This window comes from Saccopteryx leptura, chromosome 2, assembly GCF_036850995.1.
Source record: "Saccopteryx leptura isolate mSacLep1 chromosome 2, mSacLep1_pri_phased_curated, whole genome shotgun sequence".
Lineage (NCBI taxonomy): Eukaryota > Metazoa > Chordata > Mammalia > Chiroptera > Emballonuridae > Saccopteryx > Saccopteryx leptura.
The window spans coordinates 132,868,393-132,939,257 of record NC_089504.1 but is presented as its reverse complement, the minus strand read 5'-3'; the positions used below and the strand labels follow the sequence as shown (position 1 = coordinate 132,939,257).

At 46.6% G+C, this 70,865-nt stretch overlaps 3 protein-coding genes and 1 pseudogene across 3 annotated transcripts; 2 read left to right on the top strand and 2 right to left on the bottom strand.

Moving 5' to 3' along the window:
- Positions 1-19,585: 19,585 nt before the first annotated feature.
- On the bottom strand, positions 19,586-21,542 carry LOC136394936 (peroxisome biogenesis factor 2-like). Its single transcript, XM_066368819.1, is given in 2 exon segments — positions 19,586-21,260; positions 21,262-21,542. Coding segments are annotated over 2 exon segments (963 nt in total). The 5' UTR covers positions 21,412-21,542; the 3' UTR covers positions 19,586-20,447.
- Positions 21,543-40,049: 18,507 nt separating this feature from the next.
- On the top strand, positions 40,050-58,354 carry CCDC65 (coiled-coil domain containing 65). Its single transcript, XM_066368813.1, is given in 14 exon segments — positions 40,050-40,289; positions 40,841-41,002; positions 41,005-41,054; positions 52,402-52,571; positions 53,337-53,416; positions 53,419-53,471; positions 54,685-54,764; positions 55,357-55,431; positions 55,433-55,476; positions 55,674-55,903; positions 57,828-57,978; positions 58,083-58,142; positions 58,145-58,227; positions 58,229-58,354. Coding segments are annotated over 14 exon segments (1,446 nt in total). The 5' UTR covers positions 40,050-40,207.
- A 415-nt stretch (positions 58,355-58,769) lies between these two features.
- Positions 58,770-59,003, top strand: LOC136394934 (small ribosomal subunit protein uS14-like; annotated as a pseudogene).
- A 99-nt stretch (positions 59,004-59,102) lies between these two features.
- Positions 59,103-64,636, bottom strand: FKBP11 (FKBP prolyl isomerase 11). Its single transcript, XM_066368814.1, has 6 exons — positions 64,389-64,636; positions 64,158-64,223; positions 63,682-63,769; positions 63,352-63,385; positions 62,943-63,013; positions 59,103-59,358 (listed from the first exon to the last, which is right to left on the bottom strand). The coding sequence occupies exons 1-6, from the start codon at positions 64,515-64,517 to the stop codon at positions 59,141-59,143; spliced, it is 606 nt and encodes a 201-aa protein (XP_066224911.1). The 5' UTR covers positions 64,518-64,636; the 3' UTR covers positions 59,103-59,140.
- Between the last annotated feature and the right edge of the window lie 6,229 nt (positions 64,637-70,865).

Here is a 70,865-nt window from a genome sequence, read left to right as displayed (position 1 = left end):
CCTACATTCTTCTCCCTCTTCTCCCCAAAGGAGGGACAGGACAGAAAGCCTGATAGGAAAGCCTGACCTTTCCTCCCAGAATATCAATATCAATTTTCAACTTTTTTGGTACCTTACAAGAAACTAAAGTCTGCAACTACAAATTGATGCTTCTCATCTCCCTTCCTGCTGTCTCTTTCTCTCCCTCTTTCTGTCTCTCAAAAAAAAAAAAGATTACCTTCATTTACTAGAGTGAGGAATCTGAGGGGAAGCTAGGTGAAGCCAGCAGACCTCACAGCCAGTAGTGGTAGAACTGGGACTTGAATCCAGGTTTGTCTGACTCTAGTGCCTGGGTGCCCTACCACTTTCCCCATCTTTGCTGCAAAAACTTCTTGGAAACTTTTCTCAATAAGCCCACTCTGTTCTCAGCCCTTTACTCTCCCACTCAGTGTTACCTAAATACTTCTGTAGAAGCAGTTCCCACTTTGTAAGCTGGTTATCTAAAGGGTTTATATATAACTTGGTTTTTTGGAACCCAAACACATTTTTCCCAGAGTAAAGGTATTAAACGGGTCTAGAAAGGCCACTTGACCCAGAATGCAGCTGACAGTGGTACATCTGGTTCAGGACTAGCCGGGGGCCCCAACCATCTTTAATAATATTTCCTAGAGATATACAGTCCCCAGTTACATCGGTGAAAAGGGAACAGCTCTCTTTCCTTACCTCCTCTCTCTACTCCATCATCCTGCTGGACCTGTACTCTAGCTTCTGTAGTGGCTCAAGGGGATAATAACAATTCACAATTGTGGCTACATTCTGGGTGATGGCCAAAAAGACGATGAGGGTGGAGAAGAGTTGAAGAACCCAGCCTGCCAAAACTGAAAGAACAGTTTGGTGGCAGAGAAAAGGCTTGAGGTTGGAGGGGGCGGGCATGTGGCTGTATGCCACTGTGTAAGGACTGTCTTGATTGTATTTAGCTCCAGAGAGCCAACCTGGGACCAAGAAATAGCAGGTGTCAGAGTTTTCTTTGGTGAGAAAGAACTTTCTAATTATTAAATCTCTTTAAAAGTAGAATGTGCCTCTTAGTGAAGTAGTGAGGTCTTGGCCACTAGGAGTATTCAAGGAGAAGGTATATGACCTCCTATTGAGCAAATGGGAGAGGGAAAGAAGCATTGGACAAGTAGACCTCTGAGATCCCTCTAAATTCATATACTCACTTAGCAAAATGTTATAGAGTATCTATATATGCCCAGCACTAGTCCAGGAACAAGGTTTATGGTAGAGAATAAGACAAGGTCCTTGCCCTCAGGAGCAGACAGTTTAGTGGGAGAATCAAGCATTAAATAATAAACACAATTGAATATATCATTTCAAATAATGATATAGATTATAAAGGAAAAAAATAGGGTATACTGTTAGAATAACAGAGAGATCCTAATGGTAAGATTCAAGAGGACTTCTCAAAAACCCTCAGTGAGACTGCGATTTAAAAGATGAATGGGGGTCCGCTTGGGAAAAGCTAAGATGTGTATATACACGTGAGGGTGTTCATGACAGAGGCAACAGCAAGTAAGAAAACCCTGGGGGCTTGACCAGGATTTGGCACAGTAGATAGAGTATCAGACTGGGACGCAGAGGACCCAGGTTTGTAACCCTGAGGTTGCCGGCTTGAGCGCAGGCTCTTCTGCCTTGAGTGTGGGCTTAACAGCTTGAGCGCAGGGTCACTGGCTTGAGCGTGGGATAATAGTCATGACCCCATGGTTGCTAGCTTGAGCCCAAAGGTCACTGGCTTGAGCAAGGGGTGACTCACTCAGCTGTAGCCCCCCAGCCAAGGCACAAATGAGAAAGCAATCAATGAACGACTAAGGTGCTGCAACAAAGAATTGATGCTTCTCATCTCTCTCTTTCCTGTCTGTCTCTTGTCTGTCTCTGTCTCTCCCACTAAAAAAAAAAAAAAAAAGGGAAGACCCTGGGGGAAGAAAGAATAGCGTGACTGGAATATTGTGAGGGGAGAATAGCAAGAGATGACATTGACCAGAGAAGAAGGGGCTAGGTTTCAAAGGACTCTGACTTTATCTCTTAACTAGTTGCACCTCTCCATTCTGTATGCCTAGGCTTTGGTTTCTGGCAGCTCCCACAGGTGCAGGACCTCACCATTCCTTATGGCTCCTCCCACTGCCTTGGGACCTCCTACAGAGTGATGCTCCTTGTACTTTATCAGTGCTCCAGAAGATAGATAGTAGAATTTGGCATCTGTATTGTGTGGGAGGCCCAGGTTCAATTCTCAATCCTTGTCTTTGTTCTCAAGAGGTCATAGTTTAACCTGACCTGTGGTGGCGCAGTGGATAAAGAATTCAACCTGGAGCCTGACCTGTGGTGGCTCAGTGGATAAAAGTGTTGACCTGGAATGCTGAGGTCACAGGTTTGAAACCCCGGGCTTGCCTGGTCAAGGGACATACAGGAAGCAACTACTAGGAGTTGATGCTTCCTGCTTCTCCCTTGCTCTTTTTCTCTCTTCCTCTTTTTTCTTTCTACTCTCTAAAAATCAGTAAGTAAAATAAAAACAAGTAAGAATTCAACCTGGAATGCTAATGTCACTGGTTCAAAACCCTGGGTTTGCCCAGTCAAGGCACGTATGGGAGTTGATGCTTCCTGCTCCTCCCTTTCTCTCTTTCTCATCTCTAAAGTGAATAAAAAAATAAAATAAAAATGTTGCTTCACTGCTCTGTGCCACATTTCCCCACGTGTAATATAGGAGGTTGACAACACCTTGCTCCTAGAAGGTTTTTTTTAAAGATTTTATTTATTGGCTCTAGAGAGAGAAGAGAGGAGAGAGAGAGAAGTGGGTGGTTGGAGGAGTGGGAAGCATCAACTTATAGTAGTTGCTTCTCGTATGTACCTTGACCAGGCAAGCCCAGGGTTTTGAACCGGTGACCTCAGCATTCCAGGTTGACACTCTATTCACTGTGCCACCACAGGCCAGGTTGTTTTTGTTTTTTTTTTACAGAGACAGAGAGAGAGAGAGTCAGAGAGAGGGATAGACAGAGACAGACAGACAGACAGGAACGAAGAGATGAAAAGCATCAATCATTAGTTTTTCGTTGCGCATTGCAGCACCTTAGTTGTTCATTGATTGCTTCTCATATGTGCCTTGACCGCGGGCCTTCAGCAGACAGAATAACCCCTTGCTCAAGCCAGTGACCTTGGGCTCAAGCTGGTAAGCTTTTGCTCAAACCAGATGAGCCCACGCTCAAGCTGGCGACCAAGGGGTCTTGAACCTGGGTCCTCAGCATCCCAATCTGACGCTCTATCCACTGCGCCGCCACTGCCTGGTCAGGCGCTCCTAGAAGTTTATGGATTAGCATTTGTTAAGTGTATAGGACAGTGCCTGGCAGATAGTAAGTGCCACATGAGTGTGTCTGTTAAATAAAGTAAATCACTGGCAATGAATCATTGTAACATCTGCTTCTCTGTCTCATCCCATGCTTTCCTAGTTTCATCTCTAGGCCTTCAGCAGGGAGCCAGGGGCCAAGCTTACTGCTTTCTCTCCTCCCCCACTTTTCCAGCCAAGGCTGCCTCTGGCCACAACTCTTAAAATGTGGGCAGAACTGAGCTCACAGCAGTGCAGCCTTCCTCCCTTCTAGATGTTCCTAATGGGAGGTGGAGTCAAATCAAGGTGCACTGGTGGTTCCCCTCTCCCTTTCCAACTGTTTTCAGAGGCTCTGAATAAACTGAATGTATCAGTGCGTCTCATTTTCTGGGCCCTAGGCCTGATCCCCATGACCAAGCTTAAAGCTCCTCCCACATGCTCCCATTCCACCCCATACTCATTTTCTTTTTAAAAAAATTTTTAGCCTGACTTGTGGTGGCGCAGTGGATAAAGCGTCAACCTGGAATGCTGAGGTCGCCGGTTCAAAACCCTGGGCTTGCCTGGTCAAGGCACATATGGGAGTTGATGCTTCCTGCTCCTCCCTCCCCCTTCTCTCTCTCTCTCTCTCACTCACTCTCTCTCCTCTCTAAAAATTAATAAAAGAAAATTTTTTTTTATTTAAAAAAATTTTTAATTCTTATTTTTTTATTCATTTTAGAGAAGAGAGACAGAGAGAGAGAGAGAAAGATATATATATAGAGAGAGAGAGAGAAGAGGGGAGGAGCAGGAAGCATCAACCCCCATATGTGCCTTGACCAGGCAAACCCGGGGTTTTGAACCAGCGACCTCAGCATTCCAGGTTGACACTTGATCCACTGCGCCACCACAGGTCAGGCCATGCTCATTTTCAATATCTAAGTTACGCTTCTACAGCATAAGCACTGGCTTTCTTATCTGTGTTCTTGAGGGCAGCAGCTGCCTGCCTTTTCTCGTCACCTCCCTGGGCCTACATATGGCACTTAGCCCTCTCCTCTCATCTCTCACCAGTCCTCCTCCTCGTCTTTTTGAGCCAGTCACCCTGGCCTACTGTCAGCTTCTCAGGTTTGCTGTCCTCTCCCTTCAGAGCCTTTACTTGTGCTTTCTCACTGCTCAAAGTTTTCTTAGGTCTTTTGCCTGGCCAGCTCTGACTCCTTCTTCAGGTCTCAGCTTATTCATCACTTCCTCTAGGAAGCCTTCCATAAGGCCCCTGACCTAGGTAGGTGGGTCTCCCAGCACCTGGATTTCACCACTGGATGTTAAGCATCTCTTTATTTACCTGTGTCTCCCATTAGCCTGTCAAGCTCAGGCAGGGCAGAGGTCATGTTTATCTGACCATTGTATCTTTAGTGACCAGCACAGGGTCCATAATAGATCAGGAGCTTATGCCCTGCGGCTCATGGATGAGTTATGTCCAAAAGGCTCCCAAAATCATACAAAAATATTTGTAGATTTGTAGTGCATTCTTTTCGGGAGGAAGTATGTATTTCTTTTTTATCATAATCTCAAGAAATATGTAGCATCCATTCCCCCAAAAAGGGATCACTAAGGTTAAGAACCATTAAGAACACCTTGACCAGGCAGTGGTGCAGTGGATAGAGCGTTGGACTGGGATGCAGAGGACCCAGGTTCGAGACCCCGAGGTCACCAGCTTGAGTGCGGGCTCATCTGGTTTGAGCAAGGCTCACCAGCTTGAACCCAAGGTCATTGGGTCCAGCAAGGGGTTACTCGGTCTGCTGAAGGCCCGCGGTCAAGGCACATGTGAGAAAGCAATCAATGAACAACTAAGGCGTTGCAACGTGGAATGAAAAACTAATGATTGATGCTTCTCATCTCTCTTCGTACCTGTCTGTCTGTCCCTGTCTATCCCTCTCTCTGACTCACTCTCTGTCTCTGTAATAAAAAAAAAAAAATTTAAGAACTGTGTAGGCAGCCCTGGTGGGTGGTGAAATGGGTAGAGTATCAGCCTGGAGCACTGAGGTCGCTGGTTGGAGCCCTGGTCAGAACACATATGAGAAGCAATCAATGGCACAAGTAAATGGAATGAGTTGATGATTTTCTCTCTCTCCCTTCCTTTCTCTCTTAGAAAAATGTGAAGGCATTTTGTAAACTCTGGGTTTTTTTGTGGGTTTTTTTTGTATTTTTCTGAAGTTGGAAACGGGGAGGCAGTCAGACAGACTCCTGCATGCGCCCAACCGGGATCCACCCGGCATGCCCACCGGGGGGTGATGCTCTGCCCATCTGGGGCGCCGCTCTGCTGCAACCAGAGCCATTCTAGCGCCTAAGGCAGAGGCCATGCAGCCATCTTCAGTGCCCAGGCCAACTTTTTGCTCCGATGGAGCCTTGGCTGCAGGAGGGGAAGAGAGAGAGAGAGGAAGGAGAGGGGGAGGGGTGGAGAAGCAGATGTGAAGCAGATGGGCGCTTCTCCTGTGTGCCCTGGTCGGGAATCGAACCCAGGACTCCTGCATGCCAGGCCGACGCTCTACCACTGAGCCAAATGGCCAGGGCCAACACTGGTTTTTGATTGGATGCATTCACCTGTGAATATAATTATTGATATTCAATAAATATTTATTGAATGGATGACTAAGCCTCCTCCTTGGGGTTAGGGTGTTTTTGTTTTTTTTAAAAAAAATTTATTTATTCATTTTAGAGAGGAGAGAGAGAAAGAAAGGGGGAGGAGCAAGAAGCATCAACTCCCATATGTGCCTTGACCATAGGCCTTCAGCAGACCGAGTAACCCCTTGCTCGAACCAGCGACCTTGGGTCCAAGCTGGTGAGCTTTGCTCAAACCAGTTGAACCCACGCTCAGCTAGCGAGCTCGGGGTCTCGAACCTGGGTCCTCTGCATCCCAGTCCAACACTCTATCCACTGCGCCACCGCCTGGTCAGGCAGTTAGGGTGTTTTTAATGTTTTCAACGGATCAAGAAAAACCTCAGAAGAAATCTTTGCCAGTTAAAGTGCCCCTGGCTTCAACCCCTTACTCTGTGGCCCTAAATACCCCTCTACCCAGTGGGGCCCACGGCTTAAAATCAAAGCTTCAGAGACTCGTGGCCCTGGCAGAACCCAGCTCCTGTCCTGAAATCCACCTACTGCGCCTTTGCAGCCTGTCCGCTGAAAATAATCCTTGTGAGAGCAGGGGTGGCAGGAGCTTAAGAATCCTGCAGAAGCTTTAAATGAGGGAGACTCTGCCCCCTGCCGGCTTCCCTGCTCCCCTTCAGCGCCCCAGCGGAGAACCAGGTGGCCAAAGAATGAGGTCGGAGAAGGAGAGAGAGAGAACGGAGCGACGCAGGGGGGCTACGAAGGGGGCAGCCCCCCGCTGGGCAGTCTTTCCAACCAAGATTAGGCTTTGTCTTGAAACAAGTCAGGGCAGTAGCTTCTGCTTTGGAGCCCTTACCGTTTCCCTTCCCCGGCTCTTCACCTCTCAAATTAGGAGTTTGGGGAGAGCAGGGGGCGTGGTGGGGGTGGAAGTCTGGAGCTTGAGGGAGGTCCAGTCACACCAACTTAGCTTTCTCATCGATCTCTTTTCCAGGAGTCTGGCTACTGCCGACACCTTTGGATCTTGAGCAGATTCTTTGCCTCGCCTACACTTGGCGTGTGGTGTACCAGCCTCCCCACATCACCATGGAAACAGGAGCCTCTGCATCCATCCCAGAGCTGATTTGTGAAGCTATGAGAGTCGGGATTTCAGGGTGGGGTGCATAGAAAGGGCAAAGGAGAAAACCTTCACAGAAATTATGGGAAAAGAGGGGGGGGGGGAGAGGCACATCAGGGTGGGAGAAAGATAGCTTTATAAGCATCATTGGAATAATTAGTACCCTGCAAAGCCCGGCAGCTTCCTTGGCAAGCCAAAAATGCAGTCCTTTCTGTTGCTCTGCCTGTGGAGTAGCCACTCTGTGTCTCCCTGCTTCACTAATAAACTCTTTCATTTTAAACTAAAAAAAAAATGCGGTCTTCTCATGGGCCACTGGTCAATCCAAACTAACAACCTCTCCCTACTGGCTGTCCCTCAGTAGCTGCATAACCTTAAGTGAGTTACTTAACTCCTATAAGCATCACTTCCCATTAGTAAAATAAAAATAATAGCACTTACTTCACAGTATTATTACAAGAAAAATTCAATGAGGTAATGCATATATAGCACTTAGTATGGTGCTTAGCACATAGGGAGTGCTCAAAAATGTAGTTATTGTTTACATGCTTATGTATCTATATTTATTTTTTGTGTCTCCTTAAACTAAATTGCCAGCCCCTCAATAACAATACCTTAATACTTAACAATTTTCTTTTTTCTTTTCTTTTTTTTAAGTGAGAGGAGGGGAGATAGTGAGACAGACTCCCGCTTGTGTCCTGACTGGGATCCACTTGGCAATCCCTGTCTGCAGCCGATGCTGAATTTATCATGCTATTTTTAGTGCCTGCGGCTGATGAGCTCCAATCAACTGAGCTATCCTCAGTGCCTGAGGCTGACACATTCAGTCCAACGGAGCCACTGGCTGTGAGAAGGAAAGAGGGAGAGAAGAGAGAGAGGGAGGGGGAAAGGAACAGATGGTTGTTTCTCTTGCGTGCCTTGACCAGGAATGGAACCTGGGATGTCCATACACCAGGCCAATGCTCTATCCACTAAGCAAACTGGCCAGGGTCTACTCTATAATTTTCAAAGTTCTTTCACATACATTCTCTCATTTGTCCCACCCCAATCCTGGAAAATAGAGAAGAGATTATTCTCCACACTTGACAGGCATGCTGATTCAGGTTTAAGCTTATTCAAAGGCTCAGTTCTGACCTCGTATCACCAAAACTCGGGATTCTGTAGAGCCTGAGTTCATTGCTGGATTCACTCATCCCCTTTCTGCGTGCCCAGAATGGTACCATGTCAGGGCCTCATTGTTTGCTGACATTGATCTTGGAGCAGGAGTTTCAAGAAAGAACTAATCCTGAAGTGTGGGTTGTTGGATTTCACCATGAAGGAAGCAGAAAACTCTTAATTGACTCTATAATTGAAAAAGTCCTACAAAAAGGGCATGACTGCTTCTGGTTTGGGGTTCTTTTGAGGGTAGTGAATATGTTCCCAGATCAATTGTGGTTGGATAGTGTAGGGCCAGGAGCCGCCATTGTGGCCATTCACATGCAGGTTCCCATTGGATTCAGGCAGACGATAAAGAAATGGCGGAGTCAGAGGATGGGGGGCCATCCTATTTATAGGTGTCTCACCAAGACAGTCAAACCACAAAAGAAGACAAGGGAAAAGCAGAAAACCAGCTCTTCCCATGAAGGGCAAGGGATCAGGGAAGCCCCTGCAATTGTGATAGCAGGAACTGTGTGTCCAAGCTCCTGGTCTGTCCCACTTTATAGTGTAGAAAACCAAAATCCCTTAATCCAATATACAAACAAGGAAGTCTCCGATACAAAGTCACTTATCCAAGGCATAATTGGATTCCTCATGAGAGTGCACCACCCAGATCATACAATCAGTCAAGAGTGTGGGGAAAAGCTTAGTCCCAAAACCAAACCTTAGGCTACAATGACCTGGCCTTCTTATAGCCTGTCCCCCACACCCAATATAAGTCACAAGTGAGCAAACATATATATCATATTTACAAACTTATTTGACCAACAGATAGCTCAGTTGGTTAGTGTCATCCCTGTATGCCAATGTTGCAGGTTCAATCCCCAGTCAGGGCACATACAAAAACCAACCAATAAATGCATAAATAAGTAGAACAACAAATCGATGTTGTTCTCTCTCTCTCTCTCTCTAAAATCAATCAATCAATAAATTTTAAAAAATAATAAAATTGATTGTGGTAATGGTTGCACAGTTCACAATTAATTCTGCAAATGTGCTAAAAACTATTGAATCATGCATTTTTTTTTCTTTTTCCTTGCATTTTTCTGAAGCTGGAAACGGGGAGAGACAGTCAGACAGACTCCCGCATGCGCCCGACTGGGATCCACCCGGCAGGCCCACCAGGGGCGAGGCTCTGCCCCTCCGGGGCATCGCTGTGCCGATCAGAGCCACTCTAGCGCCTGGGGCAGAGGCCAACAAGCCATTCCCAGCGCCCAGGCCATCCTTGCTCCAATGGAGCCCTGGCTGCGGGAGGGGAAGAGAGAGACAGAGAGGAAGGGGGGGGGCTGGAGAAGCAAATGGGCGCCTCTCCTATGTGCCCTGGCCGGGAATCGAACCCGGGTCCCCCGCACGCCAGGCCGACGCTCTACCGCTGAGCCAACTGGCCAGGGCCGAATCATGCATTTTAAGTGAGTGAATTGTATGATATGGGAATAAAATCTCAAGAAACTTTTATTATTTTTAAAATTCCCATAAATCAAATACCAGGCTCAGGTGTGGCACCATTGAATTCTATCAAACATTTAAGGAGGAAATATTGCCAATTGGACATAAATTCTTCCAAATAATAGAAAGGCTATCTTCTCTTCAACTCATTTTTTTCATACAAAAAAAAATAGGCAAACATAATTTTTATACCAAACCTGATAAAATCATGATCACAGATGCAAAGTCCTATAAGCAAAGTGCTATATTTGTTTATGCTATAAGCAGTGTATAGCTGCCGTGGACCAGTGCGGCTCCTAATTCTGGGTTTTGAATGTGAACAGTGTGGAATTAAGAAAATAGACTTTGTCCTGGCCAGTTGGCTCAGTGGTAGAGCGTCGGCCTGGCGTGCAGAAGTCCCGGGTTCGATTCCCGGCCAGGGCACACAGGAGAGGCGCCCATCTGCTTCTCCACCCCTCCCCTTCTCCTTCCTCTCTGTCTCTCTCTTCCCCTCCCGCAGCCAAGGCTCCATTGGAGCAAAGATGGCCCAGGTGCTGGGGATGGCTCTGTGGCCTCTGCCTCAGGCGCTAGAGTGGCTCTGGTCGCAGCATAGCGACGCCCAGGATGGGCAGAGCATCGCCCCCTGGTGGGCAGAGTGTTGCCCCTGGTGGGCGTGCTGGGTGGATCCCCGTCGGGCGCATGCAGGAGTCTGTCTGACTGTCTCTCCTCGTTTCCAGTTTCAGAAAAATACCAAAAATAAATAAATAAATAAATAAATAAATAAATAAATAAAATAGACTTATTTGTCCTGGCTGGTTGGCTCAGTGGTAGAGTATTGGCCTGGCCTGCAGGAGTCCTGGATTCGATTCCCGGCCAGGGCACACAGGAGAAGCGCCCATCTGCTTCTCCACCCTTCCCCCTCTCCTTCCTCTCTGTCTCTCTCTTCCCCTCCCGCAGCCAAGGCTCCATTGGAGCAGGGTTGGCCCAGGCGCTGAGGATGGCTCTATGGCCTCTGCTTCAGGCACTAGAATGGCTCTGGATGCAACAGAGCAACGCCCAGGATGGGCAGAGCATCGCCCCCTGGTGGGCATGCTGGGTGGATCCTGATTGGGCACATGCGGGAGTCTGTCTGACTGCCTCCCATTTCCAACTTCAGAAAAATACAAAAAAAAAAAGAAAGAAAGAAAACAGACTTATTAAGAAAAAAGGATGGGCCTGACCAGGCAGTGGCGCAGTGGATAAAGCATCGGACTGGGATTCCGAGGACCCAGGTTCGAGACCCCGAGGTCGCCAGCTTGAGTGCGGGCTCATCTGGTTTGAGCAAAAGCTCACCAGCTTGGACCCAAGGTCGCTGGCTTGAGCAAGAAGTTACTTGGTCTGCTGAAGGCCCGTGGTCAAGGCACATATGAGAAAGCAATCAATGAACAACTAAGGTGTCGCCATGCGCAACGAGAAACTAATGATTGATGCTTTTCATCTCTCCGTTCCTGTCTGTCTGTCCCTGTCTATCCCTCTCTGACTCTCTCTCTGTCTCTCTAAAAAATAAAAATAAAATAAAAAATAAAAAGGAAAAAAGGATAGGATCGGGAGGACTCTTCAATGCTGATGGCAATATCCCAGTGCCCCATAGCCCCAGTTTGCTTTATTATATAGCCATATGAAAATCAAGGAAGTCCTTGTTACAAAGTTACACATCTGAGGCTAAAACAGGAACTCTCCCAAGGCATAAACAGGAATCCCCCCACCATGCATAGGCAAGTCAACCAACATCTGAACAAAGAGTAAGAGGAAGGGCATGTAAATTGCTTCCAGCAACTTAAGCAAGCAAGTGAAGTGGGTGCAAATACTCAGCATCATAGCCAATATGGAGGTGGTGGGGGGAGAACTTAGCGTTTTGCTAAGCCTTGAATCTACAAAGGCTTTTTGCTATTTATGGTTCACAACGTATAGGCATACATAAAAAAGATCATGATTATGTTCCCTTAGTCCAAAAATGAAAAGTTATTTTAACAGTTGAAAATCAGTGTAATTCACTATATGAGCCAAACAAACATGCAAGAAAATAACCAAATAATTTTGTCCTCATATATGAACATTTTATTTGGGGGCCATGCAGAGCAATAGATGCAGAAAGGTGTTTGGTAAAATTCAGCAGCCATTTCTGATTTAAAATAATCAAACCTAATAAACTAAAGATTAAATTAAAATTTTCTTAATTTGAAAAAGAGTAACTTTGCTTTGGCTGGGTAACTCAGTTGGTTAGAGCATTATCCAGATAAATCAAGGTCGTAGGTTTGATCCGGTCAGGGCACATAGAAGAATCAACTACTGAAAGTATGGATGAGTAGTAAAACAAATCTCTCTCTAAATCTCTATCTCTCTCAAATAATTTTTTTTAATGGACAAGAAATTTGAATTAGATGTATCACAAGCCTGACCTGCGGTGGTGCAGTGGATAAAGCGTCCACCTGGAACGCTGAGATTGCTGGTCTGAAACCCTGGGCTTGCCCTGTCAAGGCACATACAAGAAGCAACTATATACGATGAGTTGATGCTTCCTGTTCCTGCCCCCCTTTCTTACTCTCTCTCTCTCTAAAATAATTATTGTAATAAATAAAACCATTTAGTAAAAGGCGAAAAATTTATGCAATCTGAAGAGAAACCAGAGTATTAATAAAACCATTTAGATGTATTGCAAAAAAGGATGTCTAAATCTAAAACATTGGAAAGAGTATTTGACTTTATTAATTAATCATCAAGAAAATATTTATCAGAAACACTCAAAAAGACTGAAAGTGCCTGACCTGTGGTGGCACAGTGGATAAAGTATTGACCTGGAATGCTGAGGTCACCAGTTGGAAACCCTAGGCTTGCCCTGTCAAGGCACATATGGGAAGCAACTACAAGTTGATGCTCCCTGCTTCTCCCCCACCCTCTCTCTCTCTCTCCTTTCTCTAAAATAAATAAATAAAATCCTTTTTTTTAGCATGGGGGTGGGGACAAACAGGGACAGACAAGCAGGAAGGAGAGTGTAAAGCCAGTTGCCAAAGCCACCATCACAGCCACCTGGCCCATGCAGGTTGTAATTGGATTCAGACAGTCGGTAAAGAAACAACAAAGCCAAAAACTGGTGGGCCATCACCTTTAATCCTAGCTTGCACCCGGCGGGCAAGTAAAAACACACACTGGGCTCCAAAACCCACTCATTCAGTGCTCACAAAGCTACTGACTTTATCCGAGTTTCCTAGAATCAAAGGTTTCTAGCTCACCAGACTTATTCACCTCTGTTCCCCATCTCCTTCCTTCTCCCTGCACAAACTCTGCACAAACTGGCTTCTCACTCAGCATTCCACCATCTTGGCTGCTTCTCCTGGCCCCCACGTGGCCTTTCTCTGCTCTCCTCTCTAATGCTAATCTCAGGAACCAAGAGAGCAAGCTCCCGGTCTGCCCCACTTTATAGTGCAGAAATCAAAACCTTTAATCCAATATACAAAAGGGAAGTCTCTGATACAAAGTCCACCCCACATCAAAAAGGGTGGGAAAGGCTTGATCCTAAAACCAAACTCCAGGCTACAAGGATCCTACCTGCCCACAGCCCGCCCCAACACACATTAATACAACCACGCCCATCCCAAGCAATCACCTGGGCGACAAGCTTCCACGTGGGCAGCGCCATCTTTTTTTTTTTTTTTTTTTTTTTTACAGAGACAGAGAGAGGGATAGTTAGGAACAGACAGACAGGAACGGAGAGAGATGAGAAGCTTCAATCATTAGTTTTTCACTGCAATATCTTAGTTGTTCATTGATTGCTTTCTCATATGTGCCTTGACCGTGGGGTTACAGCAGACCAAATAACCCCTTGCTCGAGCCAGTGACCTTGGGTCTAAGCTGGTGAGCTTTGCTCAAACCAGATGAGCCTGCGCTCAAGCTGGCGACCTTGGGGTCTTGAACCTGGGTCTTCCGCATCCCAGTCCAACGCCCTATCCACTGCGCCACTGCCTGGTCAGGCTGTGGGCAGCGCCATCTTTAACAAAGTGAGCATAATATATTTTATCTGCCTAACAGAGAGAGATGAGAAGCATCAACTCCTAGTTAGGCACCTTAGTTGTTCATTGATTGCTTTCTCCTATGTGCCTTGACCAGGGGTCTCCAGCCAAACCAGTGACCCCTTGCTCAAGCTAGCAACCTTGGGCTCAAGCCATCAAACTTGGGCTTTAAACCAGAAACCTTTGGGCTCCAGCCAGTGACCATGAGGTCATGTCTATGATCCTGCACTCAAGCAGGATGAGCCTGTGCTCAAGCCAGAGACCTCAGGGTTTTGAACCTGGGTCCTCTGCACTCCAGGCTGATGCTCTATCGACTGTGCTACTGCCTAGTCAGGCTGAATAAATAAAATCTTTTTTTTTTTTTTTTTGTATTTTTCTGAAGCTGGAAACGGGGAGAGACAGACAGACTCCCGCATGCGCTTGACCGGGATCCACCCGGCACGCCCACCAGGGGGCGATGCTCTGCCCCTCCGGGGCATCGCTCTGTGGCGACCAGTCACTCTAGCGCCTGGGGCAGAGGCCAAGGAGCCATCCCCAGCACCTGGGCCATCTTTGCTCCAATGGAGCCTCGCTGCGGGAGGGGAAGAGAGAGACAGAGAGGAAGGAGAGGGGGAGGGATGGAGAAGCAGATGGGCGCTTCTCCTGTGTGCCCTGGCCGGGAATTGAACCCGGGACCTCTGCACGCCAGGCCGACGCTCTACCACTGAGCCAACCGGCCAGGGCCAAAATCTTAAAAAAAAAAAAAAGACTTGCCTGACCAGGTGGTGGCGCATTGGATAGAGCGTCGGACTGGGATGCGGAGGACCACGGTTTAAGACCCCAAGGTCATCAGCTTGAGCGCAGGCTCATCTGGTTTGAGCAAAGCTCACCAGCTTGGACCCAAGGTTACTGGCTTGAGCAAGGGGTTACTTGGTCTGCTGTAGTTCCCTGGTCAAGGCACATATGAGAAAGCAATCAATGAACAACTAAGGTGTTGCAATGAAAAAAGCTAATGATTGATGCTTCTCATCTCTCTCCGTTCCTGTCTGTCTGTCCCTATCTATCTATCCCTCTCCCTGTCTCTGTAAAAAAAATAAAATAAAATAACTGGTCATGTAGCTCAGTTGGTTGGAGCATCATCCCAATACACCAAGGGGTTGTGGGTTTTTTCTTTTTGTGGCAGAGACACAGAGAGTCAGAGAGAGGGACAGATAGGGACAGACAGACAGGAAGGGAGAGAGATGAGAAACATCAGTTCTTCGTTGCAGCTCCTTAGTTGTTCATTGATTGATTTCTCATATGTACCTTGACTGGGGGCGGGGGGGCTACAGCAGACCAAGTGACCCCTTACTTGAGCCAGCAACCTTGGTTGGGCTCAAGTTGGTGAGCCTTGCTCAAACCAGATGAGCCTGCGCTCAAGCTGGCAACCTCGGGGTCTCGAACCTGGGTCCTCCACATCCCAGTCCAAAGCTCTATCCACTGCTCTACCACCTGGTCAGGCTTGGGGGTTGTGGTTTTGATCCCTGGTCAGGACAAATGCAAGAAGCAACCAATAAATGTACAACTAAGTGGAACAACAAATAACTCTCTCTCTCTCAAGTTATTATTATTATTTAAGATTTTATTTATTTATTTTTATTCATTTTTTTAGAGAGGAGAGAGAGAGGGAGAGAGAAAGACAGAGAGAGAAGGGGGAGGAACTGGAAGCATCAACTCCCATATGTGCCTTGACCAGGCAAGCCCAGGGTTTCGAACCGGCGACCTCAGCATTTCCAGGTCGACGCTTTATCCACTGCGCCACCACAGGTCAGGCATTTATTCATTTTAGAGAGGAGAGAGAAAGAGAGAGAGAAGGGGGAAGGAGCAGGAAGCATCAACTCCCATATGTGCCTTGACCCAGCAAGCCCAGGGTTTTGAACCAGTGACCTCAGCATTCCAGGTTGACATTTCACCCACTGCACCACCATAGGTCAGGCTCAAATTAATTTAAAAATCTTTTTGTTAAATATAAAAGACTGAAAATATCAAGTATTGGGGAGAATGTGGAGCAACAAGGACTCTCATGCAACAAGAACACTTATACGCTGCTGGTGGGAATGCAAATTGACACACCACTTTGGAAAATAGCTGTCCATCTGACGAAGTTTAATATCTGCATGACTTGTGAATCAGTATGTACATGCACACACCCATATGAATGTATGCACATGTACTCCAAGAAGCATGTACAAGAATATTCACAGCTCCACTATTAGAAATAGTTCTAAACTAGAATCCCAAATGTCTATTGACAATAGAACAGAAGTAATACATGCTTACAATTTCATTTATACACAATTGTTAAAAAAAACAAAACTCAACCAAGTAAATTTGGAGATCTAATTGGTTTTATTAAGCAATTCACAAATTGGGCAGCATCCCATTAGCAACTAGAAGGGTGCTTAGAAAGGTTGTACAAAATGAAAAGTTTTTATAGGAGAGAGAGGGTGGGACTAAGAAGAGTCAATTATTTCAGGCAAGGTAACTTTCCCTTAGGCAGGGTGGTCTTATCAAGCAGATTAGTTTACTAGTGTGGATCTGGAAATTCCAAACTGACTGGCTTAAAATTCCATTCCTGTAAGAAGCCAAAACTGCAATTAGGTTAGGTATTAAATCTAGATTTGAGGAGAGGAGGATTGGGGGAGCTGGGTGAAAAGGTGATGGGATTACAAAGTAAAATTGGGATGTGAGGCCTGACCTGTGGTGGCACAGTGGATAAAGCGTCGACCTGGAAATGCTGAGGTCGCCGGTTCGAAACCCTGGGCTTGCCTGGTCAAGGCACATATGGGAGTTGATGCTTCCAGCTCCTCCTCTCTGTCTCTCTCTCTTTCCTCTCTAAAATGAATAAATAAAAAAAAAAAAAGAAAAAAAAAAGAAAAAAAATTGGGATGTGAGGGCAATCTGGCTGAGACATCTGTCACTTCATTGATCACCAGGGTTGATCTGGCTGATCTGGCTGGCTAGGTGAGTGACCCCTTTCTCTCTCACCCCTCCATGTGCGTCCCTCCCCACCCTGCACTCTAGGTTAAAGAGGACAACCTTCCCCAATAGAGGAAAAGACCGTTCTTTGGTCAAGGGTATACGAGTAGCTGTACTCTCCTGCTAGAACCTCCAAACAAGCTCTCAAGAAGTACAAATTAGTAGTTACAGATAGTCACAGGGATGTAAAGTACTAGATAGGGAATATAGTTAATATTATAATAACTGTGTATGGTGCCTGATGGGTATCTGAATTAACTGGGGGGTTATATAATTGTCTAATCACTATGCAGTACACCTGAAACTAACATAAAATCATATTGAATGTCAACTGTAACTGGAAAATTTTTAAAAAAAAAAATTAGGTTTGGTGTATGGCCAGTATCCACGGCCACCATCACAGCCGCCTGGCCCATGCAGGTTCGCATTAGATTCGGACAGACAGTAATGAAACAATGGAGCCACGAACTGGTAGGCCATTAGCTTTAATCCTAGCTTGCACTAGGCAGGCAAGAAATACACACACTGGGCTCCAAAACCTACTCATTCAGTGCTCACAAAGCTACTGACTTATCCGTTTCCTAGAATCAAAGGTTTCTAGCTCACCAGACTTATTCACCTCTGTTCCCCATCTCCTTCCTTCTCCCTGCACAAACTCTGCACAAACTGGCTTCTCTCTCAGCACTCCACCATCTTTTTTTTTTTTTTTTTTTTTTTTTTTTTTTTTTTTACAGAGAGAGAGTCAGTAAGAGGGATAGACAGGGACAGACAGACAGGAACAGAGAGAGATGAGAAGCATCAATCATCAGTTTTTCGTTGTGACACCTTAGTTGTTCATCAGTTGCTTTCTCATTTGTGCCTTCAGCAGACCGAGTAACCTCTTGCTCGAGCCAGCGACCTTGGGTCCAAGCTGGTGAGCTTCTGCTCAAACCAGATGAGCCCGCGTTCAAGCTAGCGACCTCGGAGTCTCAAACCTGGGTCTTCTGCATACCAGTCCGACGCTCTATCCACTGTGCCACCACCTGGTCAGGCAGCACTCCACCATCTTGGCTGCTTCTCCTGGCCTCTTCCACCTGGCCTTTCTCTGCTCTCCTCTCTGCTCTCTTCTCTAATGCTAATCTCAAAAACCGAGAGAGCAAGCTCCTGGTCTGCCCCACTTTATAGTGCAGAAATCAAAATCTTTAATCCAATATACAAAATAGGGAAGTCTCTAATACAAAGTCACTTATCTGAGGCATGATGGGATTGCACCATCCCACATCAAAAGGGTGGGAAAGGCTTAGTCCAAAAACCAAGCCCCAGGCTACAAGGATCCTGCTTGCCCACAGCCCGCCCACAACCACATTAATATCACCTGGGTGACGGGCTTCCATGTGGGCAGCACCATCTTTAACAAAGTGAGCATAATATATTTTATCTGCCCAACATTTGGTATCATAGGCTTTTAGCACAACTAACACTTTAGGTCTGTGGTTTTCTCTCTCTCTTTTTTTTTTAATTTTTAATCACTTTTTATTTTATTATTATTATTTTTTTGTATTTTTCTGGAGTTGGAAACAGGGAGGCAGTCAGGCAGACTCCGCATGCGCCCGACCAGGATCCACCCGGCATACCCACCAGGGGGTGATGCTCTGCCCATCTGGGACGTTGCTCTGTTGCTACCAGAGCCATTCTAGTGCCTGAGGCAGAGGCCATGGAGCCGTCCTCAGTGCCCGGGCCAACTTTGCTCCAGTGGAGCCTCGGCTGCGTGAGGGGAAGAGAGAGACAGAGAGGAAGGAGAGGGGGAGGGGTGGAGAAGCAGATGGGCGCTTCTCCTGTGTGCCCTGGCTGGGAATCGAACCCGGGACACCTGCATGCCAGGCTGACGCTCTACCACTGAGCTAACTGGCCAGGTCTGTGGTTTTCCCTTTAACACAGTTTTTTTTAAAAAAGCAACATCAAATTTTAGTTTGTTCATTGAAGATCTTAGTGTTACGTTCAGGTCCAGGACTCATTAACAATAAGCCTCAATTAGCCAGGTTGAGCTTTAGGTGACCCAGGGCCAGGGTAGTTTCCGTGACTCTCTACCTGAGTGATCCTGATTAATATCTTATCTCCATCCAACACTGGGGCATCCTGACAGTCATCCCCCATCACTTATTTGAACATTCTCTACTTACCCAGCATTGCCCTTCTCCCCCATTGTTTAAACAGTCACAGGTAACAGAAGTTTCCCCCAGAAATACAGCCAAACTCAGTCCTATACAGGATGCTTTTCATCCTCTCTCTGCTGACGCCACTAGAGTCTCAGCCCACCTGTTTGCAGATATATAAAGTAAACTTCTTATAAAATTCACCAGGCCAGGCCCTGGCCGGTTGGCTCAGTGGTAGAGCGTCGGCCTGGTGTGCAGAGGTCCCGGGTTCAATTCCCGGCCAGGGCACACAGGAGAAGCGCCCATCTGCTTCTCCACCCCTCCCCCTCTCCTTCCTCTCTGTCTCTCTCTTCCCCTCCCGCAGCGGAGGCTCCATTGGAGCAAAGATGGCCCGGGCGCTGGGGATGGCTCCTTGGCCACTGCCCCAGGCGCTAGAGTGGCTCTGGTCGCAACAGAGCGATGCCCCGGAGGGGCAGAGCATCGCCCCCTGGTGGGCAGAGCGTCGCCCCCTGGTGGGCGTGCCAGGTAGATCCCGGTGGGGCGCATGCGGGAGTCTGTCTGACTGTCTCTCCCTGTTTCCAGCTTCAGAAAAATACAAAAAAATAAATAAATAAAATAAAATAAAATAAAATTCACCAGGCCTTGTGCATCCCTCCTTTGGTGACCTAACATTTTGGACTTCTCAGCTCTAATAATAATAATAATTAATAATTAATAATGATAAAATATCTTTTTTTTTTGGTGTAACAAAATCTTGACTTTATTTAATCCATTCAAATCTGCAATCTAAGATCACCATTCAGTTCCTTATTTACATTCTTATCAAACTAGATTGCTGATAAAATGTTAAGACTGTATGCAGACCATGGGTATTAAGAAAGGAAGCAGTGACTCTAGGAGGGAACCGGTGTCCAGCTGCCCGCCACCCACCATTCCTGTACCAGCACCTCATTCACCGTGCTGACACTGACCTGCCTCCTCTCTCACTTAGGTTTACGTGGTTCACGTGAGGGGATGTCACCCACATTTGAGCTCATTACAATGAGCTGCTGGACTGGACTGAGCTGTCAGGCAAGATGGCCTAGTCCAGTGGTATCAGCAAGCTCGTAGGACAAAAGTCTGCAGTTTCTCATGGCCATCACTCTGCCTGACAATGGGGACAACAGGCTTCAGAGAAAAGCTTAAAATTACAACTGGGCCATCAGATCAGAAGGTTTAAAACAACAGGGTCTTATCACTGTTGGAATATGATGTTATAACACCATGTCTGAAAATAAATGCATGCTCATCCCAAACCTTTCATTTTCACAGTCTATCCTTTCTCTAGGTAGTAGCAGAGCGAAGAAGCATTGCTGGTGGTCACCTGACAATTATTCTTGACATTAAAAACTAAACACAATCATTAAAGAAAACACTACATTCCCATTTATAGATTATATTTAGAATCCTGTGGATTGCAGTGATTAGACTGTAGTCATGACTGGCAAGGAACAGAATATGATGGCTGAGAAGCACTTGTTCTTGGGAAAGACTCCTAACTGGCAGACTCAGGGTGACTAATAGTAAGAACTTAAACGTAACACACTTTTCCGCAGAGGAAACCATTTTAGCTTCTAAAGAGCATTAGCTTCTGACATCTCAATGCTCGACTTCAGCGGCTGCACACTGTGCATCTCTGTCCCACACTTCGGACAGGCAAAGTACATGTCAAACAGGAAGCTGCTCTTTGCACAGTAGTAGCAGAAAATATGCTCATAGCCTATCGTGTGGGGCATGGTGGGCCACTCTCCACACAGGGAACACTGCTTGCCGCTGGTGGCCAATGAACTGTCACCGTTAGGAGCACCAGTAACCAGGATGCACCACAAAGATAACTTGGCTTTCAACTTTTGGACATTGATGAGCCGTAAGAGAAAAATGAGAAACTCTGCAAAACCATGCCAGAGAAGCTCCCTGTTCATATAGTCAAAGCCCACCTCACGGACGTGCTGGGGCTTGCAGAACACGGATCTAATGCCTAGGAGACGTTCCGTCAACGGTGCAAACTTGCCCCTCTGGAGGAAAATTAAGAAGTTAATCAACCCCCCTAACTTCAAAAGTCCGACCAGAACATTTACACACTGCTTGGCTTTCCCAAATGATGCGAGGTGACGGTTTCGAAACAGGTCGTAGCAGCGTTCGTCTAACCATGTCCCGCCAACTGTGCAGACAGCATACCAGAGCTTTTGGTTTTTACTCGGCGGCTGGTATCCCAAGGTCAGGGAGAAATCATTCTTGTACTGAATATTTAAAACGGACTGTCCCACAGTGGCGTTTTTACAGTAAACAGTGAATCGCCACAAGAAAAGCCACAAGAGGGTTTTCATCTCAGGTTCAAACCGAGCTAACAATCCTGGCTGGAAGATGTGGAAGCACTGAGTGAGTGACCTGGGACCAAAGCAGCTGCTCCAGGGCCTTGTTCAGTTCAAGCGCGTCCAGCTGACTTATTCTGAGCACCCTGTGAGTGCTCTTCGCCTTCTCTTCTCTGGAAGCCATGCCTTCTCCAAAGGGCTCTTTTCTCCCTTCCTGTAGCTCCATCAAGACTTCTAAGCCTGAAGCAGTGGGGATTGTGGCTACAAGTTCCTCTGTGGAACTCTTGCCTCATGCTGGTCAGGAACTTGGCAGTCCGCGACACGCCCCGCTCCACGGAACTTGCTCTAAGAAGCGCAGCTCTCCCTAGCACAGGGGTCTCAAACTCGCAGCCCGCCGAACAATTTTGTGCGGCCTGCAGACTAATCCACGAAGTTCAAAATATTTTGGATAAAATTAAGTAAGCCTAGGGGCCTACTTGTATTTTTCATTTCTCTAGCATCCTAGCTAGATATTAGCTTAGTTAACAGCAGTTGTGATGCGAACTACAGTTTCTGGTCGTTTTGTGACACTGAGTAAACTGCATGTACGATTGTGCTTGTTGTACTGATTTTTTTTTGTTTTCAACTGCAGTGAGAAAAGTGTTGCGTAACAGTTGCCTTTTGTAGACCTAGTGTGGCCCGCTGAACGGCTGTGATCTTGCTCTGCGGCCCACATGCTGAGTTGAGTTTGAGACCCCTGCGGCCTAGCAGAACCTGGGAAGCCCATGCCCCCGGAAGTCACGGGCTTCCAGGGTGACGCCAGACCCGGAAGTGTCCAATAAAAGTGGGGGAGGGAATTAAACAGACGAGAACTCTGCTGTGGCGTGAGGCAGAAGGCCCGGGAAGGCCCAGCAACAGTGAACATCGACGATCGAAGGGCTAAAATATCTTATTGATTCTGTTTTTGCTGGAGAACCCTGACATATACAGATTTTCATTGGTATTGGGAATGGTTCTAGATGAACAGAATTTTAAATGAGTTTTCTGAATTGGTTCTGAGGTTTCTGGTATTTGTTCTCTAATCTGAATAGATTTAAAGTTGCTAACAACTCTATTTCTAATAATGAAGAGATGGCATGCTCTAGCATAGAGACACGAAAAATATCACCATTGCTTACTCCTTCCTAACCAACCGCTTGTAAGAAGCAAGGATCTGGTGACTATGTATAAGATACTTGCTACCATTTTTTGGCTAATTAACAAAAATAACAGAATTAGCTGGTTGCTACTATTGTTACTGGACAAAGTAAGGAAAGAAAGAATTTAAAGATCCAAACTCTTAGCTCAAGTGTCACATAAATGACCTGAAAGCTTTCATGTGTGCCCTCAGGAAGACCTTTATCATCTGTAGCTGCACAGCTGAGGCTGCTGAAAATCAAATGGTAGAATCTCTGGCTAACTGTCTGGATTACAACAGAAATTGAACTCCCAGGACATTGACTGGGAAGGAATGAGACCTTGAAAGTTGGAATGGGGAAATGTGAGAAGACCCTGATGACGTTGGGGATATTGAACCTGTTGTTAATAAGAAACAACAGCCCCAAGATGTACTCACTTTTGCTAAGCCCCACCAAGACCTAATACCGCCTGACCAAGTGGCGGCACAGTGGATAGAGCATCAGATGGGGACGCTGAAGACCCAGGCTCAAAACCCAAGGTCGCGGCTTGAGCGCAGGCTCATCTGGCTTAAGTGCAGGGTCCTTGGCTTGAGCTTGTGATCATAGACATGACCCCAAGGTCGCTGGCTTGAGTCCAAGGTCGCAGGCTTGGCTGGAGTTCTCCAATCAAGACACATATGAGGAAAGCAATCAGTGAACAACTAAAGTGGCACAACTACAAGTTGATGCTTCTCGTGTCTATCCCCCTCTCTCTCCTTCACTTAAAAAAAATTTGAGTAACTAATTTTCTAGGCCCATTCTATTAAGAGAAGAGATTAAGGCAACCATATCAGGTGTTTCCTTGGGAGAACACCTACCTTGATGATGCTGTCCCTGCAGTCCAACACTCGTTTAAAAGTTTGGCTGGGATCTCAATGTCCTTTTGAAGCTCTCTGGTCTTGACTTCTCGAAGAATGGTTCTCCATTGTGTGTTGATCTTAGCAAGATTCAGAGCGCTATTGTGCTCCTCCTTGGCCAGCTGGTCCTGTGTGAAGGAATAAATACACCTGTAGGACGTCAGGGCCACAAGCCCTGATACAGTACAACAAACAACATCACACTTAGTTTGTCAACTGACTCCTTTACCTTTGTCTTTTCTGAGGGACCAGAGCTCCTGATGGGCAACGCTCAGGTAGTTCCTGTTCTTGTTTTGACCGGGTCTCAAGTAAGACAGAACAGCCCATGACATTTTAGGGAGGGGAAGGGTGAATTTCCTTTAGTGTGGAGGCACCAGAGCAGGATGCTCTTTGTAATGATCCATCTCCTGGGAGACTATCAGAATTTCAAACAGCTGGGATGGCTGATAGCACCTACTGTCCCAGCCCTGGGGCTCAGTTGTGACTGCCCAAGCTCTATACTACAGCCCCTCTTCCATGCTTCACAGAGAACTGCCCCTCCTCCTGGATACTGTTGCCTAAAATCAAATTATATTTGCATCTGAATTTTTCCGGAGAAGCCCAATCAGGCGGTGGCACAGCAGATAGAGTGTTGGACTGGGACACGGAGGACCCAGGTTCAAAACCCCGAGGTGGCCAGAGGTCACCAGCTTGAGCGTGGACTCACCAGCTTGAACGTGGGATTGAGGAGGGAGCAAGCCTCCCTCCTGCTTTGAGAGAGGAGAAACCAGAAGAATACAAAGGAAAGGAGCCAGCAAGGATAACTGAGAGTCAGCCAGTTATAAATTAACTACATTCTATAGTTCTCTAAATGGTTGCTTAGAGCCACTTGCAACACAAAGCAAGAAAAGCAGTATTTGTATGTAGCTACAGCCAGTGATCTGGAAACCCTTCCCCTTTGCTGACCCTATCGAAACTCCTCCACCCCTCTCCTTGAGTCCTGGGAAACTTTAAACAGAGGAATCACGTGCCCATTGCTTGGATACTGTAAAGGTATATAACCTGTAAGAAAACCTAATTCATGGAGCTTGTGCTTTGGTGCTACTAGTCTCATGTGCTCTTCAGGTTCCTAATAAATTCTCCTTCCTTCATTAATTAAGTTGTCTGAGTGTCTCTTTCATTGGGGTCGTTTTCTTGCAACAGGATCATTGACATGACCCCATGATTGCTGTCTTGAGCCCAAAACTTGCTGGCTTGAAGCCCAAGGTTGCTGGCTTGAGCGAGGATTCACCCCCCCCCCCCCCCCCCCCCGTCAAGGCACATATGAGAAAGCAATCAATGAACAACTAAGGTGCTGCAACAAAGAATTGATGCTTCTCATCTCTCTCTTCTTGTCTGTCTGTCCCTCTGTCCCTCTCTCTGTCTCTGTCACACAGACACACACACAAAGACCTAATACCTATTCTAATTGAAGTTACAGCCTCTCCCAGGAGAGATATTTTAAACCAATCTATTTGGAATATCCTGCAAAGCACTAGAAAGGTAACATGCCGGATAAGACCCCCTGCCTTCCCCTTAAGAAAGATGCCCTTGCCTGAAAGAATCAACCTCTTTGGTTTTTTCATTTTAAAAAAATAAAAAATATATAAATTTTTGTTTTAAGAATCTTTTTTGCTGACCCGTGGTGGCTCAGTGGATAAAGCATCAACCTGGAGTGCTGAGGTCGCCAGTTTGAGACCCTGCGCTTGCCTGGTGAAGGCACATGCAAGAAGCAAGTTCATGCTTCCCATTTCTCCCCTCCCCCATCCCTTTTTTTTCTCTCTCTCTCTCCTTTCTCTAAAATCTATAAATAAAATCTTTTTTTTAAAAAAAAGAATTTTTTATTTTATTTTATTTACTTTCTCCTCCCATCTTTTTTCTGACTATAAAACCTCTCATTTTTGAACAACCCCTCAGAATGCCCTTCTAATTGCTAAATGGGATGCTGCCAGACTCATGAATTGCTTAATAAAGTCAATTAGATCCTCAAGTTTACTGGGGTTAACTTTGTTCTTTAATACCCTAAATTCTGATGAGTCTTTTCTGTAAGCAGAAAGGCCTCCTCACAAGCACCTGAGAGGACCAGTCCTACGCTGTCGGAGGAACAGTGACAGCCTCCTCTGAGGCACTGGCCACGCCGGGACACAGTGACAGCCTCCTCTGAGGCACTGGCCACGCCGGGACACAGTGACAGCCTCCTCTGAGGCACTGGCCACGCCGGGACACAGTGACAGCCTCCTCTGAGGCACTGGCCACGCCGGGACACAGTGACAGCCTCCTCTGAGGCACTGGCCACGCCGGGACACAGTGACAGCCTCCTCTGAGGCACTGGCCGTGCCGGGACACAGTGACAGCCTCCTCTGAGGCACTGGCCGTGCCGGGTGACGCCGAGTCTCCTCGGGAGCCGCCGCTGCATCTCTTTCTACACCTCTAACTGCACGCAAGGCCCAGCAGGCCCCTAGAGGCGGGGTGCGAAGGGTGAGCACTGAGGAGGTGCACTATATTTCAAAATACTGTGGACAAAAAAGGAGTTCTGCCTGACCAGGCGGTGGCGCAGAGAACAGAGCGTCGGACTGGGATGCGGAGGACCCAGGTTCGAGACCCCAAGGTTGCCAGCTTAAGCGCGGGCTCATCTGGTTTGAGCAAAGCTCACCAGCTTGGACCCAAGGTTGCTGGCTCGAGCAAGGGGTTACTCGGTCTGCTGAAGGCCCGCGGTCAAGGCACATATGAGAAAGCAATCAAGGCCCTGGCCGGTTGGCTCAGCGGTAGAGCGTCAGCCTGGCATGCGGGGAACCCAGGTTCGATTCCCGGCCAGGGCACATAGGAGAGGCGGCCATTTGCTTCTCCACCCTCCCCTCCTTCCTCTCTGTCTCTCTCTTCCCCTCCCGCAGCCAAGGCTCCATTGGAGCAAAGATGGCCCGGGCGCTGGGGATGGCTCCTTGGCCTCTGCCCCAGGCGCTAGAGTGGCTCTGGTCGAGGCAGAGCGAAGTCCCAGAGGGGCAGAGCATCGCCCCCTGGTGGGCAGAGCGTTGCCCCTGGTGGGCGTGCAGGTGGATCCCGGTCGGGCGCATGCGGGAGTCTGTCTGACTGTCTCTCCCCGTTTCCAGCTTCAGAAAAAAAAAAAAAAAAAGAAAAAAAAAGAAAGCAATCAATGAACAACTAAGGTGTCACAACAAAAAACTAATGATTGATGCTTTTCATCTCTCTCCATTCCCATCTGTCTGTCCCTAACTATCCCTCTCTCTGACTCTCTTTCTCTGAAAAAAAAAAAAAAAAGGAGTTCTATGGAGTGTAACCTCACAGGTAATCTGACCATAAATTCTGAAGTGGGCAGGTGATGGTAAGTAGTTCTGCTGCAGGCATATAACTTTTTTTCTTTTTCAAATTATAAGAGAATGTTTACTTAGAAAGTTACAAAGGGCTTGACCTGTGGGGGCGCAGTGCATAGAGGGTTGACCTGGAATGCTGAGGTCGCAGATTCAAAAACCTGGGCCTGCCTGGTCAAAGCATATACAACAAACAAGCAATGAACAGCTAAACTGAAGCAACTATGAGTTGATACTTCTCGCTCCACTCTCTCCTCTTTCTGTAAAAATCAATAAATAAAATCTTAAAAAAGAAAAAGCCTGACCAGGTGGTGGCACAGTGGATAGAGCATCGGACTGGGATGCGGAGGACCCAGGTTCAAGACCCCGAGGTCGCCAGCTTGAGTGCAGGCTCATCTGGTTTGAGCAAAGCTCGCCAGCTTGGACCTAAGGTCGCTGGCTCGAGCAAGGGGTTACTTGGTCTGCTGAAGGCCCATGGTCAAGGCACATATGAGAAAGCAATCAATGAACAACTAAGGTGCTGCAACGAAAAACTGATGATTGATGCTTCTCATCTCTCTCCGTTCCTGTCTGTCTATCCCTATCTATCCCTCTCTCTGACTCTGTCTCTGAAAAAAAAAAAAAAAAAAGAAAGTTATAGAGGTAGTCTGACCTGTGGTGACACAGTGGATAAAACATCGATCTGGAATGCTGAGGTTGCCAGTTTGAAACCCTGGGTTTTCCCAGTCAAGACACATATGATAAGCAATCAATAAACAATGTGAAAGGCTGAAACCATGCGCTGGTCCACTGGGGAGGGGGAAAAGCCTATTTTCAGTTCCCCTTGGCAACTGGCAGGTCTGTATAAACCCCCGACTAGGTCAGACCTGGAGAGAACTCCAGCTGGACTGCCTTATCCCATACGAGATAGCTGACAGGCTAAACCCCTTCCCAGGTCTATGGGTGGGCACTAGGGAAAGTTGAAATGACAACACAAGGCTGGTATGTTCCAAAAGGAAAATTTATTTAAAAACTTGGGTGCAGGCCGAACGAGTCAGACTGAGCATTAGCCAGGGAGGGATGGAGCAGGGTTTATATAGGTTAGTCAGGGGTCTTGGAAAAAGTAGCTGATGTCACTGCCTCTGTAGGTACAATGTCATATGTAAAGTCAGTAGCTGCAGCCACCACCACTACAGCTGCCTGACCCGTGCAGGTTCACATTTGATTCGGACAGATAGTAATGAAACAACGGAACCAAGAACTGGTGGGCCATCCTTTATTCTAGACTCGTACCGGCCAATGAGTAAAAAACAAACACACGAGGCACCAAAACCCACTCACATGTTCTGTTCCACAACCGGGAGAATCTTTCTGGGTTTCCCTAGAATCAAAGGCTCCCACCTCACTAGTTCAGCAGAGCTTACAAAGCCCCTCACCCCTGTTCCTTGTAATGTGATTCTGGCCTTGCTTTCTCCCACCTTCATGTAATCTTCCTGAAGGCCCCTCCTTAATTCTAAATGCATGAAAGAAGCTGTACAAAAGCTTTTTAGTTTGATATAGTCCCATTTGTTTATCCTGTCTTTTATCTCATTTGCCTGTGGAAATAAATCAGCAAACATATTGCTGCGATAGATGTTGGTGAGCTTGCTGCCTATGTTTTCTTCTAAGATGCTCACGGTTTCACAACTTACATTTAGGACGAGCGGATTAAAAAGTTGTGGTATATATATACAATGGAATACTATGGGGCCATGAAAAAGAAGGAAGTATTACCTTTTGCAACAATATGGATGGACCTGGAAACTATTATGTTGAGTGAAATAAGCCAGGCAGAGAAAGAAAAATATCATATGACCTCACTCATTTGAGGAATCCGAGGAACAATGTGAACTGAGGAATGGAATTAAACCTAAAGGGAAGGGGGGAGGGAGCTGTTGGGAGGTGGGTAAGGGAGATGTTGAGGGGAATATGGGGGGGGATACTTTTGGGGAGACACTAGAATCTATGTAAACACAATAAATAAATTAATTGCCTGACCAGGCGGTGGCACAATGGATAGAGCGTCGGACTGGGATGCAGAGAACCCAGGTTGAAGACCCCGAGGTCAACAGCTTGAGTGTGAGCTCATCTGGTTTGAGCAAAGCTTGGACCCAGGGTCGCTGGCTTAGCAAGGGGTTACTCGGTCTGCTGAAGGCCCATGGTCAAGGCACATATGAGAAGCAATCAATGAACAACTAAGGTGTCGCAACAAAAAAACTGGTGATTGATGCTTCTCATCTCTCTCCGTTCCTGTCTGTCTGCCCCATCTATCCCTCTCTCTGACTCTCTCTCTGTCTCTGGAAAAAAAATAAAAATAATAAAAAGAAAGAAAGAAAGAAAATGAGAAGCATCAATCATCAGTGTTTTGTTGTGCATTGCGACACCTTAGCTGTTCATTGATTGCTTTCTCATATGTGCCTTGACCACGGGTCTTCAGCAGACCGAGTAACCCCTTGCTTGAGCCAGAGACCTTGGGTCCAAGTTGGTGAGCTTTTTTTTTTTTTTTTTGTATTTTTCTGAAGTTGGAAACGGGGAGGCAGTCAGACAGACTCCCGCATGTGCCCGACCGGGATCCACCTGGCATGCCCACCAGGGGGCGACGCTCTGCCCATCTGGGGCATTGCTCTGTTACAACCAGAGCCATTTTAGTGCCTGAGGCAGAGGCCATAGAGCCATCCTCAGTGCCCGGGCCAACCTGCTCCAATGGAGCCTTGGCTGTGGGAGGGGGAGAGAGAGACAGAGAGGAAGGAGAGGGGGAGAGGTGGAGAAGCAGATGGGTGCTTCTCCTATGTGCCCTGGCCGGGAATCAAACCCGGGACTCCTGCACGCCAGGCTGATGCTCTACCACTGAGCCAAACGGCCAGGACCTGGTGAGCTTTTGTTCAAACCAGATGAGCTTGCGCTCAAGCTGGTGACCTCGGGGTCTTGAACCTGTGTCCCCGGCATCCCAGTCTGACATTCTATCCACTGCGCCACCGCCTAGTCAGGCAAAAACTGTCATTTCTTGGAAGCATTTTTTTTTAGCTGTTGAGATACTGCTTCCAGGTGTATCCTATGTTTGGCGCAAATAAATTTTTACAAAAATTCTCTAAGGGATTTTGTTTTTGTTTTGCAAGAGAGAGAGAAAAGGACAGACAGAAAAAGTGAGAAAGCTGGAAATGCCAGATTTGCCTTGGTTTAATGTGAAAGAAAGGATTAAAAAGTTTAAGGAGACTGAAATGTTAGAGTGGATTTTTCATTTAAGATCTACTCACACACACTAGGAGGGTCCAGAAGACATACCTTAAACCATGACCGAGAAATACATTTGTTAGGAGAGCCTCAGCATCCATGAAGAGCTCTGTGGTCACTCTTTCCTGTAGGTCAGACCTTGCGGTGGGAACTGCAATCATTGAATTGGGTAACCAAAATGCAACTGGGAGTGTTTGGATCCCAGAGTCGCAGGGGTCAAGTGGTGGCACTCAGCCACCAAAGGCCAGGTGAGCATAGTCTCCATAATGCACAGCAGTTCTAGGTTAAGTGAACAAAATTCTAACCTGAATCATAAAAAGAAATAGTCATAGCCCTTCAATCAATTCCCAGACCGAGCCTATAGACCTAGAACCTTTAGCATAAAGGGAAGGTTGGACCATCTTGAGAAAGGACCCCAGTACCCTAACAAAAGTGTATCGTATTGTAAGGCCAGTAGCCACGGCCACCATCACAGCTGCCTGGCCTGTGCAGATTTGAATTTGATTCTGACAGATGATAATGAAACAACAGAGCCAAGAACTGGTGAGCCATTAGCTTTAATCCTAGCTTGCACCCGGCAGGCAAGAAATACACACAGGGGGAAAACACTTCCCTTTCCATTCAGGGCTCCCAAAGCCATTGACTTATCCTAGTTTCCTAGAATCAAAGGTTTCTAGCTCACCAGCCTTATTCACCTCTGTTGGTCAAATAAGTTTGTAAATATGACATATATGTTTGCTCGCTTGTGACTTATATTGGGTGTGGGGGACAGGCTATAAGCAGGCCAGGTCATTGTAGCCTAAGGTTTGGTTTTGGGACTAAGCTTTTCCCCACACCCTTGACTGATTGTATGATCTGGGTGGTGCACTCTCATGAGGAATCCAATTATGCCTTGGATAAGAGACTTTGTATCAGAGACTTCCTTGTTTGTATATTGGATTAAGGGATTTTGGTTTTCTACACTATAAAGTGGGACAGACCAGGAGCTTGGACACACAGTTCCTGCTATCACAATTGCAGGGGCTTCGCTGATCCCTTGCCCTTCATGGGAAGAGCTGGTTTTCTGCTTTTCCCTTGTCTTCTTTTGTGGTTTGCCTGTCTTGGTGAGACACCAATAAATAGGATGGGCCCCCCATCCTCTGACTCCGCCATTTCTTTATCGTCTGCCTGAATCCAATGGGAACCTGCATGTGAATGGCCACGATGGCGGCTCCTGGCCTTATAACCTCTGTTCCCCATCTCCTTCTATCTGCACAAACTGGCTCCTCCTTCAGCACTCCGCCATCTTGGCTGCTTCTCTTCTCCTTCACGTGGCCTTTCTCTGCTCTCCTTTCTCTGCTTTCTCTAATGCTTATCTCAGGAACCGAGAGAGAGCAAGCTCCCAGTCTGCCCCATTTTATAGTGTAGAAATCAAAACCTTTAATCCAATATACAAACAAGGAAGTCTCTGACACAAAGTCACTTAGGGTGGGAAAGCCTTAGTCTTAAAACTAAGCCTTAGGGTATAACAACACTGCCTGCTTACAGCCTGCCCCCCACACCCAATGCAAGCTATAAGCGAGCAAACCTATATATCATATTTGCAAACTTATTTGACCAACACCTATTCATCTTTCTCCTAGCCTTCCCCAAAAGGACCTACGGCCTTTCACCAAGATAACTGTATGTTGGGCAGATAAGATATATTATGCTCACTTTGTTAAAGATGACGCTGCCCACGTGGATGCCCATTGCCCAGATGATAATATTAGTTGCCCTTCTTGCTTGGGATAGGCATAATTATACTAATGTGTGTTGGGGGAGGGCTTTTGTACCAAAAGGTTTTAAGAGGAGAGATCACGTTGTTCTGGGGAAGAGTGATTATGTTCTAGGAAGAGCCCATGGAGGCAGGGCAGAGAAGCCACGTGGAGGAGGCAGCCAGAATGGTGAGTGTTTTCCCACTGTGTGTATTTCTTGCCTGCCGGGTGCGAGCTAGGATTAAAGGTAATGGCCCACCAGTTCTTGGCTCCGTTGTTTCATTATTGTCTGTCCGAATCAAATGCGAACCTGCACGGGCTGGTCGGCTGTGATGGTGGCCGCGGCTACTGGCTTTACACTGGGCATTGGGGAAAAGAAAATAGTCAGGCTTTTCAGGGACTACTGGACACTAGTTATAAATTGACACAAAGTCCAGATAACCCAAAATGTCACTGTGGTTACACCAGTCAGAGTAGGGGCTTATGGAAATCAGATGATCAATAAAATTTTAGTTCAAGTCTGTCTCACAGTGGGCCTGTGGGTCTCTGAACCCATCCTGTGGTAATTTCTCCAGTACTGGAATACATAAATGAAATAAACATACTCATGACTGGCAAAATTCTCACATTGATTCCCTGACCTGCAGAGTGAGGCTGCTGTGATAGGAAAGGCCAACTGGAAGCCACTATAACTGCCTTCCCCTAGGAAAATAGTAATCCAGAAGCAAAATTAATGCCATCATCAAGGACTTGAAAGATGCAGGTGTTATGATTCCTTCTGCATTCCCATGAGACAGGTTAGTAAGCCAGGATTGGTGGAATAGGAAAACTGAGACAGTTAAACAGCCAAGCAGTTTATAGCAATCTAGTAAATTGCAAAATCCTATCTTCCTTAACAAAGGACACTTAAGGGTAAATGGTTTATACTTCTCCCCACCCAGAGGGTAAATAGCTTAAATCACCCTATTCAGTGAGATTGATAACAAAAATTAAATTAATGAGATTTATGCCAACTACACCCAAAGAATGTAGTCAGGGAAATAAGTCTCATTCGGTGTATCAGCATAAAGCTGATAAATATTCTATTGAGATCTTCCCCTAAGACCTCCCCTAAAATTCTCACCTTCAAGAAACAGAAAAGAACCCTTAAGACAAAGACCAAGTGTAGGCTTTCTCTGGAACATGCCTATGCCTTTCTTCCCTTTCAAGTACACATCTTTACTTTTTCTCCTAAACTAAGGGCTCTCATGAGACTTGCAACCAGGGGAGCAATAGGCAGTGGCAACTTGTCCCATGCTTACCCCTTGAACCTTTCTCCAAAGCCCCCTTTTCTCTGATTTTGCAGTGAGCTAACACAGCCTCACCTAGGCTCACTTTTCTATAATGTTTCTAGAAAGCCAAAGCAGAGCACTGCTAGGCTCTCTTGTTGCTTCTTCTACCCTAAGTCATTTCACTGCCCCCAGCTTTAATAAATATACTCTCAAAATCACCTGTACTCATGTTGTGAAATCTTTTCTGGAAGAAGTCAAGAACCCACATACTACCAGCCTGCCTGAGGCAGAACTGCTCCGGGCCCAGCCTCTTTCCAGTGGCACCCATTCAAGTCACCTATTTGACCTGTGAAGAAGGCAGATAGATGTTGGAGAATGACAGTGATTATCATAAGCTTAACCAGGAGCTCCAATTGCAGCTGCTGTGCCAGATGTGGTTTCATTACTTGAGCAAACTGACATATCCTGTGGTACCTAACATGTAGCTGCTGATCTGGCAAATACCTTTTTCTCCATCCCTGTCAATAAGGTCCACCAGAATTTTTTGCTTTCAGCTGGCAAGGCCAGCAATACACTTCCACTAGCCTACCTCATGGGTGTATTAACTATGCAGCCCTATGTCATCATTTAGTTCACAGGGATCTTGATCACCTGTTGGAAAACTTGTGTTGAAAAAGGCTGTATTTCCTGACCAGGCAGTGGCACAGTGGATAGAGCATTGGACTGGTATGCAGAGGACCCAGGTTCAAAACTCCGAGGTTGCTAGCTTGTGTGCAGGCTCATCCGGTTTGAGCGTAGGATCAAAGACATGACTGCATAGTCGCTGGCTTGAGCCCAAAGGTCACTGGCTTGAACCCAAGGTCGCTGGCTTGAACAATGGGTCACTTGCTCTGCTGTAGCTCCCTGGTCAAGGCACATATGAGAAAGAAATCAATGAACAATTCAGGGGCTGCAACGAAGAATTGATGCTTCTCATCTCTCTCCCTTCCTGTCTTCTGTCCCTATCTGTCTCTCTCTCTCTCTCTCTCTCTCTGTCTCTCTCCTTCTCTGTCTGTATCTCTCACTATCTCTGTCGCACACACACAAAAAAGGCAGTATCATGGCCATAGTCTATCCACCTCTGCTTAACCATGTAAGAATAATTCTTGAGCCTGGAACACTCACTTACCAATAGATAATGAGCCCACACAGTCTGTGCTGGGCTTACTTATCACCTTGTGTGTGAAAACCTTTCCCTGGTTCATGCTGAATGTGTACTTCTTTGTTCTGCTTAAGTGTGTGCTTAGTAATCCTCAGGCATGCCCCCAATTATTTTATATTTCAAGGGGGTGAGAAGGGTGAGGGTCCTTTTGTTGTGGCATTAGAGGGGTGCATGTAAGCCAGTTGCCATGTATCAGATTCCAAGAGGGACTGCCTGGCCATGGGGGATCAATGCCTTCTGTTGAACCTGATCTAGCCACTGTTTAGGGGCTTTCCAGCTCAGTGAAATTTTATGGAACCAGTGGTGTGGAGCATGTTAAGATATTCTTTCTTTTTATTTCTTTTAAGATTTTATTTATTGTTTTAAAGAATTTATATATTCATTTTTTAGAGAGGGAGAGAGAGAGAGAGAGAGAGAGAGAGAGAGAGAGAGAAAGAAGGGGGAAGGATCAGGAAGCATCAACTCCCATATGAGCCTTGACCAGACAAACCCAGGGTTTCGAACTTGTGACCTCAGTGTTCCAAGTCAACACTTTATCCACTGCGCCACCACAGGTCAAGCAAGATATTCTTTCTAAAGTGAAGAATAAGTGTTGCATCAGGTTCTTTTACAATCAAGAAAAGAGATATAACACCTTACTGGGCCTCTTTGAATTTTGGAGGCAACATACTCCTCATTTGGTTATGCTACTCTGGCCCATTCACCAAGTGACCTAAAAAACTGTTAGTTTGGGGTAGGTCCTAGAACAAGAGAAGGCTCTGCAACAGCTCAGGCTGCTGTGCAAGTTGCTCTGCTGCTTAGGGCACATGATCCAGCAAATTCAATAGTACCTGAAATGGCAGTATGGAGCCTTTGGTAGGGCCCTATCAATGAATCACAGTCCAGGCCCTTTGAATTTTGGAGCAAAGCCCTACCATCCTCTGCAGATAACTACAACACTCTTCTTTTGAGAAACAGCTCTTGGCCTACTACTGGAGACTGAATGCTTGACCATGTGTCACCAAGTTTCTATGTGACCTGAGCTCTCCATCATAAACTGGGAGTTACCTGACCCACCAAGCTATAAAGTTGGGCATGCACAGCAGCACTCCACCATCAGATGTATGTGGTATATTTAAGATGGGTCCGTGTATTCCTTGAAGGCACAAGAACGTTACATAAAGAAAGTAGCCCAAATGCTCATACCCTCTCTCCCAACCTACACCTATGCCTCAGAGGGATTCCCTACATTCAGTTGACAGAGGAAGAAGAGAAACAGGTTTAGAAATGGTTCTTCATGATATGCAGGCACCACCCAAAAGTGAACAGTTGCAGTACTACAGCTCTATTCTGGGACCTTTCTGAAGGTCACCGGTGAAAGGAATTTCTCCCAGTGGGTAGAACTTTCAGCAGTGCACCTGGTTGTTCACTTTGCTTGGAATGAGATATGGCCAGATGTGTGACTATGTATCAACTCATGATTGTGACCAATGGTTTGGCTGAATGGTCAGGGACTTGGAAGGAACATGATTTAAAAATAGTTGACAAGGAAATTTGGAGAAGAGGTATGTGAATAGACTTATCTGAATGGGCAAAACAGTGTACAGTTATTTGTGTCCCATGTGAATGTACACAAAGGGTGACCTCAGCAGAGGAGGATTTTAATAATCAAGTGCATAGAATGACTCCTTCTGTGGATAACAATCAGTCTCTTTTCCAAACCTTCCCTGTCATTGCCCAGTGGACTCATAAACAAAGCAATAACTGTGGCATAAATGGAGGTTATGTATGGACTCAGCATCAGTTTCACTTACCAAGGCCAACCTGGCTATGGTAATCAATGAGTGCCCAATCTGCCAGCAGCAGAGACCAACACTGGGCCCCCCCACATGGTACAATTCCGCTGGGTAAACAGGTTGATTACATTGAACTATTTCCATCATGGAAGGGCAGTGTATAAAGCAAGGGTCCCCAAACTACGGCCCCCTGAGGCCATTTATCTGGCCCCCACCGCACTTCCGGAAGGGGCACCTCTTTCTTTTTTTTTTTTTGTATTTTTTTTTTTCTGAAGCTGGAAACGGGGAGGCAGTCAGACAGACTCCTGCATGCGCCTGACCGGGATCCACCTGGCATGCCCACCAGGGGGCAATGCTCTGCCCATCCGGGGCTCGCTCTGTTGAGACCAGAGCCACTCTAGCACCTGAGGCAGAGGCCACAGAGCCATCCTCAGCGCCCGGGCCATCTTTGCTCCAATGAAGCCTTGGCTGCGGGAGGGGAAGAGAGAGACAGAGAGGAAGGAGAGGGGGAGGGGTGGAGAAGCAGATGGGCGCTTCTCCTGTGTGCCCTGGCTGAGAATCGAACCCGGGACTTCTGCACACCAGGCCAACGCTCTACCACTGTGCCAACTGGCCAGGGCCACCTCTTTCTTTTTTTTTTTTTTTTTTTAAATTATTTTTATTTATTCATTCATTTTAGAAGAGAGAGAGAGAGAGAGAAGAGGGGGAGGAGCAGGAAGCTTCAACTCTCATATGTGCCTTGACCAGGCAATCCCAGGGGTTTTTGTTGTTGTTTGTTTTTGTTTTGTTTTTTTATGTTTTATTTATTTATTTATTTATTTATTTATTTATTTATTTATTTATTACAGAGACAGAGAGTGAGTCAGAGAGTAGGATAGACAAGGACAGACAGACAGGAACGGAGAGAGATGAGAAGCATCAATCATTAGTTTTTCATTGCACATTGCAACACCTTAGTTGTTCATTGATTGCTTTCTCATATGTGCCTTGACCGGGGGCCTTCAGCAGACCGAGTAACCCCTTGTTGGACCCAGCGTCCTTGGGTTCAAGTTGGTAGGCTTTTGCTCAAACCAGATGAGCCCCTGCTCAAGCTGGTGACCTCGGGGTCTCGAACCTGGGTCCTCTGCATCCCAGTCCGACGCTCTATCCACTGCGCCCCGCCTGGTCAGGCAATCCCAGGGTTTTGAACTGGCGACCTCAGCCTTCCAGGTCAACGCTTTATCCACTGCGCCACCATAGGTCAGGTGGGGGCACCTCTTTCATTGGCAGTCAGTGACATGCATTCTGTGCTCTTGGAGTACTGTATGTGGGAAGCGTGCGTCACGGCTCCGGAAGCGTGTCATATCACTTGTTATGGCTAGCAGTGACAAATATGGAACCGGATATTGACCATCTCATTAGCCAAAAGCAGGCCTATAGTTCCCATTGAAATACTAGTCAGTTTGTTGATTCAAATTTACTTGTTCTTTATTTTAAATATTGTATTTGTTCCTGTTTTTTTTGTTTTTTTACTTTAAAATAAGATATGTGGGCCCTGGCCGGTTGGCTCAGCGGTAGAGCGTCGGCCTAGCGTGTGGAGGACCCGGGTTCGATTCCCGGCCAGGGCACACAGGAGAAGCGCCCATTTGCTTCTCCACCCCTCCGCTGCGCTTTCCTCTCTTTCTCTCTCTTCCCCTCCCGCAGCCAAGGCTCCATTGGAGCAAAGATGGCCCGGGCGCTGGGGATGGCTCTGTGGCCTCTGCCTCAGGCGCTAGAGTGGCTCTGGTCACAACATGGCGACGCCCAAGATGGGCAGAGCATCGCCCCCTGGTGGGCAGAGCGTCGCCCCATGGTGGGCGTGCCGGGTGGATCCCGGTCGGGCGCATGCGGGAGTCTGTCTGACTGTCTCTCCCTGTTCCAGCTTCAGAAAAATGAAAAAAAATAAATAAATAAATAAATAAAAAATAAAATAAGATATGTGCAGTGTGCATAGAGATTAGGTCATAGTTATTTTTTATAGTCCGGCCCTCCAACGGTCTGAGGAACAGTGAACTGGATCCCTGTGTAAAAAGTTTGGGGACCTCTGGTAAAGCATCAACCTGAAATGCTGAGGTTGCTGGTTTTGAAATCCCAGGCTTGCCTGGTCAAGACACATATGAGAAGCAACCACTACAAGTCGATGCTTCCTGCTCCTCCTCTCCTTGTCTCTCTCTCTCTCCTCTCTCTAAAAATAAATAAATAAATAAATAAATAAATAAATAAAATAAGTAAATGTGTATACTGAGTGAAAGAGTATATTTACTCACTATACTTATTTGCCTTCTCTGACACAATGCTTTTGCCTTTCTGAATATTTCATATAAAGGACCCTTCCAATATGTCATCTCTTGTATCTGGTTTCTTTCACTGAGCAAGTTTTAGAGATTTATTCATGTTGTAGCATACATCTTTAGTTAGGTATCTTAGACTGACATCTAAAATGGCTATATTACATGGTAAATTTTTTTCCTTTTTTTTTTTTTTTTGGTAACAGAGACAAAGAGAGACAGAGAGAGGAACAGACAGACTGGAAGGGAGAGAGATGAGAAGCATCAATTCTTTTTTTTTTTTTTTTTAGATTTTATTTATTCATTTTAGAGAGGAGAGAGAGGGGGGGGGGGGAAAGGGGGGAGGAGCAGGAAGCATCAACTCCCATATGTGCCTTGACCAGGGAAACCAGGGTTTTGAACCGGTGACCTCAGAATTCCAGGTCGATGCTTTATCCACTGTGCCACCACAGGTCAGGCCGAGAAGCATCAATTCTTTGTTGCAGCACCTTAGTTTCTCAGTGATTGCTTTCTCATATGTGCCTTGACCAGGCTGAGTGACCCCTTGCTCAAGCCAGTAACCGTGGGTTCAAGCTGGTGAGCCTTGCTCAAACCAGATGAGCCCGCACTTAAACTGGCGACCTCGGGGTTTTGAACCTGGGTCCTCCATGTCCCAGTCTGATGCTCTATCCACTGCGCCACCACCTGGTCAGACACATGGTAAATTTATGTTTAAAATTTAAAGGAACTGCTAGAGCCGGGGTCGGGAACCTTTTTGGCTGAGAGAGCCATAAACGCCACATATTTTAAAATGTAATTCCGTGAGAGCCATACAACAACCTGTGTTCGTTATGCCTTATCCAATAAAAATTTGGTGTTGTCCGGAGGACAGCTGTGATTGGCTCCAGCCACCTGCAACCATGAACATGAGCGGTAGGAAATGAATGGATTGTAATACATGAGAATGCTTTATATTTTTAACATTTTTTTAAAATATTTTTTTAAATTTTTATTTATTTATTTTTTTTTTAGAGAGACAGAGAGTGAGTCACAGAGAGGGATAGACAGGGACAGACAGACAGGAACGGAGAGAGATGAGAAGCATCAATCATTAGTTTTTCATTGCGCGTTGCAACACCTTAGTTGTTCATTGATTGCTTTCTCATATGTGCCTTGACTGTGGGCCTTCAGCAGACCGAGCAACCCCTTGCTGGAGCCAGCGACCTTGGGTTCAAGCCAGTGGGCCTTTCCTCAAACCAGATGAGCCCGCACTCAAGCTGGCGACCTTGGGGGTCACGAACCCGGGTCCTCTGCATCCCAGTCCGATGCTCTATCCACTGCGCCACCGCCTGGTCAGGCAACGTTATTTTTTTTATTATTAAAGATTTGTTTGCGAGCCACATGCAGCCATCAAAAGAGCCACGTCTGACTCTTGAGCCATAGGTTCCCGACCCCTGTGCTAGAGCAACTCTCTGTTCACTACATGGGATGCTGCCTGATTCATGAATTGTTCAACAAAGCCAATTAGATGGAAAGGAGAGAGGGAGGGAAGAAGGGAGGGAGGTAGAAAAAACTGCCAAACTGTCTTTCAAATTGGCTGCATCATTTTATATTCCCACTAGCAAAGCACGAGGGTTCCCGTTTCCCCATACTGTCTCCAAAATTTATTGTCTGTATTAAAAAATATAAACATTCTATGAAAAACAGACAAAGTTTTACAAGTTTCAGTCAAGAGGCTAGGGATTTTGAGAGGCAAAACGAGTCTCTCAAAAAATAAACCTCACTGCGGTCCTCCAAGAGGCAGAGGGCGCTCCAGGTCAGAGGGCGCTCTTATGTGCCTCATAGCGCAATTTTAGCAAGATCCCGTTGCTAGGAGACGGAGGTGTGTTCATCGGCTTGAGAGCCCTGCCACCCCGCTATCCCAGATTCTGTCTTGCTCTAGAACTGAGATCTAAGGACCGACCACTGCCGTCCAAGGGCGGTTCCAGTAGGCCTCTTTCTGGAGGCGTTTTCCTTCAACCCCCTCTAGCGCAGGCCGTGGCGGGCCCAGATTCTTTGCCCAGATCAGTACTCTAGCCAGCTATGCCTAAGAGAGGCAAAAAGGCAAGATGCCGCTGTCTGATGAAAAGCAGTTCCTTCTGTTTCAGCAGAATTTGCTGGTAGAGGAGGAGATAGCTGAGAGAAAGGAGCGTCCTGAGTCAGTTCTGGAAGGTGATGGTTTTCTGCATTTTTCCCTGCCCAAGCCCACCTTCTCCTTGCCCTGACCCTGTTGCCTTAACCATGTCGTGTGGCAGCCTCATTTTCATGTTTGCCTCCCCTCCTCCGGAAATCTTGAGACGCAAATATACTTCGATTTTAGGCAACAGTATCCAGGAGGAGAGGCAGTTCTCTGTGAAGCATAGAAGAGGAGCTGTAGTATAGAGCTTGGGCAGTCACAACTGAGCCCCAGGGCTGGGACAGTAGGTGCTATCAGCCATCCCAGCTGTTTGAAATTCTGATAGTCTCCCAGGAGATGGATCATTACAAAGAGCATCCTGCTCTGGTGCCTCCACACTAAAGGAAATTCACCCTTCCCCTCCCTAAAATGTCATGGGCTGTTCTGTCTTACTTGAGACCCGGTCAAAACAAGAACAGGAACTACCTGAGCGTTGCCCATCAGGAGCTCTGGTCCCTCAGAAAAGACAAAGGTAAAGGAGTCAGTTGACAAACTAAGTGTGATGTTGTTTGTTGTACTGTATCAGGGCTTGTGGCCCTGACGTCCTACAGGTGTATTTATTCCTTCACACAGGACCAGCTGGCCAAGGAGGAGCACAATAGCGCTCTGAATCTTGCTAAGATCAACACACAATGGAGAACCATTCTTCGAGAAGTCAAGACCAGAGAGCTTCAAAAGGACATTGAGATCCCAGCCAAACTTTTAAACGAGTGTTGGACTGCAGGGACAGCGTCATCAAGGTAGGTGTTCTCCCAAGGAAACACCTGATATGGTTGCCTTGATCTCTTCTCTTAATAGAAGGGGCCTAGAAAATTAATTAGTTACTCAAAAAAAATTTTTTTTTAGTGAAAGAGAGAGAGGAGAGAGAGGGGGATAGACACGAGAAGCATCAGCTTGTAGTTGTGCCACTTTTTTTGTTCATTGATTGCTTTGTCATATATGCCTTGACTGGGGGGACTCCAGCTGAGCCAGTGACCCCTTGCTCAAGCCAGATGAGCCTGTGCTCAAGCCAGTGACCTTGGGTTTTGAACCTGGGTCCTCAGCATCCCAGACCCACACTATATCCGCTGCACCACTGCCTGGTCAGGCTAATTACTCAATCTTAAAGCCCTCACGAGAAGCAGGCTGTGATGAAGCCAGGCTATTGGTAATAACAGTTTTCACTGAAATGAAAAATAGAATATTGGGTGGTCATCCCTGTCCTTCACTTAGAGGAGTCATTCTTTTTAGTCATCTACTGCCCCAAACCAGTACAACACAATATTAGAGTTGTGAGGCCTGATAGACATCACCCAAAGACTTGAACTTAGTCCTACATCTTCATTGCAGTTTCAGAGGGAGGAAATAGCTTGCCCAAGGTCACAGTTAGTCAGTGGGAGAACTGGAACTAGAGCACGAGTTCCTTGATTCCAACGCCAGTACTTTATTCAACCAAGTTATGTTTGGCCTCTTTGATTCAACTTCAGTGGCCCTGGATAAGGTTGAGATCTCCTTGGGTAAGAGCAGTGCTGGCTCTCTCAGTAATTCAATCAGCCATACTTAAGGCTCTTGGGAGGTTCTTGGCATCCATACCATCTTTTTTGTTTGTTTGTTTGTTTGTTTTAATTTTTTTTTTTGTATTTTTCTGAAGTTGGAAACGGAGAGGCAGTCAGACAGACTCCTCTGTCTGACCATGTGCCCTACCAGGATCCACCCGGCATGCCTACCAGGGGGTGATGCTCTGCCCATCTGGGGTACCGCTCTGTTGCAACCAGAGCCATTCTAGCACCTGAGGCAGAGGCCACAGACCCATCCTCAGTGCCCAGGCCAACTTTGCTCCAATGGAGCCTTGGCTGCAGGAGGGGAAGAGAGAGACAGAGAGAAAGGAGAGGGGGAGGGGTGGAGAAGCTGATGGGCGCTTCTCCTGTGTGCCCTGGCCGGGAATCGAACCCGGGACTCCTGCACTCCAGGCCAACGCTCTACCAGTGAGCCAACCGGCCAGGGCCATACCATCTTTTATGCTAAGGGATTTTTCTTTAAGGAAATTTTCTTTCATTCTTTTTATTTTTTTACTTCAGTGAGAGGAGGGGAGGCAGAGAGACAGACTCCCGCATGTGCCCAACAGGGATCCACCCACAAGCCCACTAGGGGGCGATGCACTGCCCATCTCGGGCACTGCTCTGTTGTCAGCAACTGAGTTCTTAGAACCTGAGGTGGAGGCCATCGTCAACACCTGGTGCCAACTCGCTCCAATTGAACCATTTCTGCAGGAGGTGTGTGTGGGGGAGACACAGAGAGAGAGAGAGGGAGAGAGAGAGGAGTGAAAGGGGGAGGGGTATAGAAGCAGATGGGCACTTCTCCTGTGTGCCCTGACTGGTAATTGAACCCAGGGCATCTACATGCTGGGCCAACGCTCTACCACTGAACCAACCAGCCAGGGCCTTTCATTCTATTTTTAACCTCTGTTTACTGACTCCTTTTCCTTAGGCTTTTCTTTTTTAAAAAGATTTTATTCATTGATTTTATAGAGAGGAGAGAGAGAGGGATGGGAAGTGAGAACTATCAACTCATAGTTGCTTTACTTAAGTTGTTCATTGCTTGAATTCTTGTATGTGCCTTGACTGGGCAAACCCAGAATTTTTTTTTTTGTTAACAGAGACAGAGAGAGACAAAGGGGGATAGATAGGGACAGACAGACAGGAAGGAGAGAGATGAGAAGCATCAATTCTTCTTCCTTGCGGTTCTTTAGTCTCCTTAGTTGTTTGTTGATTGCTTTCTTATATGGGGGGGACTGCAGCAGAGCGAGTGACCCCTTGCTCAAGCCAGCGACCTTATGGCTCAAGCCAGTGACCATGGGGTCATGTCTATGATCTCACACTCAAGCCAGCAACCCCGTGCTCAAGCTGGCGACCTCGGGGTTTTGAACCTGGGTCCTCTGCCTCTCAGTCTAATGCTCTAGCCACTGTGCCACCTTCTGGTCAGGAAAGCCGAGGGTTTGAACTGGTGACCTCAGAGTTCCAGGTTGAGGTTATATCCACTGTGCCACCATGGTCTAGTCTCCATAGGCTTTTATATTTTTAAAACAAAGCAAAAAACTCCACAATAACAGAAAAATAGACATTTTCAACCTGGCATAGCCCCTCTAGAAAACACACTTCTTTCCTTCACAGCCTACCCTCTGGAGGAAAAAATTCAGTAGACTTTAGGCAGCTTCAAGTGATACATGGTAAAAACCCTAAATTTGAAAAACCATTATACTTTAGAATTCCTCTCCCAAGCAGGTATACAATATGGTTTTTTTTTAATTAATTTATTTTTTACAGAGACAGAGAGTGAGTCAGAGAGAGGGACAGACAGACAGGAACGGAGAGAGACGAGAAGCATCAACCATTAGTTTTTCATTGTGCATTGCATCACCTTAGTTGTTCATCGATTTTTCCCATACGTGCCCCGACCGAGGGCCTTCAGCAGACCGAGCAACCCCCCGCTGGAGCCAGCGACCTTGGGTTCAAGCTGGTGGGCCTTTTTTTGCTCAAACCAGATGAGCCCGCGCTCAAGCCAGCAACCTCAGGGTCTTGAACCTGGGTCCTCTGCATCCCAGTCCGACGCTCCCTCCACTGCACCACTGCCTGGCCAGGCTGTTTTTTGCTTTTTGTTTTTTACAGAGACAGAGTAGAGAGAGGGACAGATAGGGGTAGACAGATAGGAAGCAAGAGAAATGACAAGCATCAATTCTTCATTGCAGCTCCTTAGTTGTTCAGTGATTGCTTTCTCATATGTGCCTTGACCCAGGGGGGCTACAGCAGGGCAAGTGACCCCTTACTCAAGCCAGCAACCATGGGGTCATATCTATGATCTCACACTCAAGCCAGTGACCCCTTGCTCAAGCTGGATGAGCCTGTGCTCAAGCCAGCGACCTCAGAGTTTTGAACCTGGGTTCTCCGCATCCTAGTCTGATGCTCTATCCACTATGCCACTGCCTAGTCAGGCCATATGGCTCTTTTTTATTTTTTATTTATTTTATTTTATTTTTTTGTATTTTTTCTAAAGTGAAAAGCGGGCAGGCAGAGAGACAGACTACCCCTGCGCCCAACCGGGATCTACTTGGCATGCCCACTAGGGGGCGATGCTCTGTTAGAACTGAAGCCATTCTAGTGCCTGCGGTGGAGGGCATGGAGCCATCCTCAGCACCTGCGCCAACTTTGCTTCAATGGAGCCTTGGCTGCGGGAAGGGAAGAGAGAGACAGAGAGGAAGGAGAGGGGGAGGGGTGGAGAAGCAGATGGGTGCTTCTCCTGTGTGCCCTGGCTGGGAATCGAACCTGGGACTCCTGCATGCCAGGCTGACGCTCTACCACTGAGCCAACTGGCCAGGGCACACCCAAGCGCTTTTAAAATAAACTTTCCTTTTAAAACACACTAGCCTCGTGTTTTGGTTAGTTCCACGGTTTCTGCTTTTTAGTTTCCATGACACCATTCTTTCCTGGCTTTTATCCTGCCTCTGGGATATATACATCCAGTGTCCTTTGGGAGTTTACCTTCCTCTCTCCATCACTTTAGCATTTCCCAGGTTTTTGAGTCTGACCATCATCTTTTAATTAGGTGTCTAGGGCAGCAATTTTCAACCAGTGTGCCGCAAGAATTTTTAAAATATGCAATATCTGAGCCTGACCAGTGGTAACACAGTGAATAGAGCATCCACCTGGGATGCTGAGGTCCCAGGTCCCAAACCTTGAGGTCACTGGTTTGTGTGCAGGATTACCAGCTTGAGCAAGGGGTCACTGGCTTGGCTGGAGCCCTCCAGTAAAGGCACGTATGAGAAGCAATCAATGAACAACTAAAGTGACACAACTATGACTTGATGCTTCTTTCTTTATCTTTTTTTTTGTATTTTTCTGAAGTGAGAAGAGGGGGTGAGGCAGACAAACTCCTGCATGCGCCTGACTGGGATCCACCAGCTTATGATGCTCAGCCTATCTGGGGTGTTGCTCCACTGCAATCGGAGCCATTCTAGCGCCTGAGGAGGAGTCCACGGAGCCATCCTCAGCGCCTGGGCCAACTTTGCCCCAGTGGAGCCTTGGCTGCAGGTGGGGAAGAGAGACAGAGAAAAAAGAGAGGGGGAAGGGTAGAGAAGCAGATGGGCGCTTCTCCTGTGTACCCTGGCTGGCTAGGACTCGAACCCAGGACTTCCACACACCGGGCTGATGCTCTACCGCTGAGCTAACCAGCCAGGTCCAACTTGATGCTTCTTATCTCTCTCTCCCCTCCTATCTCTGTCACTGTCTGTCTCTCGCTTAAAAAATAAACAAACAAATAAAACAAACAAACAAAACAAACAAAAATATCTGACTAGTCAGGGGCACTGACTTCTTTTCCCTTAGATTAGCAAATAAAAAGTGACAACAATCAACACAACAATACCTATCCAGTTTGAATGAATCAAAATTATACCAGCCTGACCTGTGATAAAGTAGTGGATAGAGTGTCAACCTGGATGGAATGCTGAGGTCACAGGTTCAAAACCCCAGACTTGGCTGGTCAAGGTACATACGTGGAACAACTACTACAAATTGATGCTTCCTGTTCCTGCCCCCCACCTATCTCCTCTCTCTCTAAAAAAAAAAGAAAGAAAAAATTATACCTATTTTTTTGTCAGATTGGTAAAATTGTAATATATTTTTGGATGTGCCACAGAATTTTAGTAATAGTTTATGTGTGCCATGAGATGAAAAAGGTTGAAAATCACTGGTGTAGGGATTATAGACTCTATAATCATCATACAACAGGGTAGTGAACTCTTTGCAGACTGGCACAAAATTTCTGGAAGACTGGCATCAGTCCATGGGCCAGCAGTTGAAAACCACTGGTCTATGCCATCTTACTCATTAGCCTGGCTTTAAATACCACTTATATGTTGATGAGTACCAGGTCTGTAACACCTTTCTGGATTTTTCTCTTGAATTCCAAAACTTTTTTAGTCAAGATTCCTAGATGTCTGTTCCTGGTTATTGTACTTGCCTCACTAAACGCCTGGGCTTCCCTTTCCCTAGCCACCCCGCTCCCCATACTCTGCAGTCTGGTCTTCCTTGTACTCTCTATTCAGGTGGCCGGTGCCATTCACCAAATCACCCAACCCAGAAATCTGGCAATCATCCTAGGCTTTGCCTCCATCCCTGACTTCTGTTACTAAGTTTTGTATAAATCTGCTGCTTAAGTATTTTTCAAAACCATACCCTGCTCTCTTTCCCCACTGTCCTGCCGTAGTTGACACCTGTTTATTATCTCTATATGGGCTACTGTGATAGTCTTCTATATTCCAGCATTCATGCCCAACGGTCTCCAGATGATTGTTTATACAACTACTAGATTATCTGCCTGCCTTTTTAAAATTACATTATTTATTTATTTATTTATTTTTATTTTTTTGTATTTTTCTGAAATTGGAAATGGGGAGGCAGTCAGACAGACTCCCGCATGTGTCCGACTAGGATCCACCTGGCACTGCCCATCTGGGGCGTTGCTCTGTTGCAACCAGAGCCATTCTAGAGCCTGAGGCAGAGGCCACAGAGCCATCCTCAGCGTCCGGGCCAACTTTGCTCCAATGGAGCCTTGGCTGCAGGAGGGGAAGAGAGAGGCAGAGAGGAAGGAGAGGGGGAGGGGTGGAGAAGTAGATGGGCGCTTCTCCTGTGTGCCCTGGCTGGGAATTGAACCCGGGGCTCCTGCACGCCAGGCCAACGCTCTACCACTGACCCACCTGGCCAGAGCACATTATTTATTTTTTTTAACTTTAAATGGTTTTTTATTTTTCAATTACAGTTCACATACAATGTTATATTAATTTTGAGGTGCACAACCCTGTGAATTAGACTTTATATAACTAAGTGATCACCCCAATAAATCTGGTACTCATCTGATACCATACATAGGTATTATATTATTATTTTTTATTTTTTTATTTTTTTATTTTTCTGAAGCTAGAAACGGGGAGAGACAGTCAGACAGACTCCTGCATGCGCCCGACCGGGATCCACCCGGCACGCCCACCAGGGGCGACGCTCTGCCCACCAGGGGGTGATGCTCTGCCCCTCCGGGGCATCGCTCTGTTGCAACCAGAGCCACTCTAGCGCCTGGGGCAGAGGCCAAGGAACCATCCCCAGCGCCCGGGCCATCTTTGCTCCAATGGAGCCTCAGCTGCGGGAGGGGAAGAGAGACACAGAGAGGAAGGATAGGGGGAGGGGTGGAGAAGCAGATGGGCACTTCTCCTGTGTGCCCTGGCCGGGTATCGAACCCGGGACTTCTGCACGCCAGGCCAACGCTCTACCACTGAGCCAACCAGCCAGGGCCACATTATTATTTTTATTACTATTATTATTATTTTAGTGAGAGACGGGGGGGGGGACAGATAGGGACAGACAGGAAGAGAGAGACATGAGAAGCATCAATTCATAGTTGTGGCACCTTAGTTGTTCATTGATTGCTTTCTCATATGTGACTTGATAGTGGGGGGCTTCAGCCAAGCCAGTGACCCCTCACTCAAGCTAGTGACCTTGGGCTGTAAGCCAGCAACCATGGAGTCATGTCTGTGATCCCTGGCTCAAGCCGGCAACCCCACGTTCAAGGTGGTGAGTCCACGCTCAAGCCGGCAACCTCAGGGTTTTGAGCCGGGGTCCTCAGCATCCCAGACTGACATTCTATCCACTGCACCACTGCCTGGTCAGGCACAATATTATTGACTATGCTTCCTTTGCTGTACTTTACATCCTGTGACTATTCTGTAACTTCCAATTTGTACTTTTTAATCCCTTCACCTTTTCTCACCCATCCCCTACACCCCACTCTCTCCTATCTGGAAACTGTCAAAATGTTCTCCTTATCTGAGTCTGTTTTGCTTGTTCATTTATTTTGTTTTTTAGATTCCACATATAAATGAAATTATATAGCAGTTTTCTTCCTCAGTCTGACTTACTTCACTCAGCACAATACATTCTAGTCTATCCATGTTGTTGCAGATGGCAAGATTTCATTCTTTTTTATGGCTCAGTCATATTCCATTGTATATGTGCACTACTTCCTTATTCACTCATCTATCAATGAACACTTAAGTCATTTCCGTATCTTGGCTATTGTAAACAATGCTGCAATGAACATATGGATTGTAAATGTCTTTTCGATTTAGTGTTTTGGATGTCTTTGGATAAATACACAGAAGTGAAATTGCTAGGTCCTTCTTTGTCTCTTGTTATATAACCTTTGTTTTAAAATCTACTTTCTCTGGTATAAGCATTGCTACCCCAGCCTTTTGTTTGTTTGTATCCATTTTCATGAATTATATTTTTCCATCCCTTTACTTTTCCTTTGTGTGTGTCTTTAGATCTGAAATGAGGCTCTTATAGATAGCATATGTAAGGATCTTGTTTTGTTTTCTATTCAGCCTCCATATATCTTTTGATTGGAGCACTTAATCCATTTGCATTTAAAGTAATTGCTGGCCTGACCTGAGGTGGTGCAGTGGATCAAGTGTCAACCTGGAATGCTGAGGTCGCCAGTTCGAAACCCTGGGCTTGCTGGGTCAAGGCACATATGGGAGTTGATGCTTCCTGCTCCTCTCCCCTTCTCTCTCTCACTCTCTCTCTCTCTCTCTCTTCTCTAAAATGAATAAATAAAAATAATTTTAAAAATAAAGTAATTGCTGATTGATATGGATTTATTGCCATTTTATTATTCATTTTTTTTAATCTTTTTTTTTCTTCTTCTTAAAGAAGACCCTTTAAATTTTCACATAATACTGTTTTGGTGGTGATGAACTCCTGTAGCTTTTTCTTGTCTGGGAAGCTCATTATCGATCTCTCAATTCTCAATGATTGCTTCTCATAAAGGGTCACTCACTCTGCTGTAGACCCCTGGTCAAGGCACATATGAGAAAGCAGTCAATGAACAACTAAGGTGCCGCAACAAAGAATTGATGCTTGTCATCTCTCTCCCTTCCTGTCTGTCTGTCCCCATATGTCCCTCTCTCTGTCTCTGTTGCCAAAAGGAGGAGGAGGAGGAGGAGCAGGAGGAAGAAGAAGAAGAGAAGAAGAAGGAGAAGAAGAAGGAGGAGGAGGAGAAGAAGGAGAAGAAAGGAGGAGAAGAAGGAAGAAGGAAGAAGAAGAAGAGGAGGAGGGGGAGGTAGAAGAGATATGGGTCTTAGTGAGGCCAGATACTGCTTATCTGAGAGATTTTAGGAAAATCTGAAGCATTAGGCCAAAACAACCCATTGGTATGGAAAAGCCACTGTAAACAGCTTGGATGGGCATGGAGGTTGAGTTGGGTAGCATCTCAAGGAATCACCAGGATGAGGCAAATAGTGTGGCCATGTTGAAGAAGTTTGATGTGGTGCCCATCTATGGCTCTGTAGGGTAAGGGTTCATCAAAGGAACATTGGTCTCTACCTGCACATCTGTCTGGGAGAAAGCTGCCCCCTCCCTCCCAGCTCTCTTCCTGATGCTGGAAAATTCAGTTCCTCCCTGTATGTCTCGTGTTTTTCAAGCTGCTGCCAAGTGCTGGCGCTCAGAGCAAATAAATCTGAGTAATTCTCTATGCAAACCCTTTAAGAGGGGCTGCCTGGGACTCCAGCAGCCCTCCATCTCTCTCAGCCTCAATCTCTGCTAATTTTTATAGCCAGAATTTATGGAGGTTTCTCTTCCTGCCACTGTAACACTGGGCTGAGAGGCCTGGTGTGGGACTGGGTCCCCTCACTCCTCAGAAGGGACTTCTGCAGCCTAGGTATATCTCCTCATTTTTATCCACCACACGTGGGTGTGGGACCAGCCTGTTCCACGTCTCCACCCCTTCTAACAGTCTCGACGTGGCTTCTTTAATTCCCTAGTTTTAGGACTTACATTCAGCCAGATTTCAGGCAGTTCTGAATGATGGCTGTTCTATAGTTTAGTTATAATATTGATGTGGTTGAGGGAGGTGGTAGTAAGTATTGCATTTATCTACATCCGAGTATGTTTTTATTTAATTAATTAATTAATTAATTTATTTATTTATTTTGTATTTTTCTGAAGCTAGAAACCGGGAGAGACAGTCAGACAGACTCCCGCATGCGCCCGACCGGGATTCACCTGGCACGCCCACCAGGGGGCGACGCTCTGCCCACCAGGGGGCGATGCTCTGCCCCTCCGGGGCATCGCTCTGTTGCGACCAGAGCCACTCTAGCGCCTGGGGCAGTGGCCAAGGAGCCATCCCCAGCACCCGGGCCATCTTTGCTCCAATGGAGCCTCGGCTGCGGGAGGGGAAGAGAGAGACAGAGGAAGAAGAAGGGGGAAGGGTGGAGAAGCAGTCGGGTGCTTCTCCTAAGTGCCCTGGCTAGGAATTGAACCCGGGACTTCCACACACCAGGCCAACGCTCTACCACTGAGCCAACTGGCCAGGGCTCCTGTGTATGTTTTTTTTTTCTTTTTTATTTATTTATTTATTTTATTCATTTTTAGAGAAGAGAGGGAGAGAGAGAGAGAGGAGAGAGAGACGGGGGGAGGAGCTGGAAGCATCAACTCCCATATGTGCCTCGACCAGGCAAGCCCAGGGTTTCGAACCGGCGACCTCAGCATTTCCAGGTCGATGCTTTATCCACTGCGCCACCACAGGTCAGGCTCCTGTGTATGTTTTTAAATCTCTGAATGCTCAGCGTCCAGCATGGTGCTGGTACATAGCTGGTACAACAACATTTGTTGAGTAAGTGCATAGTCTTCCATTGTCAGAAACTGTTTCATAAGATCCTTTCCCATGTAAACATATACGGTAAATACTAGCTCTGTGTAAAGGTTATGGTAGTTCACAGTGAGTAGACTCAGATGTCTGGATATGGAAACTCAGTAAATTTTTTTGTTTAATTTAATTTTACTTTTTTTGAATGGGTAATACATTTCCATTGTCCAAAATTCAAAAGATAAAAAGTTATAAAGTGAAAAGTTCTTTCCCACCGGTACCTTCCAGCCACCCAATGCCCCTCACAAGAGGCACATTTTTTTTACACAAATGGTAGTATTACATACTGTTCTGCCTCTTGCCTTTTTCACTGAACAATATGTCCTGGGGATTATTCCATATTAGCTCATAAAGAGCTTCTTATTTTGTTTTTTTATAAATGCATAGTATTCTGTATTGTAGTTTAACATGTTACTTTGTCCTTCCTCATCTTGGTAATTGGATCTAGAAGCTTGGAGGTGTTGTATTCTTCCATCAGGAGGCATATAAATGTCTAATTATGTCTCTTTCAGTGATGTTAGCAGCTATTGATTATCCATTAATTCATTGAGGGTTTCAAAATGCTCATTTTTCTCATGGTATCCTTCTTTTTTACTGATTAGCTTAAATACTTCTATAAAGAGATACTTCCCATCATTTACCTAAAGGTATAGTTTATATAAGAAAGGCAGGACAGATGCTTGATTCCTTCTCTTCCCTGACAAGATACCCTAGGTTCAACTCGTTTCTTTATGCCCCAGATCTCAAAACAGCCATTTCTCCAAGAATCCCTGGTAATTTTTAGTGGTCACTCCATCATTGTAAATGTTTCTTGTCCTTAGGACACTGGGTTCTCTGATGTCACTCTCACTTTACATTCAAGAGTGGGAAAACTAAGGCAAAGAACTGGCATTAAGAACTAGGGAAGGCCATAGCTGGTGGCTCAGTGGATGGAGCATGGGCCTGGCATGCAGACATCCTAGGTTCGATTTTCAGTCAGGGCACACATAAGAAGCAACTATCTGCTTCTCCCCCACCCTTTCTCCCCCTTCTCTCTCTCTTCCCGTCCCTCAGCCAGTGGCTCAATTGGTTTGAGAGTGGCCCTGGGTGCTGAGGATAGCTGGTTGGTCTGAGCACGTCAGCTTGGGCACTGAGGATATTTCGGTACTTGAGCTTCGGCCCCAGGTGGGGGTTGCCAGGTGGATCCTGGTCAGGGAGCATGTGGGTGTCTCACTATCTCCCCTCCTCTCACCTAAAAAAAAAAAAGAGCGAACTAGGGGAAAATGCCACTCATGTCATCCAGCTAACCAGCTGAATACATTTTTTATTTTCTCACACAGAGGCCATCCAACCAAAACGGTAACTCTGTTTCCTACCCAGTCTTTAGCTAAGGACCTGTCAGAAGCTGAGGAGCGGCATGCTCACGCTCTCTGCAGCCACTCACACGACACTGACCAGCTGCTGACCCTACAGAGATGCGAACTCAACACCCTAGAGGAGAATTACAACATGGAGCTGGAGATCCTAACCAAGGAGTTTGAGACAGAAAGGTATGAGAGTTTGAGTTCAAGGAAATAGAGTCTGTGTCAAGGAGCTGTCTGTAAGTAGGTGGCCAGCACCCTGGTGTATCCCACCTTGATTATGACATTACCCCCAGCAAAAAGGTCCCGACTTCCTTCTAAACTAACTTGGGTTTAAGCTTGTGGCCTTAGCCTTCCTTTGCCCATGCCAGGTTCCTGTTTGCCACCCACAATCAACAATCAAAATGCTACTTATTTAGCAGGGGACAGAGATGGGATGGAGAGTTCTCACTGTAACCTTTTGCACTTTTTAATTTTTATATTATATAACTATATTAACCTTTTAAAAAACCAAAATAAAATAATCTTATTCATTATTTTTGGCCCTGAAAAGAATAGAGCCCTCCCTCATTCTGTTCTCCTTTAGTACCTAAGAGTTTGTACCATTCATATAGTTTTTTTGTTTGAGTGAGTGAAGGGGAGATAGACTCCCACATATGCCCCAACTGGGATCCGCCCAGTAACCCCATCTGGGGTCATGCTCAAACCAATTGAGCCACTGGCTGCAGGAGAAGAAGTCGGGGGAGAGGGAGGTGGAGAGAAGCAGATGGTTGCTTCTCATGTGTGCCCTGACTGGGTATTGAACCTAGGATATCTACATGCCAGGCTGACACTCTATCCACTGAGCCAACAGACCAGGGCCATTCATATAGTTTTATTACATACAGCTTTGAGTTGTCATTATTGGGCCATATGCTATCCCTCAGAGCAGGGACAGAACCTTTTTTCTCATAGGAAGACAATTATTGACCAACATGAAAAAGAGGTTCACTACCTACAAGATCTCTTCATGGCCATGGAGCAGAACCATCTAGATTGTATGAAAGCAAACTGGCGTTCCAGAGCACGTAGGATTATCTCACAAACAAGGTACAGAGGGAAAGTAATGGGAAGACCTGGGAGGGGAGTGAGAGGAAAATGCTCAAGGATAGTAGTTAGAAGAGATCCCTTTAATCAACAGAATCAATAAAATACCTGTTGCCACTGTAGGTAACCTACTGCCTTTTGTACTTTTATGAAAATTGGTCAGGAGGGAGGATTATTGTGAAATATTAAGGAAATGCATTTTAGAGTTAAAAAGCAACAAGGAGATCATCTGGCTCCACCCTTGTGATTTGTAGATGAAGAAACGAAGTCCCCCAAAAGTAAAATGACCTGCAAAAATCATGCTGCTGGTTTGTGGCAGAGCTAGGAAGAGAATCCAGTCTCTGGCTCCTTGGCCCAAAGTGCTTTCCACCATCTTGGAGGTTGCAAAACTTTAGGTAGCCTGCAGACCTGGGTCTCGGTGTAGGGTTCTTTGTTCTTATTTTTCCCTGTCGTGTTTTGTAAAAAAATTTTAGATTTTATTTATAAATTTTTAGAGAGAGGAGGGGGGAGGGGCAGGAAGCATCAACTCCCATATGTGCCTTGACCAGGCAAGCCCAGGGTTTCGAACTGGCAACCTCAGGGTTCCAGGTCGACACTTTATCTACTATATCACCACAGGCAAGCTGTAAAAAAATTTTAATAAGGTTCATACATTTAAAATTTTGGAGATTCACATAAAATCCAAGTTTTCAGCTTCCCCTGAAAAATTTAAAAGACTTTAAAAAATATTTTTTTAATTTATTCATATTAGAGAGGAGAGAGAAAGGGAGAGAGAGAGAAGGGGGGGAGGAGCAGGAAGCATCAACTCCCATATGTGCCTTGATCAGGCAAGCCCAGGGTTTCAAACTGGCAACCTTAGCGTTTCCAGGTTGACATTTTATCCACTGCGCTACCACAGGTCAGGCTTCCTTGAAAAATTTAAATATCTGTTAACACTGGGCCAATATTTCCAAATGGACACATTCATGTGGAGCTGAGCAGCTGTGCCTTCCCCTCTCCCCGTGCCAAATAGCATTTCCTCTCTGGTTTACCACAGGCCCCATCTAGCCCACAGCACTTATTTATATCATCTGCCTGGTCTTTATAGGCATTTTCATTGGCGACCCCTGCACTATACTATGCTATAAACAGTGCATGAGTGTGAGGTTGTTGGTGGAAGTGAAAGGACACTAGTAGAATAATTCCAAGCATTGGCTAATTTGGGGCCACTTCCTAGAACTTAGAAGAGGAGCACTTTCTAAGACTGCAACAAGGAAATGTAGTAGAAGATCTGTGCAGAAGGTTCCAGGATGCATTCAAGAATTACACTGATGGCCTGACCTGTGGTGGTGCAGTGGATAAAGAGTCGACCTGGACTGCTGAGGTCGCCGGTTTGAAACCCTGGGCTTGGCCCTGGCCGGTTGGCTCAGTGGTAGAGCGTCGGCCTGGCATGCAGAAGTCCCGGGTTCGATTTCTGGCCAGGGCACACAGGAGAAGCGCCCATATGCTTCTCCACCCCTCCCCCTCTCCTTCCTCTCTGTCTCTCTCTTCCCCTCCCGCAGCTGAGGCTCCATTAGAGCAAAGATGGCCTGGGCGCTGGGGATGGCTCCTTGGCCTCTGCCCCAGGCGCTAGAGTGGCTCTGGTTGCAACAGAGCGACGCCCCGGAGGGGCAGAGCATCGCCCCCTGGTGGGCATGCCGGGTGGATCCCGGTCGGGCCCATGCGGGAGTCTGTCTGACTGTCTCTCCCCGTTTCCAGCTTCAGAAAGAAAAAATTAAAAAAAAAAAAAAAAAAGAAACGAAACCCTGGGCTTGCCTGGTCAAGGCACATACGAGAGTTGATGCTTCCTGCTCCTCCCTCCTTCTCTCTCTCTCTCCTCTAAAATGAATAAATAAAAATAATTAAAAAAAAAGAATTACACTGATGCCACAGAGGATCAAAAGATTGCCTTTGAGACCCTGAAGATAAAGGACAAAACGAGCTCCAGAGACTGGAGCACAAATGAGAAAAATACAGAGACTACAGGTTAGTGCAATCAACCAGAAATGCTCATGGGTTTACTGCTCCATTATCCCATTCCTTGTCCCTCCCTGGACCTCATCACTGGTTGGGGAAAGATGATATGCTTTGATTTCAGTCCTCAGACAGTCCTTTTATCTGTCTCTCTGAAGATCCTCAGCTAGTCAAGGGTTTCCTCTAATCTGTTCTATTCTCCCAGGATTCCAGTTATTTTAAAAGACAAGCTCATGGTGCACAGCCATGAGAGTGAAGAATGAAACCAGCGCATTCATGATGACAAAGAGTTGGCCCTTGTACAACCACAAAAACTTAAGACCCAAAGGACTGAGGCCCAGAAGATAGCTCAGAAGAATTTAGTCAGTCTCACCCTGGAGAGTAATGCCACCCTCAAATCCCTGAGAAAGATTGTCAGTAAGTGTTGTAACAAGGGGGAGAGGGTGGTGCAAACAAAACCAAGGAACCTGGTTCCCTGCAAAGAGAAAGGGGTTTGACAGTGCTGGAGGATGCTTCCTCCTGTTTCCTGCCTGAGTGTACACTTGGAATACCTTTTTTATTTCCTATTCCCCTCCCTCTCACATTTTAAGTTAAGAGAATAATGAATGCATTTTATAGGACTATAAAATACTTGGAATAGTGCTTGGCTTACGGTAAGCACTTCGTGTGAGATGTATATACACTGCTCACAAAGATTAGGGAATCAGCCTGACCAGGCGGTGGCGCAGTGGATAAAGCATCGGACTGGGATGCGGAAGGACACAGGTTCGAGACCCCAAGGTCGCCAGCTTGAGTGCGGGCTCATCTGCTTTGAGCAAGGCTCACCAGCTTGGACCCAAGGTTGCTGGCTCCAGCAAGGGGTTGCTCGGACTGCTGAAGGCCCGTGGTCAAGGCACATGTGAGAAAGCAGTCAATGAACAACTAAGGTGTTGCAACACGCAATGAAAAACTAATGATTGATGCTTCTCATCTCTCTCCGTTCCTGTCTGTCTGTCCCTGTCTATCCCTCTCTCTGACTCACTCTCTGTCTCTGTAAAAAAAAAAAAATAAAATTAAAAAAAAAAAAAAGATTGGGGGATCAGGGAACGTGCAGATACTCCAGTACTTTCAGCCTTTTGTATAGTGCATTTTCACCAATGAAATAAAAGTTGGGGCAACTTCCCTAGCCTCCATCTTTCTTTCCTCGGGGCCAGGGAACCTTGCCGGGCGGGATGCATGCTCCGTACTCAATAAAGCCGTCTGCTATTCCACACTTTGTGGCTCTAGCTTCTTCCTTCCTTCTCGGCGGGGGAAAAATACCTTACATTTTGGTGCCGAAACCCGGGAGAAGTTAGAAGTCCACAAGGACTGCTCCTTTCCCCTCCCCTCCGAGAAAGAACCAGGATCTCCGACTTCCACCCACTTCAGCGCACGGTGCGGTAAGTCCCCTGCCTCCGCCTTCCTCTCAGTTCTTTCCGAGACTCCCTGTCCAAAACCGTAGCTACGTCAGGGAACTCTTTTCCGTCCAAGTGAGTGTGTGCTTGTGGAGACCTCCCCAAGCACATCCACTTTCGTCCGTGGCTGGACCTTGAGTTTTTAGGACGCTAATGCTCAGGTCTGACCACTCCGAGAACTGAGGGCAGCTGTTGGGGCACAGGAATCTCCCTCCCTAAGGAAGAAGAAACTGTTCTTCTCCGCTGTGGCCAGGCCACAGAACCCACTCAATTAGTCTCCTGAAGGGACTTTCGGTGTTAACACCCTCACCAATTTAACTATCGCCAAAAAAGCTGGGAACTGATTGGAGATCTCTTACATTCACGGCCTCTATTTGCGCACCTGTCCTTAATCTCTGTGCCGCCTGTTCCACCGCGCAGGCCTTTTTCTGGCCAGAGAAACCTCCCCTAAAACCTCTATTCCTAATCTTTCCTTCTCCGCGGACTCCCAACTCTTTCTCCCTTCTGTCTGACCCTCACGGGCGCCCCTCTCTCGGGACTTTTCTCTGGTCCCTCTGCGGACCTCTTTCGTGCTCAGTTCTCTCTTCCCTCTGAGAGCCCTCTCCCCTCCCTTCGCAAAAACCTGTTTCTTATTCACCATCTACTAAAGAAAAAAAAAAAAGAAATAAAAGTTGGTTTTGCATCTCATTTGCATAATCAAACTTTCTTTGACTTGTTTGCTTTTCTGATGTTCTTGTTTAATAAAAAAATTAAATGTTTTTTAATCGCTTCATACTTTTGAAATATCCCCTAATTTTTGTGAGCAGTATATAGATTACTCTTGTCTCCCACTTGGATGAGTAGCTCCCTGGTTCAAGGAGGGAACCAATCCACTACCCCACCTCCCACCTCTTTCCTAATAAAAATACCTTCTTGGTTTCAATAGGGTGAAAAGATCCTTCAGCTTGCTGAAATATGTAGGAAATTTGAAACAGATGAAGTGCTGCCATTTCATTCATCAGCACTGACTCCTGAGGAGCAGGAGGAGATAGAGAAAATTGGTCCAGAAGAGCTCACTGAGGAGCTGGCAAAGGGAAAGGTCCTAGGCCCGGAGGCCTTGGCTCAGGGTTGGGGATGATGGGGCCCTGGGCTGTATTTGCTAATGGGTCCCACCACACATCTTCTCCCTTTAAATCACTCCCAGGGACAGCAGACTACACAGGGATGGAGAATTACTGGAAACGGTACCACAAAGTGAAACCAGAGCAGCTGCGCTGCAACGCAGACGTGCCCAGTCGTTAGGTATCAATGGGAAGCTGCGGGAGATGCTCAAGCAGCATTTGAATGGCATCTCGCTCAGTGAATGACGAAGTGCTGAGCCAGCTCAACCTACCCTTTATTGTCAACTACCACAGCAACTTACCCCAGCCCTCATCCACGCCTACACCCCAGCCAGGTGACAAAAACTGCTCACATCATTGAAGCAGCCCACGTGACCTCCCACATCCTATGATACAAGAGAAAACCAACCTCCAGAGAAATTTTTGAGACCTGAGGACTCTATTAAAAATTCCCATAGAGTTCATGAGCACTTTATATTTTTGCCACATTGGACAGAACAGTCTAGTTTGAGGACACTAGGAATACAGAAGCCCCAGGGAATGGAGAAAATAGCTAGGCAACTACCAGGAGGTTTATTTTTCAATGAAGGGAGTCAGGCACCCTGGGAGCCAAAACCTATACCTTCGGGATCTGGAGATCCTGATGGAAAGATTCAAGAACAGGTCCGTGGGGTAAGTTAGGAGAGGAAGAGAAGGCCAGGGGAAAAGGTGATCCAAAACCTCTAACCACACCATGCCAGACAAGATCCAACTCCGAATGCTTTTACCCCAGCCCCCCTTCACCACATTTCCATTTACAGAAGTGCTTCAGCCTTTTGCCTCATTGCATCAGAGGGAGCAAGATGGGTCACCAACAGCTCTACTGGAGCCATCCGAGAAAATTCAGCCAGGGTTCTCGTTCTTGCCGCGTCTGCTCAAACCGCAGTCTGATCTGGAAGTACAGCCTCAACATGTGTCGGCAGGTCCTTACGCCAAGGACATAGGCTTCATTAAGTTGGACTAAGTGAACTTCTGTGAATGGGTCATTCAAGACATCTGCCTTACCACAGAAAGCCATCTCTTTGTACATAAAATAATGTGAATGGAAAAACAAAATGCCTCAGAAAGGATCAGGTGAAGAATGCAAAGGTTTTGTAATTATTATTTATTATTTCTTTTTGCTCTTGTTTCGTTTCTCTTCCTTGAGCTTCTTTTTGGAAACTTTAGGTCTGTTGGCCTTTTTGTATAGGTGATACCCAATGAGGCTCAGGAGGGCTGGCACCATGGCCATGCCTACCAGCGGCAAAATGCCCTTCACCAGCTTTTGCCAGTAGTTGGCTCGGATTAGTGCAATCAGCTCCACGTCAAACTGCAGCACTGCATCCGCTAAAGGCAGAGAGGAGGTGAGGGTTAGAATTTCTGTGCAGTTTAAGCAGGACTCTAAGTCTGAATGAAAACAGGGAAGGCAGGCCATACCAGAGCAACAACTATGAATCCGGCAAGATTTAAATGTGGGGTTGAGTTCCCTTAAACAAAAGCAGAGATGGGCCCTGGCAGGTTGGCTCAGTGGTAGAGCATCGGCCTGGCATGTAGAAGTCCCGGGTTCGATTCTCGGCCAGGGCACACAGGAGAAGCACCCATCTGCTTCTCCATCCTTCCCCCTCTCCTTCCTCTCTGTCGCGCTCTTCCCCTCCCGCAGCCAAGGCTCCATTGGGCAAAAGATGGCCCGGAACCTGGGGATGGCTCCATGGCCTCTGCCTCAGGCGCTAGAATGGCTCTGGTCGCAACAGAGCGATGCCCCGGATGGGCAGAGCATCGCTCCCTGGTGGGTGTGCCAGGTGGATCCCAGTCCGGCGCATGCGGGAGTCTGTCTGACAGCCTCCCCATTTCCAGCTTCAGAAAAATACAAAAAAAAAAAAAAAAAAACCCTCAGAGATGGGCTATGAGTAGAGTCTAGTGAGAGTCAGGTTTACCCCAAATATACAAGTCTGGCTTGCTTTCCATGACAGGTCTTTGACAGTACAGGAAAACTTTCTGTGGATCTAAAACATACACGCTGTTCTCCATTTATATAAGTAAGAGAAACCTCAATACTAACTGTACTCCATTTCCAAACAGCCACATGGATACAATCTTATCAAGGCTGAAATTAGTTGGATTTAAACTATACTTTAAAAAATTCCACTGCCTGACCAGGTGGCAGTGCAGTGGATAGAGTGTCAGACTGGGATGCGGAGGACCCAGGTTTGAAACCCCAAGGTCACCAGCTTGAGCATGGGCTCATCTGGCTTGAGCAAGGCTCACCAGCTTGAGCACAGGTTTGCTGGCGTGAATGTGGGATCATAGATGTGACCCCATGGTCGCTGGCTTAAGCCCAAAGGTCACTGGCTTGAAGGCCAAGGTCCTTGGCTTAACCTGAAGGTTGCTGGCTTGAGCAAGGGGTCACTCGCTCTGCTGTAGTGCCCCGGGTCAAGGCACATATGAGAGCAATCAATGAACTAAGGAGACTAAGGAGCTGAAAAAAGAATTGATGCTTCTCATCTCTCTCCCTTCCTGTCTGTCCCTATCTATCTCTGTCAAAAAAAAAAAAATTTCACTAACCAATGAGCATACTCAATCCAGGGGTCTCCAAACTTTTTACACAGGGGGCCAGTTCACTGTCCCTCAGACCATTGGAGGGCTGCCAAATACAGTGGTCCTCTCACTGACCACCAATGAAAGAGGTGCCCCTTCCAGAAGTGCAGTGGGGGCTGGATAAATGGCCTCAAGGGGCCGCATTGCAGCCTGCGGGCTGTAGTTTAGGGACGCCTGCAAAAGATAGATGTTTTGACATAAGCTGGATAGAAAGAAGGATGTGTCCTAAGTGATGAGGGAATGAGTGGGGATGGGAAGAGATAAGCAGATAGAAGCAGCACTGGAAAGCAGAAGGTAATAGAGGTTTGGGTAAGAGTTTGTTTCTCTTTAGTCCCTCTATCTTTTTTCCAAGTCTACCTCTAAGATGGACCTGGGATAAGAACTTTTACCCTAATACTCTGAAATACAACACATTTTATTTATTTATTTATTTATTTATTTATTTAGTGACAGAGACAGAGAGAGGGACAGACAGAAAGGGAGAGAGATGAGAAGCATCAATTCTTTGTTGTGGCTCCTTAGTCTCCTTAGTTGTTTATTGATTGCTTTCTCATATGTGCCTTGAGGGGGCAAGGTGGGAGCTACAGCAGAGGGAGTGACCCCTTGCTCAAGCCGAGACCTTTGGGCTCAAACCAGCGACCATGGGGTCATGTCTATATTCCCACGTTCAGGCTGCCGGTGAACCCATACTCAAGCTGGTGACCTTGGAGTTTTGAACCTGGGTCCTCTGCATCCTAGTCTGACACTCTATCCACTGTGCCACACTGCCTGGCCAGGCTGAAATACAACACATTTTAGTTAATAGAGCATTTATCACCAAAAGCAAGAGATATGCTGTTTTTGGGTAATCTGTCTAATCTCAGGCCTTCAAGAGTAGTTATCAGCAGTGACCTATGAGGACTTTTAAAGGTTTTTTTTGTTTTTTTGTTTTTTCCTTTTTTTCTTTTTGTATTTTTCCGAAGTTGGAAACGGGGAGGCAGTCAGACAGACTCCCACATGCGCCCAACTGGGATCCACCCGGCATGCCCACCAGGGGGCGATGCTCTGCCCATCTGGGGCGTTGCTCGGCTGCAACCAGAGTCATTCTAGTGCCTGAGGCAGAGGCCATGGAGCCATCCTCAGCACCTGGGCAAACTTTGCTCCAATGGAGCCTTGGCTGCGGGAGGGGAAGAGAGAGACAGAGAGGAAGGAGAGAGGGAGGGGTGGAGAAGCAGATGGGCGCTTCTCCTGTGTGCCCTGGCCAGGAATTGAACCTGGGACTCCTGCACGCCAGGCTGATGCTCTACCACTGAGCCAACCAGCCAGGGGAGGACTTTTAAAGTTTTAGGGTGAGGTACTCTCCCTCTAGGGAACATGCCCATACCGTCCTCTTTTCTCCTCCCCCCCAAGCATGTTTTCCTTGCCTCTCTCTTTCCCCCTAAGCTCTGAAGGAACCCATGAGACTTGCAACTAAGAGAAAAATAGGTAGCAGCAGCTTGTCCTGGGCTAACCCCTGAACCTGTCTCCAAGGCCCCTTTTTCTCTGACTTTCCTCCTGCACAGCCAGTAAATTCTTCCTTTACTTGCTGCACAAAAATAAATATGGGGAGGTCACTGGCTTGAGCACGAGCTCACCAGCTTGAGCGCAGGGTCGTGGCTTGGGCATGGGATCATAGGCATGACCCATGGTCACTGGCTTGAGCCCAAGGTCTCTGGCTTTAGCAAGGGGTCACTAGTTCGGCTGGAGCCCCTGATCAAGGCACATATGAGAAAGAAATCAGTGAACAACTAAGGTGCCACAATGAAGAACTGATGCTTCTCATCTCTCTCCCTTCCTGTCTGTCCCTATCTGTCCTCACTGTCTCTCTAGCTAAAATAAATAAATAAAAAGTTATGGGGTGGGCTTGGCTTTTAAAAGTTGTTTTTTGTTTCACTTTGTTTTGAATTACTTGACAGTGATCATTTTACTATATCTTCACTGGTGAAAACTAAAATGATGGCGCTGTGGTGAGAAGCCATGCCAGCTGTACAAATGACGCAGTTTGAATTATAGGAAAAAGGCAGGAAAGAAGTCCAGAGTTCTAGGAAGTGTGGCACAGGCAGCAGGCCCATGTGGTTCAAGCAGTTGTCCCCTCCTTAAAAAGCTGCTGGCTGCCAGATGGCAAGCCAGGTGACCAAAACAGTTTCTCTAGTCCCTAAGGTTCTCTAAGCAGAAAAAAGGTGGCTGTGCAGGAGGCCACTGCCACTCCTGGCCCTTTGAGCAAACCTAGTTTAGACCTTCTCAAGCTCCAGACAAATTGTGTAGCTCTTAGGGACTAGGTATTTTGATAGTCTGAGAAAGAGGTCTAGTCAGGTTACCTGGGATCGATGGTGGAAATCCCCGTTTTCCATAGGCCAAGTGAGAAGGAATGACTGCCCTTCGCTTCTCTCTGAGGGAAAGAATATAAGTCACAGCCAGAGGCAGGACCGGGTGGGCCAGCAGCCTCAGTCCATCTGAAGCCCCAACAGCAAAACCCTTTGGGTTTTCATACCCCAAAGATGAACTTTACCACCGGGTGCCAAACAGGTTGACCCCTCCCCCCAATGCCTCAACTCCTACAACAAACCCACAGCCAGAGAGGCACAGAGGCTTTGGGTGCCCTTAGGGGTCCCAATGACTGATGCAAAGCCAGGGAGAGCACTTTATCCCATATTCTCCTGCCTCCTCTAGGAGCAAGGATAGCAGAGAAAAGGAAGTAGCCATGCCCATCTCTGCCCAGATACTTACCCCACACACATGTCTAGAAGGCTCTGCTCCAGACCTTGAGAAAGAAGACACAACTGAACAGGAAGCTATCTGCATTCCCTGAATCCCAGAAGGGATCAAAGGCTCCCCTTTGACCCTTAGTTAAGCTTCTCATTTCTCAAATCTCTGGCTTTCAGTAGGGTATTGGGCAAGAGGAGTATTAGAAGTGGGGTTGGAACCTCAGGAGGTGGCTAGTAGAGACATGGGTCTCATTCATTCCAGGGGGCATCTCTAAGGTAGCTTATGGGTTGAAGAAGTTAAGAAAGCACTCAATGTTGAGAAAAGTAGGAGTGAGAGACACAGGTCACATACCTGGGATCACCTGCTTTTGGCCAAGTTCTATAACCAGAGGGTCTCTGGTCAGGGAAGTGTCAATAACGCGTCCATCTACCAAGCTGCCCTGGGGGGGAGAGAGCATCCAGAGCTCACACCTAAATAATACCTCTCCTTCCCAGCAGGAGCAACACACCTGGGCCTCTGAGCGGGACTACCCTAGCAGCTGCCACCTAGCACACCCGTTGGGGCAGAAAGAAAAAAGAAGCCCCAAAGGGCTGGCACTTCTCGGAGATTTCTCCACCCTTTACTTCTCTGTGCTGGGGAGGAACTGGCCGAAACCAGGGAGGGGAAATGGGCAAGAAAGAAGAGCGTCCCTCCCCCAGCCACGTGCTGTAAGACCCCTGAGCCCTGTTACTCCCCAGCTGCTTGCCACGTGTCCAAACCAAAGCTGACGTGTTTCGTTAGGGCGCCGCCCCCTCCCAGGCTCCGCCTGGGCCCCCCAGACCCCTCACCGTGTAGTGTATGTGCAGCGTGTCTCCAAAGGCAGCAGGCTCCGCACACGGTTCAGGGGGTTCCACCTATGATCGGACTACAGGAGTCACGGAGGATCTTCCAAAGATTCCGTTCTTGCCCTAGACCCCCACCCCCAACTCAGGCCCCCGCACTTCTCCCGGGCTCGCAGGTTCATTTACACCTGTATTTACGCACAAGACCCGCCCCAGCGGACCAGGAAAATCTCTCACCAGGGTCTCCACTTGGAGGGTCTGGACAGGACTTTCGGTTTCGAACCCAGTCTCAGCCCGGCACAACGCCCCACTGAGCAGCAGCGGCGGCAGCAGACAGAGCAGGAGTAGTGACGGGCGCAGGGTCATGACTGGACACGGGGCAAGGCGCGGGACACCAGGACGGGCTGCTAGGGTGGCGACGGCTAGGACAGCGGTTCCCTCAGCACCCAGGCCAGACTGGACCGGGCAGATTGTGACGTACCAGCCCCTCCTCCTGCAGCCCGCCCTTCCTCCACCTTGTCCCCACCTCCTAGAAGGAGGAGGCCTTAGGGAGCCTCCCCTACCCACTAAGATCCGGAGGTCGTGGATTCTCACTGGTCAGTCCTTAGCCGTTCTGGCCCACAGCGAGGGACTGGGTCACAGAATAGTACCAATTTATAATTACCCACGGTGTGGCAGGTACTTGTCTGTAATCCTCAAAACCACCCTTAGAAGGTAGGTGTAATTGTTTCCATTTTACAGATGAGAAACTGGGTGCTCACGTTCAGTAACTAGCCCACTGCCATCTAGCTAGGTGGTGACAGAATTCATACCCAAGACTGCCTGAGTCCAGTTTGGTCTCTGACCTTGCCTCAAAGATACAAATCTCCTCATACCTACCTCCGCAGTGTCTGGCTGGCCCATCCCACTCCTGCAGTTGTCAATGGAGCATTTCTCTCCCACCTCCACCCATTCAGCTTGAATTTTTGGAGGTCATATAGCGAAAAGGAGACAGGGAGTTGTCCATCCTCCTGTTGTTTAGAAAGCAAATTGGAAAGACCAAGGGGCTATTTCCTTGTAAGAATGGGATGATCTTTTCTGGACAGTACCACTCCCTTTCTCCTTTCATCAAAATACTTCTCAAAAGGGCAGCAACCTAGAACCTTTTTGTTTGTGCAAGGACTTAAGTTTTTTAAAAAGTTTTAAAATTATTTTAGGTGAGTCTACCAGTTCCCCTTCTGTATGTTTTAAAACCCTCACTGCCCACTTAGGAGTTGGCATCTGAACACTGCTCCCTCAAAAGACATCAGCAAGTTCACAATCACCAGATTCCAGGGTCATTTCTTGGTCCCTTGTCCTCTTTAGTATCTCCAGTACTTGATGCTACTGAACTCTTTTCCCAAGCTGTAGATACAACTGTCTACTGGGTGTCTCCACCTAAATGGTTTGACCAGCACCTCAACTCAACACACCCTATACTATGCTCACTCTTCCTTCTCCTTCCATCTCATCTGGAATAATCTAGACTTCCCTCCCAACTTCCTATTTCTGTTTGAGACTCTGCTGTCGGTATTCTCTTTGATTCTTTTCTCCTCTTCCACATCCAAACGTTCTCCTTTGAATTCTTCCCCCAGAGTCTTTCTTTCCATTCCCATGGCTGCCCTCTCTCTCTTTTAGGTTTGTTTTATTTATTTATTTATTTATTTATTTATTTATTTATTTATTTTCAGAGAGAGAGGGATAGACAGGGACAGACAGACAGGAACGGAGAGAGATGAGAAGCACCAATCATTAGTTTTTCATTGCGCGTTACACCACCTTAGTTGTTCCTTGATTGCTTTCTCATATGTGCCTTGACCGCGGGCCTTCAGCAGACCAAGTAACCCCTTGCTGGAGCCAGCAACCTTGGGTTCAAACTGGTAGGCTTTTTGCTCAAAGCAGATGAGCCCATGCTCAATTTGGCGACCTTGGGGTCTCGAACCTGGGTCCTCTGCATCCCAGTCCAATGCTCTATCCACTGCGCCACCGCCTAAGGCGCAGTTTGTTTTGTTTTATTTTTATTTTTTGGGTTTGTTTTATTTTTAAAGCCCCCTTAGCAGGAGAGAATTTCTGGGAATGATGGAATGGCTCAATATCTTGACAGGGATGTGAGTTATGTAGGTATATACACTTGTCAGAATTTACCAAACTGTATGCTTGAGATCTGTGCATCATGCTGCATGCAGATACCTCAACTTTTTTAAAAAAAAGAAAAACTTTAAAAAATAAAGGAATACTATACTTCCAAGTCTCCCAAAAATCTGGATAAAGTTATGTGACTAATTTCTGGCCAATAAGACAAACAAAAGTGTTGGAAATATTGTCTTGGACTTCTAGGAAGGGTCCTTAAAAAATTTAGCTAAGAGTACATCATTAGTGTTCCTCCTTCTTCCCCTGACCTCCTTCCCTTCCTTCTTTCAGCTACCTGGAATGTAGATGGGACTAATTACCATATTTCTCCATGTATAAGATGACCCCATGTATAAGACACCCCTTAATTTTGGGGCCTGAAATTTGAAAAAAAAATGTATTACATAGTTATTGAACTCAAGTTTTATTCATCATAAAATTCATACACTCATCACTGTGATAACTTCCATCCATTAGCTTGTCCTCGTCTGTGTCTGATGACGAATCACTGTCTTCAACAATGAGCACAAAAGCAAGCGCAAAAATGCGGGAAATGCAAGTAAAAATACCTACAACCACCGTATAAGATGCACCGTTTTAACCCCAAATTTCTTGGGGGGAAGGTGCGTCTTATACATGGGGAAATACGGTATGATCTAGCAGCCATACAAGACCATGAGGTGACCATGGCCTAATGAGGAAGGAAGTTACTTGCCAGGGTGGTGAAGTGAAGAGATAAAAGCCTAAGTCCCTGCCTGACCTGTGGTGGTGCAGTGGGATAAAGCGTAGACCTGCGACGCTGAGGTTGCCTGTTCGATACCCTGGGCTTGCCTGGTCAAGGCACATATGGGAGTTGATGCTTCCTGCTCCTCCTCTTTCTTTCTCTTTCTCTCTCTCCTCTCTAAAAATTGAATAAATAAAATCTTTAAAAAAAAAAAAAAAAAAAAAGCCTAAGTCCCTGATAACTGTAGAGCCATCATACCCATTCTGGATTGCCTACCGCCCAACACCTTTTAACTGAGGTAAAAATTAACTTGTATTTTGAAGAAAAAAGGCGGGGAGTGGAGAAAGGAAACAAACTCATCCCCAGCCTCTCCCTACTTAGCCCATCTATACACTGCTACATCTGCTCAACTTCAGTCATGTCACCTGCCCAATAAAAAGCCTGCCCTGGCTCTACATTGCCCAATAAAATTCAGACTACCCAACATGCCAATTGAGAGCTTTCATCATCTGGTCCTAATCTGCCTTCCCAAATTTGGCTTTTATTCCACTCAACTGAAAGCCACATAAAGACAGTAACCTCATCTTTTTCATTTCTTTTTTTTTTTTTTTTTATGACAGAGTCAGAGAGAGACAGAGATAGGGACCACAGGAAGGGGAAGAGATTAGAAATACCAATTCTTTGTGGCACCTGTTATTCATTGATTGCTTTCTCATGTGCCTTGACCGGGAGGGCTATAGCTGAATGGCCCCTTGCTCAAGCCAGTGTCCTTGGGCTCAAGCCAGCAACCATTTGGTCATGTCTGTGATCCCACGTTATAGCCAGCAACAGTGCTCAAGCCAGTGACCTTGGGGTTTCAAACCTGGGTCCTCTGCGTCCCAGCCCGATGCTCTATCCACTGCGCCACCGTCTGGTCAGATTTATCTTTCTCATTTCTATATTCCCAGTGCCTATTCTGGTATCTGACACACACATGCTTGATAAATGTTTATGAATAGAACCAAATCCCCTTCCTGCTCATAGACTGTGGTCTGACACCAAATGAACCTGCATCATGTGTTTTCATCTCTGTGCCCAGGCTCATGTTCTTCCTCACCTGTTGAGCTCACACTGAGCCAAGCTCAAATACCACTGATTCTGAGCTAGAAGTTACTTCTCTTATTTCTTAACTTCAGACATATACTCAGGGACATTATTTTTCCTTGTGTTGTAGTTATTTGTGTATGCTCCACTCCTCCCCATCTCCTCTAAAGAACCAGCTCACTGACAGCAAGGACAAGGTTGTGATCATGTCTGGAGTCCTCCATGTACTAACTGTACTAGCTGACCAATACCCTCACTTAACAGCTTCTAGACAAATTTTTGTTATTTGTGGGGTTTTTTTGGGGGGGGGGATGAGAAACGTCAACTAGTAGTTGTGTCACTTTAGTTGTTCATTGATTGCTTCTCATGCCTTGACCAGGAGCCTTCAGCTGAGCCAGTGAACCCCTGCTCAAGCCAGTGACTTCGGGTTCAAGCCAGCAACCCTGGGCTTTCAAACCTGGGATTTCATTGGTCCAGGTGGACACTCTAACCACTGTGCCACCACTGGTCAGGCTCAGATACATGACTGTATAGCAATAAAAGAGAATGTGTGGGAGGTGTTTAATGAGCTGAGCTGACAGAGCTAAAGGAGCCAGACCAGGGGTAAAAGTCCTTGTGATTTAGAGAAGTCAGACAGCTTTGTCTATTTTAAAGGAAAAGTATTTTTTTTGAGCAGGGGGGAAAGAGAAACATCAACTTGTTCCTCCTAGATGTGCCACTGATTGCTTTTCATATGTGCCCTAACCATGGCTCAAACTGGCACCCTTGGAATCGAGCCAGCATCCTTGGGATTGAGCCAGCACTGTCAGGATAGAGCCAGCAACCCCGGGCTCAAAGTGGTGACCCCAGGATCCAACCTGCAACCTTGGTGCTCCAGGATGACATAATATCCACTGCACCACCAGCCAGAGCACAAAAAGTGTATTTTTAAACGAGAGAAAGGGGATAAAGGCAGAGGAACAGATATTGGAGAAAAAAATGAATGGACCTTTTTGGCTTGAGTGCGGGATTCAGCCAGGACTGTAGAGAGAGGTAGCTGGAGAGGGAAGTAACAGCTGGTTGTGGAGTCTTGACTGAGTCAAGAGGGAGCCCACTGATAGTTTATGAGCAAAGGGGTAACAGTGCATACTGCACTGAGTATATCAGCTGATTGGAATGGTCAAGGAAGAGGAAGATTATTGTTCAGGTCTCAGGCTTTGTTTGGGAATCTGAAGGGGAAAGGGTAGTGGGGGTAAAGAGGGTGGTAGTGGGAATAGAAAGGACAAAACTAAGACAACAGTATCATGCACAGAGAGCAGTGCAGGAAGGCAATTTCTCTTTGGATCAAATTAGAAAGAACCTGAAGGACAGAGAAAAATGAGGTGGCTCTGGCCCAACCCTGACTGGATGCACAACTTAATCAGAGAACCACTCCTGGAAAGGCCTCCACCGTCAAAGGTGTCTGTCAGCAAGCAGAAGAAACTACCACTGCCCCCTGCTTCCTTTCTTTCTCTCAAGTGAGAGGAGGAGAGGTAGAGAGAGACAGACTCCCGCATGCCGCGACTGGATCCACCCAGCAACCCCCATCTGGGGCCAGTGTTTGAATCAACCAAGCTATCCTCAGCGCTCAGGGTCAACGCCTGAACCAATTAAGCCACTGGCTGGAGGAGGAGAGGGAGAGAAGGGGGATAGGGAGGAGGAGAAAAGCAGATCTTAGCTTCTCCTGTGTGCCCTGACTGGGAATCAAACCCAGCATGTCCATATGCCAGGCCAACACTCTATCCACTGAGCCAAATGGCCAGGGTAGCCCCCTGCTTTCTAAACTCATGGGGTAGCCCTGGCCAGATGGCACAGTTGTTTGGAGCACTGTGTCAAAGCACAAGGGTTGCTGGTTCAACCCCCAGTCAGGGCACATACAGCAACAGCTCAATGTTTCTCTCTTTCTCTTCTTTCCTCTCACTGAAATCAATAAAAAAAAAAAAAATTAAAAATAAAATAAAAAACTCATGGGGTATCCAACATGTCCAGCTTGGTTAAGGGCAATGATGTTTATTCACTCATCAAAGATGAGTAACATTATGTTCCAAATAGTAAGCAGGGCACTGCTTTTTAAATGCTTCTAATCTGTTTGCCTGGCCTGTAGTGGTGCAGTGGATAGAGTATTGACCCGGAATGCTGAGGTCGCTGGTTCAAAACCCTGGGCTTGCTCAATTGAGGCACATATGGCAAGCAATGAACAACTAAAGTGAAGCAAGTATGAGTTGATACTTCTTGTTACTCTGCTCTCTCTCTCTCTCTCTCCTATTTAAAATCAATAAATCTTTAAAAACGTAATAAAATAAATGATTTCAATGTTTATTTTAAACAGATTGTTAACAAATAAAAAGCCCATGAGTCAGCATATGCAATCTGGGTTCAAAATGTAATGCCATACTTTCAAGGGTATGCACACCATGGCTGACCAGATGTTTTCTTTCTAGGTATGGCTATGTACTCATCCATCCAAGAACAAAGTGTTACCTTCCTCCGTGCTCTCCCCTATGGCTGTTTTAGTCAGGGGGGTACCATCCCGTCAATGCAAGGTCTGGCCTAGGCAAAAACAAGAAGCTCCACTGCTTACCTATTACCTAAGCCAACAGAGCATCCCTCTTTCCTATATTCAGAACTCAGAAATCCCTGTAATTCAGAGTCCCAAGCTAAATCCCCCAACCCTTAAAAGGCCTCGTACTCAATTTTGTCCTAGGATGGCTCTTACCAATGTGTGGGATAGAAGGGTGGAG

Coding starts and splice junctions, on each gene's coding strand:
- FKBP11 (XM_066368814.1), bottom strand. CDS start 64,517: ATGACCCTGCGCCCGTCACTACTCCTGCTCTGTCTGCTGCCGCCGCTG. Junction 64,224..64,388: donor CCCTCCAAGTGGAGACCCTG/GTGAGAGATTTT, acceptor GTCCGATCATAG/GTGGAACCCCCTGAACCGTG. Junction 59,359..62,942: donor ATTTCCACCATCGATCCCAG/GTAACCTGACTA, acceptor CTCTGCCTTTAG/CGGATGCAGTGCTGCAGTTT.